This window comes from Saccostrea cucullata, unplaced genomic scaffold, assembly GCF_032062105.1.
Source record: "Saccostrea cucullata isolate Sc308-1 unplaced genomic scaffold, CSIRO_AGI_Scuc_v1 ctg9143, whole genome shotgun sequence".
Classification (NCBI taxonomy): Eukaryota; Metazoa; Mollusca; class Bivalvia; order Ostreida; family Ostreidae; genus Saccostrea; species Saccostrea cuccullata.
The window spans coordinates 1-66,458 of NW_026935632.1; the positions used below are offsets into that span (position 1 = coordinate 1).

The 66,458-nt window shown below is 33.4% G+C and overlaps 3 protein-coding genes across 3 annotated transcripts; 2 read left to right on the forward strand and 1 right to left on the reverse strand.

Annotated features, from left to right (window-relative positions):
- The first annotated feature begins 10,325 nt into the window (after positions 1-10,325).
- Positions 10,326-18,341, forward strand: LOC134243445 (uncharacterized). The gene is made up of 6 exons (XM_062725694.1): positions 10,326-10,432; positions 12,024-12,174; positions 13,635-13,761; positions 16,771-16,900; positions 17,638-17,788; positions 18,158-18,341. The coding sequence occupies exons 2-6, from the start codon at positions 12,039-12,041 to the stop codon at positions 18,286-18,288; spliced, it is 675 nt and encodes a 224-aa protein (XP_062581678.1). The 5' UTR covers positions 10,326-10,432; positions 12,024-12,038; the 3' UTR covers positions 18,289-18,341.
- An 8,661-nt stretch (positions 18,342-27,002) lies between these two features.
- Positions 27,003-45,173, forward strand: LOC134243444 (ensconsin-like). Its single transcript, XM_062725692.1, has 8 exons — positions 27,003-27,132; positions 29,139-29,509; positions 35,268-35,353; positions 36,202-36,285; positions 36,440-36,550; positions 37,067-37,174; positions 39,520-39,601; positions 44,549-45,173. Exons 2-8 carry the CDS (start codon positions 29,344-29,346, stop codon positions 44,743-44,745), a joined length of 834 nt encoding a protein of 277 aa, XP_062581676.1. The 5' UTR covers positions 27,003-27,132; positions 29,139-29,343; the 3' UTR covers positions 44,746-45,173.
- A 7,771-nt stretch (positions 45,174-52,944) lies between these two features.
- Positions 52,945-59,858, reverse strand: LOC134243446 (heat shock protein HSP 90-alpha-like). The gene is made up of 8 exons (XM_062725695.1): positions 59,676-59,858; positions 55,890-56,403; positions 55,246-55,685; positions 54,733-55,089; positions 54,433-54,637; positions 54,108-54,319; positions 53,441-53,774; positions 52,945-53,317 (listed from the first exon to the last, which is right to left on the reverse strand). The coding sequence occupies exons 2-8, from the start codon at positions 56,401-56,403 to the stop codon at positions 53,211-53,213; spliced, it is 2,169 nt and encodes a 722-aa protein (XP_062581679.1). The 5' UTR covers positions 59,676-59,858; the 3' UTR covers positions 52,945-53,210.
- Between the last annotated feature and the right edge of the window lie 6,600 nt (positions 59,859-66,458).

The following is a 66,458-nucleotide window of genomic DNA, read 5'->3' on the forward strand; positions in this document are numbered from 1 at the left end:
TATGTTATGAGGAATCTGTGTCGTTTTCAGTGGTATAGGAGGAGTAAAAAAGGAAGTGCACGCTGGTACTATGTATCAAGGATTCTGTGAAAGTCTCATTTAATTTTATTCAGTGGAATAAGATCAAGTTACGGATAATTAAGAGATGGGTAACCCAAAGCGTAAACAGACTGACAGACGAACGTACAGACGGATAGATACAGGAACACCCCCATCACTATATTTACCCCTAGCCCTGCTTTTCAAGCGGGGTATGGTATATTGAAGTTGGCCTGTTAATTTTCTCTAGTAAATTAAATAACACCCCCTCCCCCTTATAAACTAAAGACAGGGTAATAACAATTATGGACCAAAACATGGAATTATCACTAACCTACATGTATATAGCACTTCTTATTCTACTGTCTTGCAGATAATAAAAGATATTCTCCATAAACTGCCGACTCTGAGGTGAAATTATTGGCATATTACTAACATGCTTGAATATCTTTCATCAAAAGAAATGAATTTTTGATATTCTTCATATCATATAATTTGAATAGCATTCGTATATTAGGGGACATAATTATTCACAGATGTTGTCCTTTCAGATATCAGATACCAGTTGTCTGGTTATTCTGACCTACTTGTACAATCAGCATGTGCAGGGCATAGCAAGACTTGGGGTCATGTGGCAGCTGTGAGAAGAACGTGTTCGAGGAAGGCTCCTTCCTGCGACACAGTCTGTAAAGCAGCCACGCCCCAGATGAAAGCTAGAGGGAATGGGGGCTCAAAAGAGTTGAGTATATTCTTACCCATAACTGACACTAGTTCTTATAACCAAGTGATCATTGTTCAGACTTCAGTACAATATATTCAGAGTATTTAATTAGTTGACACCGGATTACACAGCATAGAGTCCCTCAAAATTTGGAAGTCTTGAAATTTTAACGTTACCACTCCTATCTCCTTTTGCTACAAATTTTGCTATCAGACGTTTGATTTGTCAACATAAGTGACCAAGGCTTTTCTAGGTTGTATACTCCTACATAATTGAAATATAGGCACATATCTTTGGCTCATTGAAAAAAAAAATCTGGCATGGTTTGCTTGTTTGTTGTTTAAGTCTCTCTCGAGATTTTTCACTCATGTGGAGACGCCATCACTTGCCCGTGCAGAGCTGCAAATTTTGTCCTTTCAAAATTCTCTACGGAATAATATTGCTAATTTTCTATAGTTTAAATGCAAGAATCTCAGCATTTGAGTGAATTATTTTTAAGCTATTAACACTGATTAAGATTTTTAAGTCTTCTGTGTATAGACAATATAAGTTTCTTAAGTAATGTGTACGGGTGAGCTCTTCCATGTTGACCGAATTAAAATTATCGTTCAATACTAATGCTCAGAGGTTTACTTCTAAAATAACTGTTTACAGTCAGTCTGTGAAGTTTCGTGTCAATTTGCATGTTAACACATATGACACTTTACTTGGATTACATTCTCAAGCTAAATTTATCTCGATAAATATAATATACATTAAGTTTAAAATTCTTTTTTTTTTTCAAATGGTTGATATTCTAAGGACACTAATTTATTTTGTTTGACCGAGCAAAATGTTTCATGTCTTTCCACTTTTATGATTGGAATGAGAAGATAAAACCAGGTGCTCCGGGGGAGTTTAATCGGCTCATGTACCGCTACAATACGGGTGCTTGCTCTGGACAGTTTTGCGGTCCGAATTTTTGCTGTTGTAGATATTAATAATGAAGTTAATGCACAACTCTAATGTAATATCAGATGAAAACACACCATTTAAAATTCTTTGAGGCTTTCGAGAACCATGTGTACATTTGATTGAGTTTCACTTGTTGGATATACATTTACGTTTCAAATAAAGAGAACTGCCACGTATTTTGCAAAAAAGGGGGTCTAATTTATCATACATGCAATTGTGTTTATATCAGTGTAATTTGTATTATTTAGAGTACGAGTTTCTTACTGTATCAGAGATACAGGGCGGGGACGTAGTTTGGGTCTAAAAGATCATGTTTCGTTGATCGGGCAAGAGGGAATGTTGGCAGGGGAAGTGAGTGGCGTCGTTGGCCGGAAGTAGTAGAGCCGTATTCCAAGGACTCTTCCCGATAACACATATAAAGGTCCAAAGTAACGAGTAATCTGGTTTCCGAGTTTATTAATAAGTGCATATAATTAAAATGATGGACAACAATTTTAAGAATCAAGAAATACAAACGGGGAACACAGACGGAAGTGGCCAGTAATGCGTCGGGCCTCCGAACTGATAAGTAAAATTTGACAATGGTATTTATGGGAAAATGAACAATGAGTTAAAAATGACAGGTGTTGACAATGAGTTAAAGTGATACAGTAAACAAATAATTAAATGCTTTGATGACATGGACATAAAGAAGGCCGATAATTGAATAATTACATGTTGTTTGTAAAAGTGATTAAAAAGTCCTTGGGCATAAACACCTTTGGTAGCCGACAAGTGTCACTCAGTAATTAAATTATCAATTAGTAACTTAGCTAAGAAATATAGGAAAAATCCAATTTGTGAAAGGAAATAATTTCAGATTAGAAATGATATTAAAACAAAAATTAGATATAAACATTTAGAGTCCAAAATGAATTTAAAGTAAAACAGTCAATTTCACACGGTGATAGTTTCCCACCGCTCCGGGAAAAACACGTCCTCGTGTTTGGAATGGACTCGGGTCACCGGTAGTAGCGGCGGTCCCTGTTCTGATTGCGTCTGTGGTGTCTGCTACAATTCGGATTTAGTTCATTACGTAAGTAATCGATAACATCGCGGTGTTGTTTTATGGCATGTTCAAAATCACAAGTTTGATGTCGTAGGTCTTCAATTTCTTCTTTTTGGTGTTTTATTTTTCGAATATGTCGATGATTAGCCTCACGTAAGTCGTCTATAACATTGCAATGATTTGACCTGGCATATTCCAAAGCAGAATTTCGAGAACTTAAAGTTGTTATTTCTTCTTTTTGGTTTTCAATTGTTTTTATGTGCTCAATATTTTCCCGAATTAAGTCTTGTATCCGATCAGAAGCCATTTTGATAATTTGGTCGGATCCGTTCAGTTGACTCTGTAGGTCTTCAACTTGGTGTTTCAAACGATTTTCTTTGATGTTTGTTTTCAGTTTAGATTGAAGTTTTGAGATTTCTTGTTTAGAAGTTTCTTGTAGCACGGAATTTTGAATTTTGGATGACTTCAATTCACTTTCTGTTTTCCTAAGTTTTGAAATTAATACTGAAAATTGGTTCCGAAAGTCTTTCACAGTTTCTCTTGTTTTGGCAAGCTCATGTTTTAGAACAGATGAAAAGTTCATGAACTTACGCAGGGCTGAATCTCTAATGTTGTGAAAGGGAAGTTCCTTAAGGAGCTGTTTTTGCTCGAAGTATTCTTGAATTCTGTGTCGGTCACGTACCTGATGCGACTTTGACTTCTGAGAGCTGTGAAAATTGCAGTTCTTGGCAAAGTGTCCAAGGTCTGTGACATCTAAAGCACTTAGTGAAACGGTGTGGATGTTTTTCACTATTCGTTGTGGGGAAAGTCCGTGACGTCCAAGATGGTCGAAGTTGGAAGTTGTCCATCATCATGCTGAGAAGTCCACATAACGTAGAGAAACTCGCTTGTTTTAGGTATACGGGATCAAACTACTGCAAAATATATGCAGCAGCCCCGGGCGTTGATTTACCCTTAGGATATCTCCACCAATTATAACCACGTAGTTTGGGTCTAAAAGATGTGTCGTTGATCGGGCAAGAGGGAATGTTGGCAGGGGAAGTGAGTGGCGTCGTTGGCCGGAAGTAGTAGAGCCGTATTCCAAGGACTCTTCCCGATAACACATATAAAGGTCCAAAGTAACGAGTAATCTGGTTTCCGAGTTTATTAATAAGTGCATATAATTAAAATGATGGACAACAATTTTAAGAATCAAGAAATACAAACGGGGAACACAGACGGAAGTGGCCAGTAATGCGTCGGGCCTCCGAACTGATAAGTAAAATTTGACAATGGTATTTATGGGAAAATGGACAATGAGTTAAAAATGACAGGTGTTGACAATGAGTTAAAGTGATACAGAAGACAAATAATTAAATGCTTTGATGACATGGACATAGAGAAGGCCGATAATTGAATTATTACATGTTGTTTGTAAAAGTGATTAAAAAGTCCTTGGGCATAAACACCTTTGGTAGCCGACAAGTGTCACTCAGTAATTAAATAATCAATTAGTAACTTAGCTAAGAAAGATGGGAAAAATCCAATTTGTGAAAGGAAATAATTTCAGATTAGAAATGATATTAAAACAAAAATTAGATATAAACATTTAGAGTCCAAAATGAATTTAAAGTAAAACAGTCAATTTCACACGGTGATAGATGCATAAATTAATTTGTTTTCCAAAAATTTTATTTGGATTTGATTGCGCAGGTTTTTTTTTCTCTATGCAGCTCTCGCTGACATTTTTTATTAGTTTAAGCTACGATTTAATGCAAAACATTTTGATATATGAGAATCATGTGTGAATATTTTTGAAACAAAAATGCTTCGGGAGATCGTAGATTCTGAGAGAAATGTCCGACAATGTCCTCCACCGGTCGTCATATACAAAATTGAAATAAGCAGATGAAAGGAAAGGGGGGGGTATTTTACCTTCATGTTTTCATTAAAATGTAGAGTAACCAAACGGGGATACAGCACTCACTGCTGCCCCCATCCCAACTTTGAGTTTTTTTTCTTTTTCGCTTTCTTAATTTTTTTTTTCTAAACTTGTATACATACGGTTTTTAATTCAACAACAAGTAACGAATTGACGCACATAGGTGTTGGTTGATTATGAATCTACCCCCATGGAATACGATTTTCCGTTTTATTTGTTTATTTTTTTTTGGGGGGGGGGTTATAATTTGTGAACTGCCCCACTCCTTTTTAAAATGTTGAATCCAATAATACCTTTACGTTGTAAAATTTTATTTTTAATTCACCTCAATTTTTGAGTAAATACTAAGAGTTCTATGGCGAATTGAACGATTGGTATGTCTGTATACGGATACAGCTTTTTGTCATCGCTAAAAATAAACCGTACTGTATCGTTGATATTTTGCAGATACAGTATAGTTTCTGCTCATTTGCATAAGAAACGCCCACAAAAAGTGTTCTGTATCGCAGTTACAGTATGCTTGACTTCAAAGGAAAACTCGCCGGGTCATGTCACGATATTAAACAATGAAGGTAGGCGAAGAAAAGTTTAAATGTTTAATTTCTATACATTTGTGAATATTTAACATTTGATACCTTATTTTGAGTTTTACTCGTATTATTTGTTGTAAACATTAGAAATGTTATTTAAGGAACGTTACGATTATTACAATAACAGCGTGTTACTTTGTTTAAACATGATCGAATTTTACGAAAAATTTTTAATAAATATTGTGCTAAAACAATACTTTTTGGAGTTTTATCCCTGGTTTGTGATTTATATCAGACCTATGTATAAGGAATGCAATTTATTTTTTCTTATCAAGAGAAACTTGCTCATAATTTTTTTCACTGAAATGTTCATATTCGCTTCTTTTATACTAAATGGAAATGAAAACAGAGCATTCGAGTTACAATTAAGGAATGACTCTAATTCTTGGCCAGATTATCGAGTATAATATGGTTTGGGTCAGTTTACGCTTTATAATCCGCGAAGCGGATTATAAAAAAGCGTAAACTGACCCAAACCATATTATACTCGATAATCTGGCCAAGAATTAGAGTCATTCCTTATAATTTAATTTTAAAATAATTAAACAACGGGGGATGTAAAATTGTGTTGTTTTAATTAGTTCAAATTTACCGCGCAATAATACAACCGTAGTAACGGAAGTGATGGGAAGCAAGGGGAGGTAAAAACTGATACATAGATCTAGCAGCCATGATGCTTGTTTACATGAGGTAAGATCGAGCAACTGTTTGAAGTTAAAGGTACATTCATTAAATCTGGAATTTTTCATGAATCCGAAGGACTGGAAATTAGGGGATTGATGGATACAGATGATTCAGCTGGTTGTCAAGGGGGTGTGTCCCCATACCAAACCAGATTATACAAAATGTTATGCGTTCCTTTTTGGAAATTAACCAATGAGAGACAAGAATACAAACAGAATTAAATTATTGTTGTATAAATATATTTACATTCACTGCATATTTCCATTACTTTTAATGACAAGAAACATATTGACGCAAGCGTCAAAAATCGGCCGCAAACCAATTTATATAACTGTTGAAATTATTTCAGAAACTGAAATTTGCTTTTTTTTTTTTTTTTTTATTTTTTTTATATTTATCTGTTAAAATATCCTCGTGACACGAAAAAAAAAATGCATGCAACAATGCCGATTTTCTTCATGCACAATGCATGTACAATATTACATGTATAGTCAATATAGACTGTGCATATAGTCCTCTGCGTCTCTGCACTCAGTTTGGTACAACTTAATTTAACGAACTCTTGTGAGTTTGCTGTTTAAGTAGTCTTTACATAAAACGTACAAAACTAAAGTTTGAACTCAGCTATAGTTTTACCTTAATAAAAACGCAACAAATATATAATATGTGGGGCTCCTCACTCTCTCTTAGAGGATGTTAACCCCCCCCCCCCAACTCTTTCTAGATCCACCACTACATTTCTTCTCTTTCAATCTCTTTGTTTTGGTGTTGAGATGTGGCGGGAAAATGTTTGGCACATTGTAAAACGAGCTCTATCCTAGTCTCCTGGACTAACATGTCGTAATATTCTTTGCTTTTTAAGAAATCAATATTTCATCATATTTTTGAAAAACATCCATAGGAAATGTTTAAATATACACTTCATTTCAAATAAATACAGCAGATCCTGTTTTAAAAAGAGAAAGTAAAATTGTTGATTTACAACGCGGGCTTTGTTTTAGACTATGCCTAACACTCGTACTAATTTTCTCCGCACTTCGGTTATATCAGAGTTTGTCAATCAGGATTGGATGAAATATTTACCCCATTATTTATAAAATTTAATATTACGATTATTGTGCTTTTTCCTAAACATTTAGACAATCTTTGTTTAATATTGATCATGTTGATTCACCGGCGATATGAATGTTAAATATTTTTATTTAAATTGTTAACTCCGCAGAAACGCACAGCGACTTAAAACTTTCCAATCTCCCATGCAGAGTTGTCGTTCGTTCCTCTCTCAGACACCTCTGCAATGGGCTCACGTCAAGATTTTTGACATAACATATAAAACGTGATATTTGCAGGATTATTTCAAATTAAATTAATAGTTCTGGATTTATTTAGTAAATATCTATCTCGAAACTCAGACATAAGCATAGAAATTGAAATATAATGAATTAAAACAAACGCACTATTTCTCGTGTTTATCACTGTGATATACGCGAGCCAACGACAGAGGTGAATGTATGAGCCGATGGTAGAGAGTGAAAACTTTCATATCATATAACCGACCGCCTCCTGGCGGCCGGTAAAAACTTTGGCCGTTATCAATACGAGGCTCATTGAATAAGTAATGCAACATACAGTATATCATAATAAATGTTGAGGCATTTATTTTTATTTTTTCACAGTTGAAAAGATCTACTAAAGAGGTCCTAAAGACAGAAAACCCCATAAATTTTCCTATTGTCTTCGCAAAGAAATTCACTTTCAAATTAAGCATGGTCACTACACTGAGCGAAAAACTGTTTAACGATCTCTGCCAAGAAAATGTAAATAACAGCATATATGTGAAAACTGCTTTTTTACATAAATCGCCGAAGATCTCATATTTAAGATATGTTGTATACTTTTCAGATGGATAATATAACTCAGAAGAAAAATAAGGAGAGTTTAATACTAGTATTACAATCTATCTGGCCGATTGAAATTTGGGGGGACACGAAAAAATATCGATGTTACATGTATGTGCCACTTGATATCTGAAAGTGCTAAAGAACTTTATTTGGTTATAACCAATATTTGCCCCCCCAAATCAAACTTTGATGGAGATATATTTAATTAAGTTCTTAAACAGGGGAGTATATGCTGACTTCAAAGTACTGAATATTTTCACAAGTAATGACGTCATATGCACGTAATGACGTCACAAACATGACGTAAATTTCAATTTTTCATGAATTCTACAGAAAAATGTACATATTTCGTCGATTTTTTTTTAGGAAAAGTCACCGAGTGCATGTGTGTTCAGGATCGATATTTTGAGATAATGTGTAGAATGATAATATCAATGAAATATGTAAATATTGTTCCTGAACAAACTTGCGCTCTATAAATTCTAAAGCTAAAATTGTTGAAATTTTGTCCATTTTGTCCTCTTTCTGAAAAAGGATATGAAATCGGACTAGTTTGTGACGTCATAAAAACAAAAATTGTGAATTAACTGCTTTGAAACTATAATATGTTCTGTTTATTTATATTTCTCATACAATTTATTGAATTCAGCACATTTCAGGAAGTTTTCAAAATTTGACTTTTTTGGGGGCAAATACATGCAATATACCGCATATAGTTCTTTACTTGGAAAGACATCGTAAAGATACTGAACATAAAATCATCACAGCATTTTGTAGAATTTTGACAAAGAAAAAAAAACAATATTTCTATAAGATAGGTGGCCTATTTTCTAACAAATGCCTTAGAGAAAACATGCGGTAAATTTGGCAACGGTCTATTTAAGAAAATGTTTTTTAAATACAAGATTTGATAATCTTGCTTGAAAAATGACAAAACATAGGTGCACTTTTCATAGCCGAAAAATAAGATTAATAGTAAAAAATGTGGAATCAAAGAAAATGTGTCATTTTATTAGGATAAAGAAAAGCAAGTGTTCCAAACATTTTTTTATTAGTTTTCGTGTATTTAGAGAGATCCATTAGAACATGTGCATATATCCAAATGAAGGACTAGCAATGATAACCTTTATGTTCGAATGGCACCAAGTAAAGTTAAAGTCATACGCAACGTAGTTGGAACTTTATTTGGTTCTTCCCTGGAGTTGATTGATTGATTGTATGTTGTTTAACGTCCCTCTCGAGAATTTTTCACTCATATGGAGACGTCACCGTATGCCGGTGAAGGGCTTCAAATTTTGACCTTTACTCGGCACTCAGGGCCATTGAGCAGTGAGGGATCTTTATCGTGCCAACGCCTGCCGCTGACACGGGGCCTCGGTTTTTAAGGTCTCATCCGAAGGACCCGCAACTTTCACTTCAAAGTGCCGAGCGCATGGCGAAGGAACAGTTGCTACCAATTTTAACGACTAGGTCAGTCGCGGCCGAGATACGAACTCACGACCTCCCGATCACGGAGCGAGCGCTCTACCGACTGAGCTACCGTGAACGGTTCCCTGGAGTTGAAGAGTTCCACTAAATGAAGGACCCGTGTGCAATACTTTTAATGTCTATATATGGATTTGTACACATATTCTAAAACAATTTTTGATGAAAAAAAATCTGGAATATATGTTTTGTAATTTTTGTGCATTTTTCTTTGAATAATGGAAAAATTTTCACAATTTGATATCTTTTCAAAACCCTTGGTAACGCATGCTGATTTTTTGTCAAAGAACAAGTAATGGTATTTTAAGTTTAAATTTAGAATATCTTGAAAAAGTAGGTGAGGTATTGCGTATGTCCTTAAGCAGATTTTTTGCAAGGGTAGTCCAAATTTCGGTGACCAGGGTATTTTTCCTGTGCCTGACAACGCAGTTGCATAGAGGCTTCGAGAAATAAATAAGATTTTGAAGAAAATAAAGTGAACAGAACTTTTCCATCGGTCATATTAGATTTATCGAAGACACTGTGAGATTTTTTTATTCCCAAAACACATGAAAACAACCAAAGCAAGATTTTACAATGTCAGATATTTCATGAGAAATGATATTCGTCAGTGCCTTTAGGGAATCCCTAAAGATGGGTATGCTGAGGTTTTCTGTGCATGGATACGAAGACAAAATACATGCGTAAATGGTAACAGGGAATGTCTTGAAGGATGGAAATTTTTAAGAATATGTATTATGTACTTTTTCATATTTTTTGAATGATGATATGTTTCATTATTTATTGAACGACTCTCGTACTTTAAGCGACTTGTATAGATTCTTGTGAAGGTGCTCGTTTGTCTTTTAATTCTGACATATTTTTTTTCTTCCATAAAATCTGGAATATGACGACTCGGTTAATTAAACAGTATCTCAAACACACTCGTATTATACTCTGTGTGATTATCCACTTAGTATAACAGCTATAGTGAGTGTCGCTTCCGTCTTCCTGTAAGGAAGTTGATCCTCTAATAAACCGATCGAGGGAATCAAACACTTTCTTTATTTATCTAAAAAAAGGTATAAATCAGGAAATTTTCTGGCCTTGGTATGTATATTGCTTATATGCATGTTCATGTAATTCATTCATTACACGAAAGATATATATCATTATGTAAACTCTATGGTCTGAATTAATGGTGTCAAACAATCTTGAGTCGAATTGACGGGAACGGCAGATTTAAATCGCGTGCAGTTTGGCGCTGAAGGAGTGACTATGCAAATAAACATGACACTATATACAGAGGACGCGATCAGATCTTTCCATTGGTACAAATATTGATTTTGCTATTGGCTGTCTTTGGCACTAATGTTAAACAATGGCACAATCGGTTGACTTAAAACTGTGAATGGCATATCAATTATCCAATAACAAAACAGCCAAAGACTTCTCTACCAACAGCTGTCAAAAGAGAATTATAATGGCACCACTGGGCTATTAAAGATCATCAATGGTAATCAATGGAAACCAACGGCAAATGTTTAGTTTTTCACCATTTTTCAGAAATGACAAATTCAATACGAAGTCTGTTTTGTTGCACTGCTAAAACTGTAACAGTATAAGAGATAATGTATGGCTGGACCGGGAATCGAATCCCTAATCCCGAATCCCTAGGCAGGTGCTCTACCGTATGAGCTAACCAGGCCTATAACCACATTTCAAACCATTACATCTCTCCCTCCTGAAATGGTCTTTACCCTCGAAGACACAGCCCAAGTTCTTATTAGGGCCAGACAGGGCTTTCACCTGCATTCCAGAGGTGGTCAACGACACCAAAAAACCATTAAAAACCTAAATTAAATAATTCTTATGGAAATAACTTTATGAACACTTGTATTCAGTTGATATTCTTTTGCCAAAAAGCGTTTATTTGTACAAATATACAGGCAAAAGTGGCTCACATAAATTTCATGTGAATTCTTTGTATGAAAACGACACGAAAAACAAGACATGTAAAATTTATGTGAAAACTTCATGTGATTTTGACATTTCATAAATTTCATATGAATTTACATGAAGAGCATATCGCATTAATATCATGCAAAGAAAACTTTACATGAAAGTTCAAAAAAAGATTTGTGTGAATATCATATAAACTTATATTCACATGATATTCACATGAAAATATATTTTATATAATTTTCATATGATTTTCACATAATTTTCAAATAAAAAGATAATCACATGAATATCACGTAAGCCTCTTTTCCCTGTGTATGCAATATTACGAAGAGATAACAGTTGTAAAATTGTTCTTTCTAAGAAACTTCACCAGGAACGGTCTCGTTAGCCATCTTGTTCAAATGGCGTTTATAAACGAAAAATATGCGTTAGTAATTCAACCGCGAATGTGGTTGGCCTGTAGAATTGGTAACCAATAAATGTTAACATTGGTCAACCACATTCTCGGCACCACTAATATTAAGCAATGGAAGCATTTGTGAAGAATTTAATCAATTTATTGCCCAGGGAAGACTTGACGGTCTCTATAAATTTGCTGCGCGAATCGACTGTCATGTCTCCCTGTTCAGCTAATTCCTTAGATTGTAAATACAAAAAAAATATTTACATAATCATTATTTATTATCACTAGGTGATTTAGTAAGTCAGTCATTAACCTTGAATTAATCATTTCCAGGAAAATATTGTATCAATGGATTTCTCAGATGAAGTTCTGCAGATGTACGCAGAAATCAAGGAGAATTCAACATATGATTACATGATCTGCAAGTTTAATAATGGTCGACTGGTCATTGAACACATAGAAAAAGTGGAAAACGATAAATCAGGTACATGTATATTATATCCTCTTTAGAGGAAAAATAAACTTATTACAGGGATCAAGGCGAAGTGAAAATCCCTAAAGGAATGTGCTTCTCATAAACCTGCTTTGAGACAATATTTAGATCATGATCTCCAATGTTTATACGGTTAGAATTGAAAAAAAAGTTTTCAAAATATTCTCTCTGACACCTGTTATATGCAGATACACGTTTCTCATAATACCCCTAAATTTTCTAGTTGAAAAACCATGTAAATTCGGGCTGACGTTGATTTACATTTCTTTTTTATAAGCGCATGATCACGTCAAATCAAGCATTGCAGATTACTGGTTCCAGTGTATCAATATGACTAAAAAGACTCAATTTTTGTTGTGAGATCAAAACACCAATGTCAGAAATTTTAAAATCTTATAAGATCATGATTTCCTTCATGAAATAAACTTTTATTGGCTAATAATTAAAAGATCATTGCACGTCGACCTCTTCTTTTCTTTCTCCATTGAGATGTAAAATACTTGAATTCCCTGAATAATTTGTTGTGTAAATAATGGCCTAACAGTTAGTTTGAAAACGTCAGTTAGCTTATGACTTGATGATAAACTGTATTTGCTGTCAAATTCATTGTATCGACAATAGAACTTACGAAATTATGACTTTAAACGAGACTGTCAATATTCTTGTTTCATCAACTTGTTTGTCAATAACTTTCCTCGTTTTAGGATTCTTCATACGTAGAGGATGTTATTACTTATCGAATCAACTGATATAAACCCCACATACAGATGATAAGGGGATAAGGGTATATTTCTGCGTAGGTAAAGGAAGTTGAAGATCGAACACTTTTAAAAGTCATCACGTTTATCAATAAGGTTTGTTGTTAGATTACCAACGTCTTTTCCAGTAAAATATCTAAATCTAAATATGTTTAATATGAAACAGAAGTCTCAAATCTGTGGTATCTTTTATTTCAAGCTAAATGGAATATATCTTGTCGCAGGCACGTAGCATCAATTTTGAAAGTGGGGGGGGGGCAGCCACAGAATTTTTTTTTTTACTTATCTGAAAAAGTTGACAAGCAAAAAAAAAAGAAAAAAAGGAAAAATTGCCCAAAATCGAAAATCCTATTTCGTGGGGGAGGGGGGGGGGGGGGGGGTAGAGGCAAACTTTTTTCACTACCAATCCCTTCCAATATCCATTTTTTAAGCTTACAATACTATATTTCCTTCATATTACTTTATACTAAAGTATAAAGTGGTGTTGCCAACCAGCCTTTTAATGAACATTTTCAATAGTAAAAGTATTGTTGGCAAAAAAAGTGGGGAGGCCAGGCCCCCCTGCCCCCCCCCCCCTGTTGCTACGTCCCTGTGTCGACATACATTGTAGGAATGGAAATAAATATTGCTAACAATGTGTAACATTTCGTTTCTAACTTAATCTGTATTCATAGCGATTAACCAATTTCATAGACAGAAATTACTCGTACGAAGAATTTACAAAGAAGTTAAAGGGAAAGCAAACATTTCGTTATGGGTTTGCCACTTTTGATTGGATTGAAAACGAAGACATCTCTAGAAAGACAGTAGGGGTTTTATGGTACGTATAAAAATAGTTATACGTTAATACACATTTAAGTGCATTGAGATATCAACATTACATCTCGTCTTTTATAACACAGATGTGTTGATATGTTTGTGATATTTTCTTTTTTTCTTTACTTCAAATCACATCAAATAAATATAAAAGCATACAAAACAATGAAAGAATTAATAACGGTGACAAAGAAAAGTCCAAAAAATTAAGAGAGAGGGAGAGCAAAACACCAATCTACAAAAGAAACAATAGCAAAAATATTGAAATCAAAAATAATACACATCACGTTAGATATCAGTGCACACCACTTTGTTAAAATTAGAAAATAAAAATTGACCCCTCCAAACTATTACAGAAAAGATTCGTCTTATTCATTTTCAAACATCGGACATACTGGGGGAAAATTACACAGAAAATATGGCTGAAATACGTTCCGCCGACTTGGTGATAAGCAATAAACAGTAATCAATCAATCATAATCTATTAAAATTGATTTTGTCTGGGAAATTTTGTCTGGTTATTATACCTTTCGATGAATTCTAACTCGTTAGCTCACCTGAGACGAAGGCTCAAGTAAGCTTTTTTGATCGAAATTTGTCCTTTGTCTGTTGGCGTCAATTGTCGCTGTATAAACTTACACTATTTCATCTACTTCTCCAAAAATACTTGGCCAGTTTCAACTAACCTTGGCACACCGTATCATTGCGTGAAGGGTATTCAAGTTTGTTTAAATGAAGGGCCACACTTTTTTCCAAGGGGGGGATAATTACCGGTACGAAATAGCAAAAAATTAGAGGCATCATTGAAAAAGTCTTCTCAAAAATCAATAGGCAGGAAAAATAAAACTCACGAGGTATCATTGTTAGGTAGTGTAGATTCAAGTTTGATCAAATCATTACTTCCTAGGGTAGAAAGGGGCCACAATGAACCATCAGATATTTATATAGGAATATATATATAAAAAATCTTCAAAATCTTCTAAAGAACAGCAATGCAATGATTGGTTAAAACTTCGAGTATTTTGATGCATATTTATATAATTTAATTCTGGTTGTAACGCTGTATTTGATTGGATAAATAATTTACTGTATATCGTATAAAATGGGTTGCCTACGTCACAATGACTTGCGTCAACTACGAATCAATCCGCCTGACGTTACATTCAAATTTTGTACAAACTGAAGTCATTTTGTTAGAACAATCAAATTTTTTCTTACAACAAATGAATGAAAATTAAATTATAAGCAATGAATTTAATAGCTACCCATTTTATACGGTATAAACTGGGTTGGAACAGTTTACGCTTTTTTATAAACCGCTTCGCGGTATATAAAGCGTAAACTGCCCCCACCCAGTTTATACCGTATAAAATGGGTAGCTATTAAATTCATTCCTTAAGTGAAATGAAGGACATGGATATAACGAGATAACGAACAATATTCAATATCAAAGTCCGTAAAACAATACAAAATAGGAGCAGAGCAAACACGGACCTCCAAAACTTCAGGTGGGATCAGTGCTATGGAGGAGTGAGCATCGCCTGCGATCGATCACACCTGCCATGTGCTCCTTGTCATGATCAGGAAATAACGGAAAAATCCGTCGTCAATTCAGTGTATAAATAATGGATTGACAATAAGTATGACAAACGTCAGTCAGCATTAGACTCAATGATAAATTGTATTTGCTGACAAGATCGTTGTATCGACCATATAATTTACAAATTGCTGACTTTAAACGAGGCTGCTGATATGCTTGTTTCATCAACTTGTTTGTCAATAATTTACCTCGTTTTAGAAACTGTTCATAAGTAGAGCATGCTCTTGCATATCGAATCAACTGAGATATATACACTCCGTACGCAGGTGATGAAGGTATATTGCTGCATAAGTAAGGGAAGTTGACGATAGAAAAGTTAAAGTCATCACGTTTATCACAGAGCTTGGTTGTTATATTACCATTCATGCGCGGATCTAGAGGGGGGATCGGTGGGGTTGGTATGAAAAAATCATTTAAATTCAAAAGTCAAGCCCCCCCCCCCCCCCCCACACACACACACGAAACAGGATTTTCACGTTTGGGCAAGTTTTTTTTATGCTTGTCAACAAATTTCTGACGTTGAATTTTTTTTTTGACTGGGTTGGAGACAATAAATATCTCTTTCAAGTAAAATATCAAAGTATAAAACAGATCTGTCAGACTTTGTGGTATCTTTTATCTCAAGCTCCCCAGGATGTAACGTATCGACACAGGAATGGAAATTACCATTGACATTACGTCGTCGATATATCTAAATGTCGAGTTGAAGGCAACAGCAAATGTTTTCTTTATATATTTCGCGCATAAGATTTTGCACAAATTCTATTCTATGAATACAACAATAGGTCTGCTAATAACGGAGCGCAACTGGTACCCATGGGAATTCCAATAAATTGTTGGAGGACCTGGTCTCCAAAAACCACATAGAAAGCATCCTCAAGTGATGCAGACTCAACTCAACCCCTCCCCCAGGGAGCAAGATGGTGCCATAATAGACAATTAAAGATTTACATAGGAATATATTTCCTCTTCAGTATATCAAAGCAATGAATAGTCATATTTATATAGAAGCATCCTCCGATAGTGTAGATTCAAGTTCGTTCAAATCATGAAGCCTTGGGATAGGTTGGGGCCAAAAGGGAAAATCAAAGTTTTACATAAAATCTTTAAAACTCTTCTTCTCCAGAACAGCAAAGCCATGATTGGTCATACATGTATGTATATGAAAGCATCCTCAGGTAGTGCTGATTCAAGTTTGTTCAATTCTTGACCCCAGACATAAGGTTAGGCCAAAATGGAAATTTGTTCAATTTGTTCAAATCTTACATCCTCCAATCCCTCCCTTTCCTTTTTAGGGGTACATGAAGGTCAGGACCACTTATGCATTTTAACCTTTCATTAGTAAACTGATTTTTTTCCCTAGCCACAGTGCTCAAGTGAGCGATGTGGCCTCTGGGCCTCTTGTTCTCGAAGGAAGTCACAGGTACCTACAGAATTTGGAGGACGCTATATTGAAACCCTGAAATTCGTTTTACATGCAGATTTATGCATAGAAACCTCCAGTGGGTTGGAGCTTCGCAGTTCAAGTATAAAATGGTCTTTGGTATGTACCGGATATATAGTTAGTATTTATGGATTAACATGATACTGATTTAATATTACTCATTTTATTTTTGTCAACTATTTTCCTTTTTATAATTCAGCTCTGTTTGATTTCAAATTAACGATGTAATCAAAATAGACAAATGGAATCATCCGCACGTATGTTGAAAAAATGTTAAAAAATTAAATCAAGGATACTGACTTACATTTCCTTAACCATTGATTTTCAAATTAAAATGGTTTAATTTGTATACATATTATTCAACAGGTTCGGACCAATTGCCCGACGGGGAAATACCGGTTGTAGTCTGTTTGGGATATACATGTAATATCCCAGATGGGTTACCGGTATTTTACAGTGCAAAAAATGAAAATTTTTATTTTGACTGCATTATGATACTTACAAAGGAATAACTTTTGCTAACCAAATTTGTCTGTATGACCATTGTTTAGAAGATTGATCACTCGGAAATTCCTTAACTTCTTGAGGATCAATCTAACAAACTGTAGGGTTGAAGAAAAACTTGCTTGCCAAAAGTTAATCCTTTTAAAGTATTTTGATGCAGATTTATATTTATTACCAAAATAAAAATTATCATTTTTTACATTGTAAATTTATATTCCATTTTGGGATAATATATCCCCAACAGACTATTATATCCCATTCGGGCGATTGGTCCCAACCTGTTCAATTGATTCTTGTGATTTAATTGTAAAAAAAATAATGTCATTTTTTAGGAACGAGATAGACGAATGGATATTGAAGATGAAGTATTGCAAATGTATTATGATATCACAATCAATGGGAGATATGATTACATGATATGCAAGATCAATAATAATCGACTGGTCATTGAACATATCAAACAGTCGTCAAACACAGACCCAGGTAAAATAATATAGATAAACAGATCAGTGTTAAGATATATTTCAGACTTCATGACCAATTTAGGAAGGGCTCAGTTTATCATATATGCATATTGAAAATTCATTGTACATGTATTTTTGAATATATGCTGTTAATTACATGTAAGCATATTTACTACCAGGGTTTCCATGAAAATGACCCAAGATTATTTGCTGAGCTCAATGATAAGGAAGAAAAAGCTTAACAGAGTTATCTTCATTCGGGGGGGGGGGGGGGGGGGGGGATTTCAAACATAACAGCATTACGATTTAATTGATATACATGTAGTGTACTGATAGATAATGAGAGTACATATACATATGTACATAAAAGAAATTTATCTTTAAATAGACAGATCAGATACATATGAAGATTTCAAAAAGAAAATAACAGAGAAACAGAGTTTTAGATATGGGTTCGCCACATTGAATTTGACAGTTGACGGAGAAGTTTGCAAAAAGACAGTTGGTATCGCCTGGTAAGTTTAATCAATTTTATTTCATACAGAAATGTTTCAGCAAACATGCATGATTTGATATTTATTAGTGTACAGCATGACAAAATGAAAAAAAGGAGAAAAAAATCCCTGCTACTGTATATGAGCAACAGATGTTAATAAACAATAATATTCGTGCATCTATAAATATGTTACAACATAAAATACATCTATCGATATACAGTACAGCTTTGATGCTCCTTTACAAAAGCATTTCTTCAAAAGGAGATATGAATTAAAAATAATGATAAATACAAATATATAATTATACATATATAACAAAAGCAAAATAAAACAAATAATTTAATTTTTTAAAATATCCGCCTGTCGGACTGGAAAAGTGACACTTTTATAAAAAGCTTAGAACTCACTTCTTCAGATTATATATACAACATTATGAAAGAATTATGAAAGGATACATTTTAGTAAAATTTAAGTAGTATATAAAGTCATAATGATCGTTTCACATTTAAACTTGTCTTCTGACATACCCGAGTACTATTCTATACTATTATTGAATTTGCTAGAATCGGTCAGTAAACACCAATTCAGACGAACTCAATATCGTTGCAAGTTAAAATGTAAAAGCATTTTGAGAGTATTGCATATAAAACATGGCACCTGACGTTTTGGAATTCCGTGTTCGCTCTGCTCCTATTTTGTATTGTGTTTTGGAATGTTTGTTATCTCCATGTTTTACTGTCCCCTACCGGGTTCCCTTTTTCTCTTTAGGTTGCCATTTATAAATATCCTGTATATAAAAAGTGCCCCAAAATTTGGACATTTCGATAATTGCTTGTTTATGATTGAAATGTCTTGCAATATTAAGTCGATCTGTCTTACGATGAGAAACGTCTACTAATGCCATCAGACATACATGCTTTGGTTAAACAACTCATATAACAGGAGTAACAAAACAATTATATAAGAAAAATCAAACTTGATCTATGGTTTGTCACTTACAGCGAATTACAAAATAGCAGTAAAGTTTTCAATAGCTTGCTGGATAGCTCAATAGGGTATTTAATTTGGTCTAACAAATATCACATTAGGTTTGAATCTAGGTCACAAGGTTACTCAGGCGTATCATTAGATTTTACAGGTAAATGTGAGTTGATTTAAATGTTGTATGAAGCCACATGTATGTGCCAAAGTATTCTGCTGTAAATAGATGCAATACTTTTCTTCAATTGCAAATATTTTCTGCAGAATTAGTGAATGACAGCCCCTTTGTCCATTCTTCCAAAAGGTATTATTTACAGCAAAATACGAAATAGTGGTTAAGTTTTCAGTAGCTTGCTGGATAGCTCAATAGGGTATTTAATTTGGTCTAACAAATATCACATTAGGTTTGAATCTAGGTCACAAGGTTACTCAGGTGTATCATTAGATTTTACAGGTAAATGTGAGTTGATTTCAATGTTGTATGAAGCCACATGTATGGGCCCAAGTGGTCTGCTGTACATACATGCAATACTTTACTTTAATTGCAAATATTTTTTGCAGAATTATTGAATGGCAGCCCCCTCTTTTCTGATCTTACAAAAGGTATTATTTAACAAAGTCAGGAAGTTAGCTCCCCACTCCAATTTTCCCTTTTATGGATTATACATAAACAGGCACATAAATTTATTATAAACAGAATAATATTATAAATACTTGGAATGATATAAATAACACATATAAAATGTATTAAATTATGATGAACATTTCTACACCCATCAAATTTCTCTATATTCATATCCGTTACTCTCTGAAAAAATATCTCTGAAATTTGAATTGATTAAGAGCTTGTTTTACAAAAGAACTTATGACTAAGATTGGGTACTCCTGCTATATACATGTATTCTATTCTTTACATTGATTCAATTCTTACTTTATTCTTTCATATTTTAAAAAATAACATAGAGGTAACATTATAAAAGCAAATTCTCACAATTAGAGAATTATTCAGTGATGAGAGTTAAGAACTTTTAGTTTTGATATATATAAATTATTTTTAAAGCTAAATAAATCTAGCAAAATCATAAAATAAAACCAGTGAGTTTATCATGGATGATGAGATTTTGATGTACAACAAATAGTGTACTCAAAGTTTTGGAAAAACCAATGTATTTGTATGCTGGATTAAGCACTGTTAAGCAGTTTAATTTAAAACATGGGAACTGGTGCTATTGTTTATTAACATTTTGTCCAAAGGAGAAATTTTATCCTCTAATATGAAATTACTTGTACGTTATGAAAATAGATTACAATGGGTTTTTATGGTGGAAGTGTCAAGACTTGGAAGGAATTAGAAAGGATAGTATGCAGAAGATGTAAGCATTACTGAAGAGCTAGAATACAATTTTACTGAAAAATATTTGCAATTAAAGAAAAATATTGCATGTATTTACTGCATAACACTTTGGCCCATACATGTGGCTTCATACAACATTGAAATCAACTTACATTTACCTGTAAAAACTAATGATACACCTGAGTAACCTTGTGACCTAGATTCAAACTTTATTGGATTCTTCCCTGGAGTTGAAGAGTTCCACTAAACGAAGGACCTGTGTGCGATACTTTTAATGTTTATATATGGATTTGTACACCTCTACTTAAACAATTTTTGATGAAAAAAAAAATCTGTAATTTATATTTTGTAATTTTTGTACATTTTTCTTTGAATAATACAAAATTTTTCACAATTTGATATCTTTTCAAAACCCCTGGTAACGCCTGCTGATTTTTTGTCTAGGAACATGTAATGGTATTATAAGTTTAAATTTAGAATATCTTGAAAAATTATCAGTAGGTAAGGTCACACCCTATTACCGGCAACTGTGACAACCGATGCAACTGTGACAACAGACGGCAAAGTTATCAATCAATATGTCAGAGACCTAATTGATATCATAATTTTGACTATTTATAACATTCATTTACTTTCGTTTGGTGCTTTCCCGTGTTGATCTAACCTTAAATTATTTTTCTGTTAAATATAAAACTATGATTCCTTATTGAAACAAAACAAGAACAGAATAAAGCTAAATTTCAATCGTTGTTCAGGAAAAATTGGTCAAATTGAGCTTATATAATAAAAATTGCTATTCTACGGTCACATTTCTTGTTGTATATAATAAATTCAGACTCTTTACGACATAACTTTAAAATATGGATAATTTTTGTTGTTTAATAAAAGCGCCGCAAGCGTTTAATTTTGTTTGGTGAAATCATTTTGGCTATCAGGTACAACAGACGAGGCAAACAATGACAGCAGATTTAAAACGAAATACGGCAATCAGAAACAGTGGATACAAAATTTGATCAAGTACAAATTAGCTGTATCCTGATACTAGTAGGCTTCAAATTAAGTCAAGACATATTTTGGCTGTCAATATTGGTCAAATGTATGGTACTTGCTATCAAAGGAATTTATGGACATATGCCCCTCGGACGGGGGGGGGGGTTATTCCTCTCCACAAGTACCCGTGCATGGTTGCCATACGGCAGCTACTGAATAACTATTCTTCGATAATCAACATGAACATGTTTAAATAAGACAGCCCAGTGGTGTTCGTAAAGAAGATGGGGGGATAAGGCGGACGAAATGCCTATAGTGCGGCAGATAAGAAGTTAAAAATCAAATCTCCATTGTATCAGAATTTTATTTGATATTTTATCTAATAATGAAGTTTATTTAATCTAAATCTCTACAATTTACAAAAATCTGACACAAACTGAAAATATTTGCCTATGAAAAAACTAAAAAGAACAAAAAGGAACAGTTTCTCATACTTAAACAATTTTTTTTAATATGAGTGGGTCTTCGTTCCATTTTTTAAAAAGATGATCCTAAAAGTTTTCAATAGAATATACAATTTGTGGTTTACTAAAACATGAAGCGAAGACCCACTTTACTTTAAAAGTACACTTTTATGACAAAAGATTCGCATCTTTTAGAGAAATACTTTAAGTCCATTAAGTCAAGAGTAACCGGTATATCACAAACATTATTTAAATGCCCCAAATCATCATGAACCATATAGCATAGTGGGTAAGGCGTTAGCCTCAATCTCAAAGCAGTATGATTTGTCGGATTTTTATTGCTAGGGTTCGAATCTCAATTAAACCATCTAGTATTTTTATAATTTTGTCGATATTTTTTTTTTCTTAGAAAAGTTTTTTTTTTCTAATAATATCATAAATTCAATAATTGGAGGTTGATCTAAATACTAGTACTTAATTCACATATTGAATATGATTTCTTAATACATGTATTTGTGGCCATAAGCATTATGCCCGCCTTGTTCCCCCATCTTCTTTTGTTTTTCAACGATAAGAAACAGAAAACGGATATTTGGAACTGTAACATATCAAGGACCACAGTAAAGTACTTAAAAGTGATTTTTTTATGTACAAGTTTTATGTAGTTATAAACTTAGGTTTTTAAAATTGCTAATTTTGGCATTCCTCAGGAAACTGTTATGTTTGCTGCAGACTTTAGCAAACAAAATTGTACACAGGAAAAGTTTTCTTGCAGATTATTGTCGCTCGCTACGATGTTGCGGCCGACATTACAACTATTGCTATATCATCTTGCAAGAACTCAAAATGTTTGCAGGAACATTGCAAGAAACATACATGCCTCTATATACAGCAGCAACAAGTTCGTTGGAAACATCAAATCTGACAAACCGAAGGTTTGCAGGAAGCTCGCATGACAGTAAACAAGTCAAACCAGCTAATGAATTGTAGACTGTACCTAGGTCAACAAAGAATTCGCCATTTTGAAATATTTCAGTTGAAGTTGTAGATATCACACAACGTCTGGCTGATAAGATATGGTTTTGTTTATTTTTTCTTATTATAAAAGTAATGACTATAACTTTTCAATCGTCAACTTCCCTTACTTATGCAGGAAACTACGTTCATCACATACATACAGGGTGTTTAACTCTCTGTTGATTCGATACGCAAAAGCATGCTCTACGTAGGATTTTCTAAAACTTCTAGAATGAGGTAAATAATTGACAAACAAATTGACGAAAGAAGAATATCAACAATCTTGTTTTTAAGTCATCATTTCTTTATTTCTACAGAATGTCCCTGTCAGCAAATAATTTTTTTCATTGATTCAAATGCTGATTGACTCCTCCCTCTACCCCATATATTTTGGGGCCATCATTTGCACATACTGAATTGTCGAATGATTTTTTGTTTGTTTTTTTTTTTGCGATCATGACATAAAGCAAACAACTTGGCAGGTGATGATCACTCCTCCACGCATGGGACGGGTCGTGCCCATTTCTATGTTTTAGAATTTCCCGTTTTTCTGCTCCATTTTGTATTGTTTAATGGAATTTTGAGCTTGAACACTGAACGTTACTACATGTAGTATCTTCATATCTTTCTTTAAAAAATCTAATATTGGCAGCAGGTTAAAACCAGCGGTAAACCTCTTTTGCATGGGTAACTGTTAGCTGCAGATCTGTAGCGTTATGGTTTTATATATTTCTCTTTGACCATAACGCTACATATCCCGTAATGCAAAAAAGGTGCAATTTACGGCGCAATATTTTTTCCGCTCTTTTGGAGAGAATTCCTCCACTTCCCAGCATCGTTCAATAAACTAATCTTCAATACCTAATTCTAGGCACATTATTTAACTAATCTTTATAATTTATCCATCTCCCAACCCTTTATAGTCGTCTCTACAAGTGATAAACTCACTTGATTAAACTTATTTGTTAGATTGCTGAAAATTCACTTCTAGCGAGTTTATTGCCTGTAGAGAAAACTGTAAATTGTTGGGAGGTAGATAAAATATACATATTGGCTATATAATGTGTCTATAATTAGGGAGTGAAAGGTAGTTGATTAACCAATGCTAGAAAGTGGAGAAATTCTCCCCAAAAGAGCGCAAAAAATACTGCGCCGTAAATCGCACCTTTTTTGCATAAAACGATATAACCATATACAACCATATAAAACCATAACGCTACAGATCTGCAGCTAGGGTAACTGTTTGCTATAAGCTTGTCAAAACTAGCGACAAACTTGCTGCAAACACAAAGGTTTTAAAAGTTTGTTACGGTTTCTTTAGCTTCGTTGCAGCGAAGGATCCTTTGCAGCAATGTTTGTGTAGCAAGTTTGCATCAATGTATGTTGAAGACTTGCAGCAAATGTTTGCAGAGAGATCATATTTCGTTCTTAGATAGACAATCATCTTCTGAAATAATAAATTATATAATGTATAGAGATGTCTGACAACTAGTCATGTTTTTGTCAGTGATCTTGATAAGAAAAAAACGTTTCAAAAGTTGAAATCCAGATTAAAATAAATGTGTTACCGATTGCCATTATCTGTCGTCAGTGTTTGCCACAGAAACGAACATCTGTTGTTCACGACAGCCAAAATGTCTTGACCCATCAAAATCAAACACTTGCAGCACACTTGTTAAACAACAAAGTGCAATCACATTATAAAGTTATGGTGTAGAGAGTCTAAATTAATTATATACAACAAGAAATAAGACCGCAGAGTAGTAGTTTTTATTTTATAAGCTGAGTTTAACCAATTTTTCTTGAATAACGATTGAAATTTAGCTTTATTCTGTTCTTATTTTGTTTCAATAAGAAATAATTGTTTTATATTCAACAGAAAAATAGTTTAAGGTTATATCAACACGGGAAACCACCAAACGAAAGTAAATGAATGTTATACATAGTCAAAATTATGATATCAATTAGGTCTCTGTCATATTGATTGATAACTTTGCCGTCTGTTGTCACAGTTGCATCGGTTGTCACAGTTGCCGGTAATAGGGTGTGAAGGTACCTTGCGTATGTCCTTAACCTAAAGCATGGATGCTGGTGGTGTTGTTAACTGACAGTCCACACTTCATTTCACTATGCACCTTTATATATAAACACAACACTTAATATGCATTGTAGCGCACCGAGCAGGTTGACGCCAGGTTTATTGTATTGAATATATTCAGACATACAAACAAAGCAGTGCTGATATAACATTTTGCCAACAAACAAACAGGCAAAAACACATACACACATCGACTATATTGATGCAATAGAATCTAAGCCTTAAAGCCTCCTCTGCCGCCCAGGAAAAACCATAGATAAAAAAAATATTTTGAAAAAAACTATGGAGACCTGTGTATCCGCGGCAAATGCAGAGTAAGCGAAAAAATTGAGTGGCGGACCCTCACTCACGTTTAAAACATCCAAATAGCTTATTCTTAATTTAAAAAAAAATAATTTATAAATTCAACTATTGTATTTAAAAACAAAATTTAAAACACGACTTGCTCGGGAAAGCGTGCGCTAGAAAGTGAACCCTTACTAACCACCCGTATATACAATCGAACACGTTTTCTCAATACTAACATTTCATAGGCTGAAACCTACATAGCAATTTTACCTTAGTAACACCACACTTTCGTATTCGTTTACATGTCGTCAGGACAATTATTTTTCGCTATACTTCGTAACGCGAAAAAATGTAAGTCCACACTTCATTTCACTATGCACCTTTATATATAAACACAACACTTAATATGCATTGTAGCGCACCGAGCAGGTTGACAATAGACATAACCAAAGAAAGGGAGAGAAAGGGACTAGAAATATATATATATATATATATATATATATATATATATATATATATATATATAAAAATAAAATCAATAAAATATACAGGTGTAGTGCTTTTTTAAAAACATTATTTTTTTTGCCTAATCATGTCAGAATCTTTATAAAAGCAACTTTTAGAGTGTATTTAATGTAGATACAAATTTCTAAAAAAATATTTTACATTTATCAATCCGGAAGACAAGCCCCTATGAGGCTGACGTATAAAACGTGATATTTGCAAACTGTAAAATGCGGTGCATGGTGTCAATGGTCTGGGTGCGAATCATCAATTGATTATAGCGTTACGATTAACGCGCAGTTGCGCAACTTTACACAACACGTGCGCGCTAAGACACAAGTTAAGTTGCAGCAGTACGTACGGTGTTTTTGTCACTTGCGCGCTTTTGCAGGCACGTAGCATCGTTTTTGAAAGTGGGGGGGCCAACCTGAGAATTTTTTTTTACTTACCTGAAAAAGTTGACAAGCAAAAAAAAAAAAAAAAAAAACCAAAAATTAAAAGTTGCCCAAAGTCGAAAATCCTATTTCGTGGGGGGGGGGGAGGGGGGGGGGGAGGGGGGGGGTAGTGGCCAACTTTTTTCAAGACCAACTATCTTTCAATTCAAACTTTTTCGGGTAAATTTTCTTTATAACACTACACTCTGCTGAAATGTGGGGGGGCCAACCTTCCTTTCAGTAAACATTTTCTATAGTAAAGGTAATGTCGGGAGAAAAAGTGGGGGGGCCAGGCCCCCCCTGATACTACGTGCCTGATTTGCACAAGTTTGTACAAATTATAATAGCTATATCGGGACACATTCGGGAGACTCAGACTGTAGTATACTGTTCAAGAACGAAGAAGACGATGAAATTAATCTGGAATACAGTTCGATCGATCCATAGGCAGAGAACTTTGATGTTTTTGGTTGATTGTTTCTGTTATTAAATAATTTTTGTCAATGAATCAAAAAAAATATTTTTAAAATAATTTTTATTCAATGATTTTTTTATTTTGATAAACCTAAATTATTCTACTCATATAAAGATTGTTCTCCGTGGGCCAACATTTTTTTTAAACCCGCATAATGACTGCTCCCCATTATTTACACGTCGCCATGATACAACAAAGCGTGGTCGAGGAGCAATAGATGATTAGTGCATTCCACTGGGCATACGGCGAAGAAAGAACCAGGTTAGTGTTTTCTGGAATATAAAAACGATTTTGTTTTTGTTTTTAAATTTATATGAGTGTTTATGTTTTTGTTCATTATCACAACAATCTATACATACGAGCGATTTTATTCTGTGTTCTTTGAACACATTTAGGCCAAAAGCTTATTTGAAAATCAGCTGATTTAATTCTAGCCTGTCATGTCATGAAAAATTTATGAAAAATTACGTAAACAACAAAGAGTATTCGTTTTTATTTTTGTGAAACAACATATTTAAATGTATACTATATACCATATATACACTTATAGCTGCAGATCTGTAGCGTTATGGTTTTATATATTTGTCTTTCACCATGGTCAAAGACAAATATATAAAACCATAACGCTACAGATCTGCAGCTAATATACACTCAATGTAATGGATAAATGTGATACCTATACACGTATTGTATATTATGTTATAAAAGTACATTGTATAGTTAGATATAGTATATAGGTCCCTGGTCATACATGTATATAAACATTAGGACTTTGTTAATTTATATTAATAGGGTAATAAACAACCATAATTATAAAGGCCAGTAATAAGACAACTGCATGTTCATTGTAAGGCAGCTGGTTGTCCTCCCTCTAACAACCCCTCAACCCTTGCCTCAACAACACACCACCCCCAATTCAATATTTGGATAGAGTCTGGTGGGGCCCCGGGCTAGTCAAAGATTTTTTTCAGGTTATTTGACAATCAAATTTCAAATTTGACTATGTTTGCCTGTCAACTGTGTTTTATTAAATGCCACCTAATTAGATTAAAACAATTAAAAATTTATCTGAATTGCTTTGAATTTTATATCTGACATAAATTCAAAGCAAGCAAGTTTATTCAGGTCTGTAAAATCATGACCAAATAGGGTTGGGAGGTGGATAAAATATACGTACAGGTTGGTTAAAGAATGTGTTCATAGAATTGGGAAGTAAAAGATATATATATATATATATGCATTTTAATAATGTGCATGAATTTACGACACAAAATTTTTCTGCGTTCTATTGGGGAGAATTTCTCCACTTTCCATTATTGGTTGATCACCTAAAGACAGTGTTAAGAAAGATCATTCCATAATTTTCTTTGATTTTGGAAAAGAAATACAATAAGAAATTTAAAAATTGTGATTTTTCATGTTCACAGGCTTCAATTACTTGCCACTGATGAGGTTTTACGTTGTGTTGAAAAAAAATGGGAGGGCAGGTAATTGAAACGAATGATGTATATCTGTTCAGAAAAATTGGGATATATATATATATATCATATATATATATATATATATATATATATATATATATATATATATATATATATATATATATATATATATATATATATATATATATATATATATATATGAGGGGTGTGAATATGCTGCACTCCCAATTTTTCTGAACAGATATACATCATTCGTTTCAATTACCTGCCCTCCCATTTTTTTTCAACACAACGTACTTAAAACCTCATCAGTGGCAAGTAATTGAAGCCTGTGAACATGAAAAATCACAATTTTTAAATTTCTTATTGTATTTCTTTTCCAAAATCAAAGAAAATTATGGAATGATCTTTCTTAACACTGTCTTTAGGTGATCAACCAATAATGGAAAGTGGAGAAATTCTCCCCAATAGAACGCAGAAAAATTTTGTGTCGTAAATTCATGCACATTATTAAAATGCATTATGAGATCTGTAGCATTATGGTCAAGACTAATATATAAAAACCATAACTCGTCAGTTAGCTAAGTCTCAATGACCTCAAAAATAGGCTAATAGTAACTGAATATTAATTATTTAAAAAATCAGCAGATATGGTTAGCTTATATATTATTAGTCATTTAATGTGAACAGTAAAAGAATTTAAAAAATTCCGATTGTTTTCAGAAATTGATTCATTTAATATCCCATTACCTAAATCTGATATATTTCTGTTTGTCTGTATCGTAACAACAAAATTAATGTGTACAAAATTGATTATTTCCTCAGGTATGCAGAGTCAGTAATTATCCATCTCCGCTTGGATTAAAATCTCCTGCAATTACCTGTAACACCACAATGCCAAATTATTATAAGTAATTGCACTTGCTGTGTTGGAGATCATTGACTTCATTATAAAGAAACGGGTCAAAAGATTTTCCAATTTTGGTCAACAGAAGTAGTCTAAGAGTATTTGAGCTGTATGTGAGTTAGGATGGGCTGCAGTCCCTCTCGAGTGAACCCTCAAGGGAATGAGGCCATGACTCCTCGGCCCATGCCCACTGACAAGAGGGTTAATGGGCAAGCCAAGAATGGACAAGTCAAGAAGACAAAGACAGACTCTAATGCTAATCAAAAGGATGTGAATACAAATAATCCAGGTAAGGCAGGCATTTTTTATTATTTTTCTCTGTTTTTGGCATCTTCGCTATAGCCGAGGGTTTTCGGTCCGCTGCACTCCCCGAAAACCCTTGGCTAGCGAAGATGTGTTTTTGGCAGCTATTAGATTGGTTAAACTTGATTATGTGCATAATGTCAGAGTGTAGGTTTTTGTCTCCATTACACAACATTGGACAAATTGGATCGCACAATCAACAGTAAAACATCTTATGAGATGGATTCTTTTACTAGCTAGGTAGTATTTTTAAGTTTCTAGAATTGCATGGAAATTTGTCATATCTTCGCTAGCCAAGTATTTTCGGTGACCACTCCACTCTCCATAAAACCCTGGGCAGCGGAGGTAGTGGACCAAAAACACTTGGCTAGCAAAGATGGTATACACCTATTCTCACATAATCCGTCCACACGCAGCCTGACTTTCATTAAAAAATATAAGTCATTATTTTGGGGAGAAGTCGATGTTTTTAAGCAAACAAAACATTGGAGAATTATTTTTTAAAAATCAGAACTTAACCATGCACAATAGCAAAAATATTCAATAAGTTATATAGGTAGGGTATTTTCCTTTGTAATTTACGTTGTTTCCTGAGGTCGATTTGACCCCCTCAAAAAATCATTTTATTGCCAAAATGAATGTTCAATTTTATCTTAGTTTTTTAGAAGTATGTCTGTACTAAAAAATAAATACAAAAATTTTGTTTTTATGCCAGTGTTTTTCTCTTAATTGTAATTAACAAATGTTGTTTGCTTAATTCTTATTTTTCAACTGAAATAATTCTGTTCTTTTTTGCTAGAAATTTTAAAACTGAATTTCTGTGCGACTTCATTTTATGTTTTTGAATCCTAAAGAGAAAAGGATTTAAAAATTTACTTTGGTAAGAAACTGTGAAAATTCTAAATCATTTCTCTTAAAGAAATATAGGTGTGTTCCCGTTTTGCACACATTTGATAATTAGGTATAGAACAATAAGAGTGAAGTGTGTTTTCATAGCAATTATAGTCTGATTTCTGGTTTGGATTTACCTGGATTTACCTGTGAATACCTGATTCAGCTTAAGAGGTTTAATACAATTTTATAAGCATTTTATTTAAATTCTATATATATTTATGGGAAAATATTTTATTTTATTGAATAAATTATTAATATTTATTTCATATTATTCATTAATTATGTCCATTTTTTTAAAAAAAAAAAGATTACCTTTAAATCTTGATAAAATACTAAATGAATTAAAGATATAACAAATAAAAAAGAAAATAGAGAATAAAAATTAATTTGAAAATAATTCCCAAGCCTAGAAGATGTTGGGATCATCAGATAATTATAAGATCAAAGTGACGATCGAGTGTATCAATTGTATTATACTCATGAAATAAATCAATGAGCTAATTGTATTATACTCAATAAATAAATATCAAATACATTAACTTTGTATTTATTTATTCTCTTATTTTTTTTTCACTATAAGATCACCTTTCACATACTTACTAAGTATGGTATAGACTATAGCAATTAAGTAATTATCTCACCTGGTCAAACTCCTGTTTTTCACACATTTTTTAATTACCTGTAATTCAAATGTGTGCAAAACGGGAACAAACCGAAATATATATTGATAACGTAAATTACAATTTCATTGCTATTCAAACAAAAAATTAATATTTTCTTGAACTTATTTCCATCCATCTAAATGACATACAGTATTTTCAAACACCCAAAAAATGCCACAAATACTGATTATTTTTCATCCTTTCAAGAGATTCACAGTTAGATATAATGATACCGATTCAAAGGTCTGCTGTCAGAATGTACTTTTTCCTCTATTTTTCTAGTTAAGTCTCTCCCTATTTTATCTTTTTTTACTTCCTATATGCTTTTTAATTGCTTCTTTACCATCTCTGTTAAACAAAGTTTATGAAATATAATTACAGAGAAAGGCATTTAAAGTATATTAATTTTAATTTACGTTATTTTTACTGTAATTTACGTTATGAAAGTTTTGCTTCAGCAAGTCCCCTATGAACAGAGATTTATACTTGAAATATTGCTACGAATAAAAAGAAGAACACCTTGTTTGTAAAATTAATTAAAGTTCACGTCAAAAATGCATTCTTGACGAATCAATAAAGAAATATTTGAAAGTTATTGAAGGTAACATGTAATTTACGTTATCTGATGGCGCTTCCTGCATCATATCTACATCGGAAGTTCGCTGATGTTAAGATGCTCTCGAGAGAAAACCAATAACGTTTCCTGCATGGTTCCGTATTGTTCCGACATCTTATTTGCAAGATATGTAGCATGTATGTTTTCTACTGATAACGTAAATTACATAACGTAAATTACTTTTTATCAGTTTTATTGGTGTAAAAATTGTACTCGCACAGATTAATGCTCGTTTTGATATTTTACGTGTTTGGTTCGTCAGGAAGAATAAATAAATTTATATGCAAAGACAGTTATACTCATATTCTTGAAGTATCGTTTATAACGTAAAATACATCCTTAAAACGAACCACTCGCCTCTCAGGTTACAAGACCACTGTGTTTTTGTAAGTATTCTGTCATATAATTTTTCTTTAATTCTGGTAGCATTATATGGACTTTGTATTCTAGTAGATATTTTATGTTTTTAGATACCCTTTTATTCTATTTAAACAAATAATAATATTTTGATAACGTAAATTACACAAATTTTGTGACATGGTTATTTTACATTTTTTTTTAAATTTCACTGTAGACAAATATTTTAAAGTGCGAATATTCAGTATATTTATGCATTGTTACATGTAAAATCCATAACTTTTAACATAAAATATAATTGGATTGCTGAGTTTTATTCAATGGTCCAAACATTGACCTTTGCCCGAGCAACAGACTGAAAAGCCACCTTTTAGACTATATACTGGGATCCCAGGGAGGTTTTAACCTGTGTAATAACATTTTACTGTGTTGGTTTGGTAACTAGACGTATCACAAACAAAATACTACAAAATTTACCAGATATTTTAATACGAATGTAATTTAAAGTGCTTGCGACATCCAAACTGCGCATATGGACGGATTATGTGAGAATAGGTGTTTAGTCATTATTAAGTTGATGTTTCTTTAAAAAAAAAAAGATTCTTCTGCTGATAGCTTGCACTGTTTAATGTAATGTCATAATGCATATACAGTAAAACTCGATTCGGCTTAATCCCTAAATGTAGATTCCATTATATAGATAGCATACTTATCTCACACTTCATGCTTGGTTGATATGCTTTCTCTTAGGTCTATATATGTAGATATTATAATTTTAAATTTAACTTTGTCATATGGTAATTTCTTTTGTCATTATAGTAATTGTGACTTTTTTGAGATCTGGAAACTTTAGAATCATAAACTAATGAAAACCTCTAAAGCAGAACTCCTTATTTAAGCAATCTTAGATTTTAAAAAAAAGTTCACTACCTAACTTTATATATATATATCACCAGTACATGCTGATATTACTGCATAGTGTTGTGAAAAGAAAAGAATTCTTTTTTCTTTTTGTGCAAATACTGTTTCATTAATTTTGAAGTTGCGAGACTTGTTAGTCACACTTTCCATTTAAAGCATTTATTTGACATATTGCATTGATTGCAAGTAAAATCCATGCAATCCCGTCTGTAGTTTCAATTTACCTATACCTCCCACATTAAATTCACCAAAGTACAGAACTGTAATAATATCTGTCAAACATGAACTTGTTTAATCTAGACTATTTTTTTTATAAATTAAAATACATCATTTGTAGTTAGAATTGATCAAAACCTTCCCATTATAGCATATACTGGGTACATAAAAACAACTGATATTTAACATTGAACAGTAATATATATCAGGTACTTGTACAAGTCAAGTCGAATTGGGATCACTTGCAACTTTATAATATTTAGCTCACCTGAGCTGAAAGCACAAGTGAGTTTTTTCTGATCACCTGTTGTCCATCGTCTGTCAGTCTGTCTGTAAACATTTCACATTTTCCATTTTTCCTCAAGAACCACTAGGCCCATTTTAACCAAAGTTGATATGAAGTACCCTTGGAACTTAGATGAAAGCTTCCATAAGTATAAATCTTAATTGTTCAAATCATGGCCCCTAGGGCTAGGATTGGACCACAATTGGGAATCAATTTTTTAAAGTATTACAATGGAGAATCTGATGAAAAATATGAGGGCCAATTTATCTTAGGTGGGCATTGTGGCCCATGGGCCTCTTGCAAGATTAAGATACAATACATGTTTCATTTATTTGTTCTCTAATGGGAATATTATTACATAATATCCTTCAAACAAGAAAGGGACTCCAATGATTTTTTAAGATCAGAGGGAACCCAAAACATCCCCTCTCTCAAAAAAAATTGGGAGGGGCATATAGTTAGAACCACCCTCAGTTTACTTAAACTGTCAATTCTACACCTAACATATTAATTAACTGAAATTCAGCTAATAAATGTCAATTTTTATGTAGCAATTATCATGCACAACAGATCGCATTAAATTAGAAATTTGGCAGGTGTTTGAAAAGTGAAGTCAGATTGTCAAAACATGGATTATTGCTCAGTGTGAAGAGGGATGTTGATGCATTTATTTGTATAAATAAGACTGCAATATAATTTAAAGTTGAGGGAAATGAAAATCACTTCCCTGTAAGTGTCAATTCATTAATAGCAAGTTCTCTATAAGTATGTTTTACTGTAGGTCCCTGACTATACGCATGTATGCCTGTTTAATATTGTTTCTCGTGAGATACATTGTGTATATATACTCCAGTCTCATTTTATGATGAAAATCAATGAGGCAATTTAATGAGCTTTCAGGAGAGACACTACAATTCATTATTAATTGGCCCCATTTCCCTCACCTCTTTGTAACCCTCTAAGGAACTTTCTATAAATAATTGACAAGGGTTTTACTCTCTGTAGATGTTTGTGCCACTTTATAATATTCCCACACAATAGAGGTATTATGGAAATCCTTCCTTTAATTCTTTGCACACCTTTGCTGATGATGGATACATAGTTCAAACATGGTTACATCTGATCTCTCTGTGGTATTATAAAGGAAAACTAACCAGGGAGGTTGATTAAATGGGAATCCTCTCAGGAAATTTGCTTTTCTAAATGCCATATGATATGCATTAAAATTTTAAAGCATTATCAAATTAAAAAGAAATATTTTCTTTTATTTTTGGTCACTTTTAAATAATTAGATTAAGCCAATTTAAGGCTCAAATGACTATCTTGACAGACTTTGTATTGTTTGTTGCTTTATAGTACACATTTGTTAATTAATGTAATCATCATTAAGTTTTCATATGCAGACCTTTAAAAATGATGGGGAGTCCAGTTCAAATGAAGGAGCCCTTTTTTTATATAAAGAGCTAAAATTAAAAAATGATTAAAATACATGATATGGTCATTCAAAGATAAATCTTCTCCACAAGAATCACTAAACTTTTAAGGACAAACTGCAAAAACAAAAAGGCTAATTTGTAAACTTGATCCGAATTAAAGTTGCTGAATTGTGGACTTATTTTACAAATTGTATGAGTAACACAGTCCTTATTAATAACATTCTCCTGTAAACCTCATTTCTATTATGTTTAATTGTGTGTATTGACTTGTACCAGTGAGCGTTTTAAGCTCAAAGTTAATGAAGAACTGAACTGAATTTGACATAATTAAAGTATGATTATTTTTTGTTTTACAGTTCCTAAAGCTGTGGCATTTCAAGTGACCCTGGATGGAGAGCAGACAGAAAGCCTCATTACAAAACATCCCCCTATAAAACTCAAGGTACCTTATCTTTTCACAGGCCTTATGCATAAAAAGCTCAAAAAATGCTATAAAATCAATAATTTTCATGGGAGGAGTTAATTTTTGTTGTTTTTGTGACCCATAAATTTATGCCCTCCACAAAATATTGAAGTTTGCAATTCCTCAATAATGAAATCTAATTCTTATGTCAACCAAATAAAAACCAGTATATTTTATTCAACCATGAAATTTTATCCAAGGAAAATAATTGATTCTGTAGTACTCTGTGAATGTGGTACTAAGATTGTGGGACATACAAACTTGCATCAAAATGAAGAATTGATCACTGCTTTGATGAAGATATCACATGCACTTCCAGGGGGAGGGGGATCCAGCACTTTATCACTTTATTAAAAGGGGGTTCCTAGTGGAATGGGCAAAGATTGCACGGTTGTTCTGAGCTACTTTTATTTTATTTTAATAAAATAGATGAAAAATAAGTATTCCAGAAAATGTTTTGTTTGTTTTACATTTTTGGACCAATTAAGTTTACCCCTGGCCAGTAGGTGTTTCTTACTTTCTAAATTTACCATTTCACCAAGAAACTGGAAGGAGAGATGATGGGGTCATTCAGGAGAATTATCATTTTTGCAAAAAAAAAGTGTTATTTCCATAAGTTAGAAAGATATGAGATTCCCTGATCTGTACTTTAATATATTAAAGAATCCCACTAGAAGTAATATTCACCTAATTAAGTCACATATAGTTTAAAGATTTTTAAGTTTTTTCAAATTATGAAATTATAATTTCATCATTCTTTTTACAGGATTAAGCAAAAATCACATCATCATTTTTGGCTTAGAGTGGTATTTAACTTTTACTTGCAGAGACTAGCCCCCCTCAATGTTCCTACTCTGTCAGCTGAAGAATTGTTAGAAAAACAGAAAATAGCTGATGAAAAAAGAGAAAAGGTATGTGGAATCATCTCATAGAGTTATGGCCCCTGAAATAGCAATTAGAAATACACCAAAATCAACATAGGAGATTAGAATGTGGGTCTTTTTTGGTAAAATTCGGTTCCTGATGTATGTCTGAGAATATACATATTATTGTTTGATTGAGTAGGAGCTGCAGAGGAAAAGAAGTGCCTCCAAGAAATCTTCTCGCAGGCGGCGGGAGCTGTTACAGGCCAAGGAATTCGAGGAGAAACAGCAAATGGAACAGGAAAAAAACAAAGTTTGTCACAGTTTCAATCTTCATTTTACTCTTCACCAATTTAATTTCATAGTCATAGTTGTGATAGATTTTCCTATGTACACTCCTCCCCAAAGTAATTGGCATTTTTGATCCCTTGTTTTAATAGTATTGTCTGTTCTCCTTCATTATCACCTTCTCCTTAATTATCACCTTCTCCTTGACCCACTGTATTATATGTATATATGTTTTGTATGTTTTTGTACCTCATGTACCATTTACATGGTTTTGAGTGAATAAATTGAATTGATTGAGTTTACATATATTCTTATGAAGTTATTGTAAAAACAATACAATGACTATAGGCATCCAGACCTTCAAAAAGAAATCGAATGCATTATAGGGTTATTGGAATGACATTGAAATGATATAATATTGAACACTTTAGCACAGATGTATATAGTGCACACTTTGACTATTGATACCATTATCAAACAATTTTCCTAAAATGGGAGTGATATTTTAAAAAAAAAAATATTTCTCTCTTGTTGTGTTTAGATTGATTCGTCCATGAAGACAGCAGAGATGTTAAGAGAAGCAAAATTACAGGAAGTCAGAGAGAGACAGCGACTAAGGGAGGAGAGGGCTCGCAGGGCCCGGGAGAGGGTAGGTATCAGAGGAGGGATAGAGATTTACAGTGTAGGATGAGAGGGCAGGAGGGATAGAGATTTACAGTATAGCATGAGAGGGCTTGCAGGGGGCCCATGAGAGGGTAGGTATCAGAAGAGGGATAGAGATTTACAGTATAATATGAGAGGGCTTGCAGGGGGCCCATGATAGGGTAGGTATCAGAAGAGGGATAGAGATTTACAGTATAATATGAGAGGGCTTGCAGGGGGCCCATGAGAGGGTAGGTATCAGAAGAGGGATAGAGATTTACATTATAACATTAGAGGGCTGACAGGGTCCAGGAGAGGGTAGGTATCAGAGGAGGGATAGAGATTTATAGTATATCATGAGAGGGCTCACAGGGACCAGGAGAGGGTAGGTATCAGAAGAGGGATAGAGATTTATAGTATATCACGAGAGGGCTCACAGGGACCAGGAGAGGGTAGGTATTAGAGGAGGGATAGAGATTTATAGTATATCACGAGAGGGCTCACAGGGACCAGGAGAGGGTAGGTATCAGAAGAGGGATAGAGATTTATAGTATATCATGAGAGGGCTCACAGGGTCCAGGAGAGGGTAGGTATCAGAGGAGGGATAGAGATTTACATTATAGCATTAGATGGCTCACTGGGCCCAGGAGAGGGTGGGTGTCAGAGGGATATTGATTAACAGTAAAGCATGAGAGGGTTCACAGGGTCCAGGAGAGTGTAGGTTTCAGAGGAGTAATAGAGATCAGAGTTCTTGAAATCTTTTTTCCACTGTCAGTCATTTGGACTGACTGCCACAGGAAGTTTGTCGGTCCAGACAGATTTTTATCAGTCCAACAAAATAATTAAACATAATTTTAAGAAGATTAAAACTGTATTTGAATTTTATTATCATTACATTTTGCACCCTCCATCATATACACACTGCATACTTCATGCGAATTTGATCATCCTATAACAAATTTTGTTGAATTCTCGTGGGAGGTAAATTTTTTCATAAGTTTTTAATCTAGTTCGATTTTTCTCACCTGGCTAATACCTTATCGCCGTCAAAAACTTGTTAAAACAATTAATCAATCATAGTTTGGTACTTGCATTCATCGAAGAAGCCATTACGAGATACTGAAAAGTGTTTAACAGATCATTATTTAGGGAATTAGGGAATTCGTACGAAAATTAGTCGGATTTTCGCAAGATGCTTTCTCAACATCTACCTGTCATTTGGACTGACACAGAACGTAAAGTGATCAGTCCTTGGTTGTTTTTATCGGTCTTGCCGAAGGGACAGAAAGATTTCAAGAACTCTGAGAGATTAACAGTATAGCATGAGAGGGCTCACAGGGCCAAGGAGAGGGTAGGTTTCAGAGAAGGGATAGAGATTTACTGTGTAGCATGAGAGGGCTCACAGGGCCCAGGAGAGAGTATGTTTCAGAGGAGTAATAGAGATTTACAGTGTAGCATGGCATGGCAGGAGGGATAGAGACTTACAGTATAGCATGAGAGGTGTCACAGGGCCCTGGAAAGGGTAGGTATCAGAGGAGGGATAGAGATTTACAGTGTAGCATGAGAGGGCTCACAGGGCCCGGGAGAGGATAGGTATCAGAGGAGGGATAGAGATGTACAGTATAGCATGAGAGGGCTCACAGGGCCCGGGAGAGGGTAGGTATCAGAGGAGGGATAAAGATTTACAGTGTAGCATGAGATGGCTCTTAGGTCCCAGAGGTCTGGAGGCCATAAAACTAAGATTAGCTCCTTTTTTTTTTATCTCAGTCTCACTTTTACCAAAGGAATTATTAGTGGAAAGGGAGACTGAGATCAAAAGTGAGCTCGTCTAATTTTAATGGCCTCCAGACCAGGAGAGGGTAGGTATCAGAGGAGGGATAGAGATTTACAGTATAGCATGAGAGGGCTCACAGGGCTGGGGATGTGGGGTAGGTATCAGAGGAGGGATAGAAATTTACAGAATTTACAGTACTTTATAGCATAAGTTTATACTGGACATGGGTATTGCAAATTCATGCTTACAGTATGGAAATATTTTCCCCCATACTTGAAAATAATAATTGAATATAGCAAATTAAGCAATTTCAGCTATCATTTGTGATTCTGTATATCCATGTATTAATTACTGTATACATGTTTGTTTTAGTTTGCTGGATGAAATAAAACTAAAATGTTATGCAAGAGTTTAGCGTACAATTCGACTTTCTTTTTTCTGCACAATATCTGCAACCACTTGCATTTGAAAATTATGATTATCAATAAATTAATGAAAACCAATTCTGCTCCAATAAATTTTTGCTGAGATCTGATATTTTTCATGTATTAAAATAAAAATTATTGTGACTTTTGCAGCATAAGAAGATGGCTAATGCAGAACAAGAGGATATAGGGACAATAGAAGTAGAAAGGGATGGTCATTTCAATGCAGACGATAGTAAGTGTTATAAAACCATTCCATCAATTGCACTGGCTATACCCCATCTTTGAACAAATAAGTTTTAATACACCTCAGATGCATAGTTTCGTTTTTGTAATAACCAATCAATTCAATTTTGATTGCATGAGTTGTGAAGGTACATGTATATAAAGCCCTGCTGATCGATCCTTAGTGGTTAAAAATTAATTATAGGGTGGGTCCAAAAAATACACCCCCACCCCCAATCCTTGCATGAAGAAGACTGCATTAAGAAATGATTCTTTTAATTGTTATGCTTTGCTTTCAACAAACAGTTTTACCTAAGTTGCCAAAACTAGAAAGATCAATATTTTTTTTAATGCTTAAGAACAGATAATACAAACAAAAAAATGGATGCATGGATTTGGTATATTTTTTTAGGCCACTTTTTGTTGCAAATGATACAAATAATAAATTTCTAAAATATTTAGAAATTGTAAATATTCTATGATGTTCAGAATTATATCTTTCTTCAACCATCCTTATTAATTTATACAAATATTTTTCACTTCAAATCCCATTTTTGTGAAATTTTGAATGAAAAAAACTACTGTAAATCACTTTTTATTCGCGAGAACTTTATTTTCGCGTAATTACGTGAGACGGTATGCTCATGAAAATTTCATTCTCGCGTATAATAGAATTCCTTAACATTATATAGAGCAATGACCATAATTCGTGAAAATTTTGTCACGCTAATAAAGAGTCATTGACTATCTCGCGAAAATAAGGTGTCGCGAAAATTAAGTAATCTACAGTATGCAGAGAAACTTGTTTATTTTACTCATTAAAACATGGCTGAAGTTTATATTTTCAGTATTTTTGTCAAAAGTTTGTTTGTGTCATTAATGCACATTAGTTAATTACTAGCAAGTAACTTTCATGTGAAAGCATTATAAGTCATATAAACTTGCTTCACATCATTTTGTGCAAAGTAAAATTTAATGTGCATTCATCTGAACAGAGCAGGGCATTAAACTACAATAAATGATTAGAGAGTGACATAATGCTTAAGAGTTTGCAAAAGTTTATACATATAATTTCTGCAACTAGTTCATTTTTTTTATTTGAAGAAAATTAACAAAGAATTAAACAGGTAGGCTAGAATTTTCTGTAATTGTCACCTCTCTCTATAGTGTAAAGCATCTGTGCGACCAGTACATACATGTATGACCACAAAGTGTTGTCCCTCTGCATGTTGTGTTGAAGTGTATTCACAGTTTTAGTGATTCTGTTTTTGAAAGCCCCTGAATATTTTCATTTGTTGATTTGATCATAAATTATCACTTTTTTCTTTGCATTAAATTACTTCATCTTTAGAATTTGCACATCAATTAGCATATTTGTTAATCATGCAGATCATTTATTTCAAATGTTCTTTGCATTATCCCCATAGAACTTTTTGTAGCATGCATGCATATACTTCCTATCCTTGAATGATAAAAAAAAAATACATATATAACTTGTTAAGGTAGTAATTTGCAAGTTTTCAAGTGGGTAGTTCATCTGAACCAAATACAGATTTTTTCTCACATTGACAAAAGTTGAGATGAGCATGATCTTCTTTTTTCCTTAAGCAGGGGATACAGGTTCTCTGAATTAGCTTGTACATGTAGGTTTGACCATTGTTTTCATATACTGCTATAACTTTTCATATTTTTTAGTTTTTAGCTCACCTGAGCCGAATGAGCTTTTTTCACAGTTTTTTCACATTTTTTTTTCAAGAACCACTGGGCCAATTTTGACCAAACTTTATACAAAGCATCCTCGGGTAAAGGGGAATTTAAATTGTTAAAATGAAGGGACATATCCCCTCGCAAGGGGAGATAATCAAGAAAAGACAAAAATAGGGTGGGGTCATTAAAAAATCTTCTTCTCAAGAACCACTGGGCCAGTGAAGCTGAAACTTATGTGGAAGCATCCTGGGGTAGTGTAGATTCTAAATTGTTCAAATCATGACCCCCGGGGGAAGGGCGGGGCCACAATGGGGAATCAAAGTTTTACATAGGAAAAATCTTTGAAAATCTTCTTCTCAAGAACCACTGGGCCAGAAAAGCTGAAAATTTTATGGAAGCATCCTGGTATAGTGCAGATTCTAAATTGTTCAAATCATGACCCCCGGGGGATGGGCGGGGTCAGAATGGGGTATCAAATTTTTACATAGAAATATATAGGAAAAATCTTTGAAAATTCAAGAACCACTGGGCCAGAAAAGCTGAAACTTATGTGGAAGCATCCTGGTATAGTGTAGATTCTAAATTGTTCAAATAATGACACCCAGGGGAAGGGCGGGGCCACAATGGGGAATCAAAATTTTATATAGAAATATATAGGAAAATCTTTGAAAATTTTCTTCTCAAGAACCACTGGGCCAGAAAAAGTGAAGCTTATGTGGAAGCATCCTGGGGTAGTGTAGATTCTAAATTGTTCAAATCATGACCCCCGGGGGAAGGGCGGGGCCACAATGGGGAATCAAAGTTTTATATAGAAATACATAGGAAAAATCTTTGAAAATCTTCTTCTCAAGAACCACTGGGCCAGAAAAGCTGAAAATTTTATGGAAGCATCCTGGTATAGTGCAGATTCTAAATTGTTCAAATCATGACCCCCGGGGGATGGGCGGGGCCACAATGGGGAATCAAAGTTTTACATAGAAATATATAGGAAAAATCTTTGAAAATCTTCTTCTCAAGAACCACTGGGCCAGAAAAGCTGAAACTTATGTGGAAGCATTCTGGTATAATGTAGATTCTAAATTGTTCAAATCATGACCCCAAGGGGAAGGGCGGAGCCACAATGGGGAATCAAAGTTTTATATAGAAATATATAGGAAAAATCTTTGCAAATCTTCTTCTCAAGAACCACTGCGCCAGAAAAGCTGAAGCTTATGTGGAAGCATCTTGGTATAGTGTAGATTCTAAATTGTTCAAATAATGACCCCCGGGGATGGGTGGGGCCACAATGTGGAATCAAAGTTTTATATAGAAATATATAGGAAAAATCTTTGAAAATCTTCTTCTCAAGAACCACTAGGCCAGAAAAGCTGAAACTTATGTGGAAGCATCCTGGTATAGTGTAGATTCTAAATTGTTCAAATCATGACCCCCAGGGGATGGGCGGGGTCAGAATGGGGTATCAAATTTTTACATAGAAATATATAGGAAAAATCTTTGAAAATCTTCTTCTCAAGAACCACTGGGCCAGAAAAGCTGAAACTTATGTGGAAGCATCCTGGTATAGTGTAGATTCTAAATTGTTCAAATAATGACACCCAGGGGAAGGGCGGGGCCACAATGGGGAATCAAAATTTTATATAGAAATATATAGGAAAATCTTTGAAAATTTTCTTCTCAAGAACCACTGGGCCAGAAAAAGTGAAGCTTATGTGGAAGCATATGACCCCCGGGGGAAGGGCGGGGCCATTATAGGGAATCAAATTTTTACATAGAAATATATTGGAAAAATCTTTGAAAATCTTCTTCTCAGGAACCACTGGGCCAATAAAGTTGAAACATATGTGCCCATGGAAGGATCATGGTGTAGATTTCAAAATGTCTAAATTATGATCAGTGGGGTAGGGTGGGGATGCATTATGTATAACAAGGGTGAAATCTGGTAAAGAACAGAATGGTCAAAGGTTCTCAGGTGAGCGATGTGGCCCATGGGCCTCTTGTTTAATTTTTTACCAGTATTAACCTTGTGGATTAATTAAAGACAACTTGGCACAAAGTATCCTTGATTAAAGGGGATTCAATTTTGTTAAAATGGAGGGCAATACATGTACCACTCTTAAAGGGGAGATAATCAATAAATGAAATTTTAAAAATATGGTGGAATCATTTAAAAATTTTCTCAAGAACTTGTGGGTTAATTATAATTTGGAACAATTTAGTTTTCTTCCCACCTATAAAGTCCCCCTCTCATCTCCCTATTTTTAATAGGGCTGGGACAATATATCGAGATATCGATATATTGTGATATCTGTGAGGACGATACGCATATCGATACATATGAAGAAATATTGAAATATCGCCCCCAAAAATCTTACTTCTATTTTTCTTTGTTTATTAAACATTTGAGGTTTGACATATAAAGTAGATAAGATAAATATAAATATAGATGTGAAATAAATAATAATTAACACCACTTGAGTAAAATATTTTTGTTTTACAACATATAAACAACAATTTTGAATAAATTATTCTTATTTGCAAAGAAATAATTTTTTTATTTCAATGCAAAAACAGATTTTTATAAGCAATTGAATATATCGTGATACATATCGTATCGTGGCTCAAATATCGTGATACGTATCGATATAGAAAAAGTTGTATCGTCCCAGCCCTAATTTTTAATGCCTCCTGCTGTCTTGATTCTTAAGGACAACTGCAGATGCTGCCTTATAATATGTCAAATCAAATATACATTCTATATTTGGTGACCATAGGTAAGGTTTTCCCATATAAAAAGAGGGCTGTCTTGAACCTGGGTGTTGAAACTACATGTACAGTGTATTAATATGTTAAGATTTTGACATGGAATCTAAAGCATAATATCCTTAGATATCTTCCACTCAAGAATTGAAGATAAAACAATTTTGTTAGGGTAAATTAGATTAGAGGTCACAAAAGTGGAAGAGTTGGTTTTTCTTAAGAAAAAAAGCCTACAATTTATAAGATTAAATCCATGCATGCAGACTTAATTTATGGAGTTTAATAAGTTTAAAACAACTATAAAGGAAAAATTTAGGTTACTCGTCTTTTAATAATGTTTTGCAAAATTTGATAGTCAATGTATTTGTGAAAGAAAATGTACTTTATGATGCACATGAATGTATTTTGTTGGCTAGAAATGCAGCCTTATGAAAACTTTTTATTTTACAAGTGATGTTGATTTTGAATCTAATGTAATTTTATCTCAATTCAGATGATTCTTGGCTAGATGATGGAAAAAATGGTTCTGAAGAGGACTTTGTATCAGGAACAGGGGAGAGAATTTATTCCGGCAGTGTTGAACCTGAGGAAAGTCGAGGAGGCATGAACAGCGCAGGAAAGTCTCGCAAACTGCCGAGTGCTTCATCCCACCTAGCCAACGGAAACCCAGATGACTTCTTTGACTCTTGACAAAAAATAGTTTATAACTTAGATCTTTATTAGTGTTACACTTAGAAAAATTGATGCAAAATTATATAATAGTTTATAATTTTATACCATTTCGATGGAAATGTTTAAACAAACCAGTCAATTAGCTGTTATAAAGGTAATGCACATAGAGTAGTCTAGATAAATGTAAATTCAAAACTGTTCAAATGCCATTTTTATTTTATTCCAGAATTACTAATATTTTGTTTGTTTTTTATTATTTTGTATATTTATTACATCTTGTGATTGGATATTTTCCAATGAATCCTTTGATATGACAATTCCTTACCAACCCTGTCATTAATTATATAGTGTACACCTGATAAAGTTCTAGTTATAAACTGGTGCTGATGTTTATTTTGAATTTCATATTTTTTGAAACTTACCGTAATCTTATTTTTAATGAAAAAAAAAACTGCCTTTTTCTTTATTGAAATGTGTTTTTTTTTTAAAGATATATGGTAGAAAGTCTTCTTATGAAATACAATTTTGAGAATTAAATGAATCATACATAATATTTATCATTTGTTTTCCAGTTTTTTATTCAAAGAATTAATTTGCTCAAATTAAAAAATATATATATATTATGCTTTAATTTCAAAAGAATTAGATTGCATGATATTTTACCCTAAATAATACATGTACCTCAGATTGCTGTATTAATTATATTATTATTTAGCACAGTTGTTACTGAAATCATAATTATTGTTAATATCTTGCCCATGTACTAGATTATTCAAAATATATTATATGCTCTGTAAACAGTATATGGGTGGATCCAGTGGTGAAAGAATTCTTTAAGAAATGTTCAACATACTGAATTGAATGAATTTAGTGTTCAAATATAGAGATGCATAGGTTTGGGTCACACCCATAAGGCTCAGAATACACCCTATTTATATAGACATCATATCCATTGTCATGTTCAGGACAAAGAAGAATTACCTTTTTTGGTCTGATACATTTTTAAGTGAATTATGGTATACAACATTAGCATCATTCTGTATTTCCCACAAATTTTCCAGTTGAAGCTGTGAATATTCAAGAAACAAGATTATGTTACAATTTGTTCTGATTTATTTATATCATTAAGATTCCAGATTGAGTTATTAAAATATTATTTCTGATGTACCAATAATTATGAGCTAGTCCAGTCTGAATAATTACATTCTTCATGAATCATCTAGATATCATATATGCTTGGCTTGTCCATCTATATCAAAATTGTTCCTAAAATAATATAAACAATTTTCAGTCTATGAGAATTAATTTCATTTTTTTTAGTTTATGCATGAGCATGTTCAACAGTTTGATGGAAATTTTAACAATCAAAACTGAAAATAGAATATTTCAATATTCAGAATATAAACTATGTTAATTATCATTATATATGTATATTCTTGTATGAATGCATCTATATGTGTCATAACTTTACATTCAACTCTGTAAGGGTTGGTACTTAAAACTGCTCAATACAATGACCACCTTATAAGTTATTCATATATGTAGGTATTATTTGGCAAAATGGTGATATCTGTAGTTAATTTGAAATAGCAGTGTTTCAAACAGTAGCAGTCTCCTGAAAAATTATTAGGTTTGAGAGTAAAATATCATATTGTTTTCTTATATTGTTATTAATTCAAAAAAAATTTAAAAGATATTTTTTATGGGAAATTTACAATAATTAAGTATTCTGTATGTACATGAGAGTATTAATGCTAAAGACATTGACCTAGTTAGCTTACAGATGTTCATTATTTTACAATAAAATATTTTTTAGTAATGACGAGGTCTATTAAGTGAGCTAGGTTTTAATAATTTGGTCCATGTACATTGAACACATCGAAAATCCATTTTTATCACCCGTAATCGAAGATTAAGGGGACTATTAAGTTTTTGCTTTGCTTAAGCATCTGTCTGTCTGTTGATCTGTTTACCAAAATATACTTTAACCTTGCCCATAACTTTTGAGTGGATGGGGCTATGCTCTTCATATTTCACAGATTTATTCCTTGTGACAAGACCTTTCTTTTGGTACCAGCATATTTGACCTTGGAGTTTGACCCGGCCACTTCTACAAAAAATGATCACACTTTAACCTTGGCCATAGCTTCTGAACAGTTAGTGCTAGGGCTTTTATATTTCATTTTTCATATGTATTCAGTTTGAATGGATATAAATATTTTTGACCTTGACCTTAGATTTGACCCATTTAAAAAATACATAACTCTTGGCCTTAACTTTTGAACAGTGAGCACTAGGGCTTTCATATTTCAAAGGTATATTCCTTGTGACAAGACCTTCCAGTTTGATATTTTAACCTTGATCTTACGAGTTTGACTTGCATTAGATAAACACCAACCCTCTCCATAAGCTGTCATACGGGGGCATCAGTATTTCACAAACAAATTTTATTTAATATTGAAAACAAATATTATTTTCAGTAGAAGATTTTTTTTAATATTGTTTATTCCTTATTTATACTATTAAGATATTATTATTTGATGTACAGGTATTTGAATTTCATGGTTTTATTTTAATGGATGGGACTAAAATTTAAAAAAATTATCAGGTAAATCAATTTGTTCCATTTGTTAATAGTTGAAAAGTAAAATAGTGTCAGTATTATACAGTATGCATTATTAAAGTTATTATTGGATTCAACGTATCTGCATGTCCATTTGTACTTAATTGTTGATCTCAGCCAAGTTTTGTTGAAATGTTCAGTGTTTGAACATATGTTAACTGTGCAATATGTGCACTGTTAATTCACACCTCTACCATATATTTATAACTGAGTGCTGTATTGTATTTTTTTGTGAATGGTTGTTGTGTGCTTAAGTTATTATGGATATCAGATTTTTTAAAGAAGAAATCATTGTCACCATGTCAGAGTCAGCTAGTGGTGTAATTAAATTAATCTAAATGTGTCAAATAATGATTGGGGTGTTCTGGTGTTGTGACTTGTCTTCATCTTTTTATCAGTTTATCAATTACATGTAGTATAAACAAAAATTATTTTTCATCTGTTTTGGTATCAGTGTAAATTAATGAAAAATATTTTTTATCTGTTTAGATGTCAAGAGAAAAAAAAAAGGTTTAAGTACATTTCAGGATATATTCTAATCAAGACTAGACATATTTACAAAGATACTTTTTATTTTGAATTTTGCTGTATTAAAGAGATCAAGCTTTTAATTTTATAGGTATCAGCTTAAAATCTGTTAAAATATCTTAATCTGCTTTGTTTTACTATATGTCAACTACAGTCTAAGCTAGTTGTTGTGAATGCAAAGATTTGATTCACATAAAATTCTGAATGATCATTAATAGACATTATTATTGCACGGACATGTTTGTACATACAGGCTTTTCCATTCATCAGGATTTTTAAAATACAAAATTAAATTCAGTCAAATAAGTGTTATACCCCACTGTTCAGAAGGGCCGCACTGACAGTTGCTGTGTGAATGTGATAAGATTAGCACTCCTTGCAAAATTTAAGCACTGATGTTCAATGTACATAGTAGATTAGTTTATCCTTTTGTATATTTTATTTAAAAATGTAGTATATCTGTTTGTTTATTGTTATGTTCAGTAATTAAATCAATATATTTAAACTGTGATAACATGTCACAATCAATGATGATATGCTAGGATTTTTACAGAGTTTTAAATTATTTATAAATTATTGTTAATTTCACACTGATTAAAAAACAGAAAAGAAAACATGCATAATTTTTTTCTTATTTTTCTGGTCTTCCATGAATGCCCAGCACATAATTCTTGTTATGTCCATTTTCTCATCTAGCTGTCCTTCCAACACACTTTGTGTTGACTGTATGTAGTTTGTTTAATACCCAGGAACAGAGAAAAGGATTTTAAAGAATGCATTTTCACTATATAAACAATACAGCCCCTCCCACAAACACCCGAACTCTGAGGCTATGAATTCACAATTTTTAGACCATTATAACTACGTATGTAGTTATTAGTTGATCACCTGAGCTAAAAGCTCAAGTGAGCTTTTCTGATCACCCACTGTCCATCGTCCGTCTGTCTAGCTGTCTGTACTTCTGTAAACTTTTCACATTTTCAACTTCTTCTCAAGAACCACTGGGCCAATTTTAAACAAACTTAGTACAAAGCATCCTTGGGGGAAGGGAGTTTAAATTGGTAAAATAAAGGGCCTAGTCTACCTACAAGGGGAGATAATCAAGATAAGGCAAAAATAGGCTGGGGTCATTAAAAAATCTTCTAAAGGACCACTGGGCCAGAAAAGCTGAAACTTATGTGAAAACAACCTAATTAAAATTAGATCTTAGATCTGCTCGCATACTCGCTTCACTAACATCTAACAACATTCCATTAAGGGTCACGTCATAGGTCAAATTCTATTAACCAATCAAATCGTCGCCTGCAAAATCATCGTATATTGTTGAAGTGAATAAGTCTAGAGGTGTTCCAAATTTGACCTCTGATGTGAACCTCTATGGGATGATATTAGATGTTAGTGTAGCAAGTATGCGAGAGGATCTAACATCTAATCTTAATTAGATTGATGTGAAAACATTCCTAAGGTTTGATCTAGTGTAGATTCTAAATTGTACAAATCATGACCCCCGGGGGTAGGGTGGGGCCACAATAGGGAATTTAAGTTTAACATTGAAATATAGAGGAAAAATCTTTTTAAAAACTAGACTGGGCCAGAAAAGCTGAAACTTGTGTGAAAGCATCATTGGGTAGTTTAGATTCTAAATTGTTCAAATCATGACCTCCATGGATAGTTTGGGTATCCAAGTTTAACATTGACATACAATATATAGGAGAAATCTTCATTTCAAGAACAACTGGGCCAGAAAAGATGAAACTTCTGTGGAAGCATCCTTGGATAGATTTTGATTTTTAAAATCATGTCCAGTGGGGGAAGGGCGGGACCACAATATTTGGAATCCATCAAGTTTAACATTGAAATATATAGGAAAATTCTTTAAAAATCTTCTTCTCGGAAACCACTGGACCAGGAAAGCTGACACTTTGTGGAAGCATTCTTGGGTAGTGTTGATTTATATTCTCCAAATGAAAGAAAAAGTCGGGAAGCTCACATACCCCACGCTCCCCAAAAACTCAAAGTGCTGAAATTGCCGGAAAAAATAAAGGAATCCCAATTTCCTGGTAATATGCACATCTACACATTGTGTACTAAATATATGCTAAGTTTAACAAAATTCTCTGCAGTGGTTTATGAGTAGTTGTGCTGACTGTTCATCTCTATATTCAAGGTATGGCAAAAAATCTAAGTTGAAAAGTGCGGAAATTCCCGCAAAAAATAAAGGAATCAGAATTTTCTTGTAATATGCACATCTACACATTGTATCCTGGCCTAAGGCTAAATATCTGCAAAGTTTGACGAAATTCTGTACAGCAGTTTATATGAGGAGTTGTGCTGATCGACAAAATGTTCATCTCTATATTCAAGATATGGCCAAAAATCTAAGTGTAAAAGTGCAGAAATTCCCGGAAAAAACAAAGGAATCTGATTTTCCTGGTAATATGCACAATTGACATCTACACTTTGTGTACAAAATATCAAAGTTTGACGAAATTCTGTGCAGCGGTTTATGAGGTTAAGTTGCGCTGACAAACTGTTCATCTCTATATTCAAAGTATGGCCAAAAATCTAACTTGTTGCGTAGGGTATATAATTATGACCCCAGGGGGTAAGGTCTGGTCACAATATGTATTAACAAGGGGAAATCTGGTTAAGATTAGCATAGCCAAAGTTAATCAGGTGAGCGATGTGGCCCATGGGCCTCTTGTTTTGTTCGAAGAAATAATGCATTTTTCTCTATCTGATCTTTATAGCACTTCATGCCAACAGTTTGATGTCTGGGCATAAAAGAAATGATTTTTAAAGATTGCATTAATTTTAGTGGTTTTTGCCCCATCCTTCAGGCCCCAGGCATGGGGGGCAGTAACATGCTAAATTTGACTTTACATATCAATCAATCAATATGACTATATAATTATACAAATCTCTTTGTATATATATATATATATATGTACAATTAATGTACAATATATATATATATATATATATATATATATATATATATATATATATATATATATATATATATATATATATATATATATATATAAATATATATATATATGACAAGTAAATTCAAAAAAAAGGGAAATGTCCGTTCCTCAAACACAAAAATCCTATTTCGTGGTGAGGGGGGGGGGGGGGGGTGGATTGATCTTCAATACCAAAAAATTTCCAAACACCACTACTTTCCCTGTTCCTTTAACCTATACTAAGACGTACCTGTGAAAAGGGGGGGGGGCTTAACATACGAGGATATGTTCGATGTCTATACTAAGTATATATTTGATATATTTGGAAAAAAAAGTGGGGGGGGGGGGGCTCCCCAGCCCCCCCCCCCCCCCCGGTTATATATATATATATATATATATATATATATATATATATATATATATATATATATATATATATGTATATATATATATATGCAGTCATTATGTAAAAACAAATTTAGCATGTTACTGGCCCCTGTGGTCCCAGGGGGACAGGGACCATGAAATTCTCAAATATTATTTGGGCAAAATGCTCGCCTGTGTAACTTAACCATGCTGTTCTTCACCAGATTCTACCCCTTGTAATACGTATAGTGCCCCCTACCCCCAGGGATCATGATTTTAAGAAATTTTGAATCTACACTTACCCAGGATGCTTCCACATAAGTTTCAGCTTTCCTGGTGCAGTGATTCTTGAGAAGATTTTTCCAATATACTTGAATTCCCTACTGTGGCCCCACCCTACCCCCTGGGGTCATAATTTAAATAATTTATAATCTACACTACCCGAGGATGCTTCCACATAAGATTCAGCTTTCCTGGCCCAGTGGTTCTTCATCAGATTTTTGAATAACCCTACTCTATTTTCGTCTTTTCTTGATGTTCTCCCCCTGGAAGTAGGTTTGGCCCTTCATTTTAGAATTTAATTTAACTCTCCTTCACCCAAGGATGCTTTGTACAAAGTTTAAAATTGGCCCAGTGGTTCTTGAGAGAAAGTTGAAAATGTGAAAAGTTTACAGACAGATGGACGACAGACATTGGGTGATCAGAAATGCTGAGCTTTCAGCTCAGGTGAGCTAAAAACCACGGTCAGATTATATAATATAATCACCTGCCACTCTGGCTATATGAGGACTCTGGACATGACTCGAGACATGCCCCAACCTATGCCTGAGAAGAACATTTTTTACTCAACTTGAACTTTTACCCTTCCCATCCCTGTTGCTACATAAGGATTTTTTTATAATGAAGGATATGGAGATAGCGAACAGTATTCAATATCAAAGTCCATAAAATAAAATAGGAGCAGAGCAAACATGGACCTCCAAAACATCAGAGGTGGGATCAGGTGCCATGGAGGAATGAGCATCCCCTGCTGACCGGTCATACCCACCGTGTGCTCCTTGTCATTACAATAAATTATCCCTAGGCCACACCAATAAAATTTTTTGTTCGTCGGACCCGCTCGCTCATATTTAGACAAAACTATACAAATAATATTAATTTATATTTCCCGCACCATTTTCTGTACCATTTCCGCTCTATTTTTCTTATTTTAATTCTGCGTACTCTGTAAATCAGAAAAAATATAATTGTCCGCTCAATTTATTCTCGCTCCGCCTAAAAATTTTAATATTATTTAACCACTGGCCCGCTCGTACCTTTTTACATCATATGTCTGATGAACAAGAAATTAACTTGGTGTGGCCCTATAGGAAAGTTTCATCTACTGTTGTCCCACTCGGGGTTCACTTTCCATTTTGTTGATAACTTTGCAAAATTTATCAATTTTTAAAGATTTTCCAAGTGACCAGGTCTTTTCCTTTTACACCTACAAAACTTGTATCTTTTGAAAATCCATACATCACTTTATTAGTTTTAATCTTTTTGGGAATCACCTACAAACTTATGTCTTTTGAAAATCCATACATTACTTTATTACAGTTTTAATCTTTTTGGGAATCATTTTTGACACGAATGGCCTTGGAGTTGGACCTCTTTTTCAAAACATAGGTACCTAATCAAACATTACAGAGCTCACCTTATCAAGTTATTTATTCAGCAAGCAAGATAAAATCAATTTAAATTATTTATTTCAAAAACAGATTTACAAAACAATATTACATTTGTATAATCATGATCATACAAAAAAAAAAAAGATGGCAATTAATGCTTAATATTAAAACATGAATAGTTGGATGGGGATGGGAATGAAATCCAATGATATAAACTTAACAAAATGGAACACTCTCTATTGTCTTTTGTAAGAACTTGCTATGAATCTTTCTATCACAGTCACATTTTCTCAGTTTTTTTCACACAGTCATGTTCACCTCCAATGTCTAATCTACTTCTTCCATTCTTGAAGCATCATCTTCATCGCCTTCCAGTGGGGGCATCTCTTCTGTAGTTGTCTCCTGTGCTTCAGGCATTTCTTCCTCATCAATTCCTTTAAAAACAACAAAATTGTAAACTTCCAATAAAAACAACAAAATTTAACAGTAGACTTCATCAAGCATTGGAAGAAAAGGTAAGCCAAGAAACAAAATTAAACAAAAAAAAAATCACCTACCAAGACCGAGTTTGATCATTCTGTGGATTCTGCTGGCATGAGTTCCTGGCTCCTCCAGACTGAAGCCTGATGCAAGAAGAGAAGTTTCAAACAGTAGCATGACCAAGTCCTTCACAGACTTGTCATTTTTGTCAGCCTCAGCCTTTTCCTTTAGGGACTTGATGATGGAGTGATCAGGATTAATCTCAAGGTGCTTCTTGGCAGCCATGTATCCCATGGTACTGGAGTCACGTAGTGCTTGAGCCTTCATAATTCTCTCCATGTTGGCTGACCACCCATACTGACTAGTTACAATACAGCAAGGCGATGTCACCAGACGATTAGATACCACCACCTGTTCAAGAAAATAAAAATTTACATTTTCATCACTTGGAACTTAATATCATTCATCTTGACATCAGATTACTACTAGAAACCTCCATTTTCACATGCAGTGTTTTCCTTTTATTTCAAATTAAAGGGTTAGAGATCAGTTGTAACAGGCTAGGGTATGAGGTTTATGAACAAAATCTCTGTGGACCTTACAACAAATTATTTCAAAGCGGCATTTTTGTCAATTGAAGCGGTCAATTTGGCCGGTTGCCGGTTCTTAGGGAAAACACTGACATGGAACCCTAAACAAGCAAGAATTGGAGCATATGTTTCCTAAAATGACAATTAAAATTACCTTCTCAACTTTCTTGTCCAGGATTTCTTTCATCACTTTGCAAAGCCCCTCGTATTCAGCTTTTTGCTCCTCAAATCTTTTCTTCTCCTCCTCATCCTCTGGGAGTTCAAGACCTTCCTTGGTGACATTTACCAGGGACTTTCCATCATACTCCTTAAGCTGCTGAACAGCATACTCATCAATAGGGTCTACCATGTAAATCACCTCCATTCCTAGAAATAACAATTGAAAAATACTAGATTAGTGAACATAGCTCTTTTTTTTTTTTTTGGAAAAAGTGAATTTAATATGTTCAACCACAGATGTATGTTAAAATTCTGCTTACCCCTCTTCTTCACACGTTCCACAAAGGCTGAATTCTGTACCACCTCCTTGCTCTCTCCTGTGATGTAGTAGATGCTCTTTTGATTTTCTTTCATCCTGGAGACATATTCTTTCAGGGACGTCATTTCATCACCCGAGTGTGATGAGTAATATCTCAAGAAGTCTGCCAATTTCTTCCTGTTTGTGGAATCTTCATGAATACCAAGCTGTAAATAATAATAGCAATGATAGTAAACTAATGTAATCTTGATAAGGAATCCAGTCTTGAAATTTCAAAAAAAGTTGCAAATCAATAACATACCTTCAAATTCTTAGCAAACTGTTCATAGAATTTCTTGTAGTTGTCTTTGTCCTCTGTCAGGTCTTCAATCAGTTCAACACATTTTTTCACAAGATTTTTCCTTATCACTTTGAGAATTTTGCTTTGCTGGAGCATTTCTCTGGAAATGTTCAGTGGCAAGTCCTCAGAATCCACAACACCCCTAACAAAGTTAAGGTACTCAGGAATGAGTTCCTCACAATTGTCCATGATAAAAACTCTGCGCACATACAATTTGATGTTGTTCTTTTTCTTTTTGTTCTCAAACAAGTCAAATGGAGCTCTCCTTGGAATGAACAATAAAGCTCGGAATTCCAACTGTCCCTCCACTGAGAAGTGCTGCAATATACAGAAACCAACATAAAATATTTGGTTTTTCATAAATACCATTGTGCATGTGCATCGAGGTCTTCAACATTTAAAAAAAAAATGTTTTAAACAGGAAAAAATATCAGAATTCAATTACTTCTTTGATAAGACTTGTCTGCATCCTACCTTAACAGCCAGATGGTCCTCCCAATCATTGGTAAGGGACTTGTAAAACTCCCCATATTCCTCCTGGGTAATGTCATCAGGGTTCCTTGTCCAGATGGGCTTTGTTTTGTTGAGCTCCTCATCCTCGGTGTACTTTTCCTTGATGGTTTTCTTTTTCTTTTTATCTTTGTCTTTGCTGTCATCTTCCTCATCCTCGTCTAGATCTTCCACCTTTGGTTTGTCTTCTTCTTTCTCTGCCTTGTCCTCCTCCTTTTTCTCCTCCTCCTCTTCATCATCAGACACTTCCTTGTCACGCTCTTTCTCCACCAAAAGCTTGATGGGATATCCAATGAACTGGCTGTGTTTCTTGACGACTTCTTTGATTCTTTTCTCCTCGCAGTACTCAGTCTGATCCTCTTTCAGGAAAAGTGTGATCTTGGTTCCACGTCCAAGTGTATTCTCTGTAAACATCAAAATCTTTATTGATCAAGTTCCGTTTCAAGCAGATAAACCTTAGTACATCAACATACATATCAATATCATATGGACCCCCCCTTCTTAAAACTTATGCCCCCATGTTTAGGTGAAAAACTAGCATAGGTTTTGGGACTGGTTAAAAATTTGACAAATCTTTTCTAAATTCATCAAATACTACAAAACCTCACCTGGAGCAGTTCGCACAGTGAAGGAGCCACCAGCAGCAGATTCCCATATGTACTGCTCATCATCATTATTTTTGGTCTCCACCACAACTTTGTCAGCAACCAAGTATGCAGAGTAAAAACCCACACCAAACTGACCAATCATAGAAATGTCTGCTCCAGCCTGCAGAGCTTCCATGAAGGCTTTGGTACCTGATCTGGCAATGGTTCCGAGGTTGTTCACTAAATCAGCTTTTGTCATTCCAATTCCTGTGTCGATGATGGTAAGGGTCTTGTTTTCTTTGTCTGGAATTATGCGGATTTCCAAATCTTTCCCCGAGTCCAATTTTGATGGATCTGTAAGACTCTCATATCTGATTTTGTCAAGAGCATCTGAAGCATTGGAAATCAATTCTCTCAAGAAGATTTCTTTGTTGGAGTAGAATGTGTTGATGATCAAGCTCATCAACTGGGCAATCTCAGCCTGGAAGGCAAAGGTCTCAGCTTCCCCATCATCCATATGTTCTGGCTCAGGCATCTGTGAAAATTTGATGTACATACTTAAAAAATTTTCAATGAAAAACAAGAGGAAACTGCTCATAAAACTATAAATAACCTTAGTTTTCTCCAATTTCTGTGAAACACAGAAACAGAAGAGAGTGATAAACATTACTTTCATTTAAATCTTTCAATGAATAAACAGGTTAGTGTCAATCATCTTCTGTATCCCTTCTAGCCGAGTTTGACACTTACATTTTTAGGCTTTAAAGTTTAGTCCGACCTGACTAGTGCTTCTTTACTTTTACTAGTCTGTGCACGATTTTACAAGTCCATCAAAAAATCAAAATATAAATAGAACAAACAATGCACTGTACCTTTTATAATTTTTTTTCTAAATAAACAAAGCATTTACGTGAAATGTTTTTTTAATTCCAAAATTGGTTGAAATCTCGATTAGGAACTGCCATCATTTTTTTTTTTTTTTTGGGGGGGGGGGGGGGGGGGGGGCGCTAACGATCTTTGTTTTGTTGTTCTGCATCAATTTCCCAATAGTGTTACTGGTATTTCCATGTAAAATTTCATTCATTGATTCAAAATCTTTAGTGGTCCTACCAAAATACAGGGGCTGTGATTTGAAAAATGTACACTACCCGAGGATCTGCTTAAAAATGATTCATCATGTCTTTGCTATTAGTCCCCCCCCCCCCCATATAATTCCGACTGTTGCCCAATGCCCAACCCTGTCCTATCCTTAGGGGCCATGAACTGAGTAATTTATACAATTTCCACTACCTCAGTTCCCTTTCTCCTTAATGGCCCTGTGGTAGCAATGCCAGCGGTATAGGTGGCGCTGCGCGCGCATAATTTTGTAAACACAAGGAATTTCGACCCCGATGCACATCATGTTATATTACACATCTTGATACCTTCCCTGCCTTCTCCGATGTTTTGATTGGTGGATATTCTGAAAGTTATGACCTTGAACTAAGTGTATAACAACATTTTTGGGAAAATCTCATGAGGCATTGTTAGTAAGCGCAATTGAATTTTTGTCAAATGCCCCTTTCAGCTGTAACGATCGAATACGCGAAAAAATGGGTGATATTCCACAAGTTTATTGTATAAACTACAGATACCAAAAGGTTTCATTCAAGTATGCCCACGTAATATACTTGAAAACATTCGATAATCTCTTGTACCCTTAACCGGAAGTTGGGTCAGAGGAAATTCGTATGTAAATCTTCGTGGCAAAATTAGACTCGTTAATGAAGTTTAAATCCCCAAACAATGTGTAGAAAGTATTGCAATGTATATTTTGCTGTAATACACATGTGAAGACATATTTTTAATATTATCTGTAAGAAAAATCACGACTGTCAGTGCTAGGAAAGACCGTCAGTACCACTGAAGAGATACAATATACATTATGCAAATAATAAGGCTATCTATGAATATAATCTTTTTGAAAACTTTAAAAATAATTGATCATCTAAAAATTCTCAAACAAAATTCTTAGATACAAGTGATTTGAGTATGTGCACATTGTCATAAGTAATTCTATGTATTTGTTTATGTGTGTTATGTTAATGTATTTATTAAAATAGATAATGTACAGGAATTTTTAGACCCAGAATTTTGAAATGCTTTAAAAGATGGCACTTAGTGACTTACTAACTGATAGTTTATATTTTTTTTTTGTAAGTTTTCATTAAAAATGTTCAGAATTCTTTGAAACTAGTAGTTCTTTGAAACATAGTGGATACAGTTTTCTTAATTTTCATTCTTTCTGAGTGATTGCATTTGATCATTTTGTTTCACTTTTCAGCTTAGATTCATTTAAATAACAACACCATTTTATTTTATAAATGACTTGGAATTGCTCAGTATTCTCATTTGATGTATGAATAGGGTGAGTTATAGCTATAAGCTAGTATGCTAAACAGTTTTTAACTTGGAGAAAAAAAAATTTTCAAATTTTGATATGTTGATTTTCAACGAAAGAGAGAGAGCTTCGGAGTACTGGGGTGGTTTTTTTGGTTAATAAACATTTTTTTTCTGTTCCTTATTATTCAGATATTAAGTATCTGTAACATTTATTGCTCTAAAAATCTTCTCAATTTTATTACCTTTTAATTGAGAAGGGAAAAAATCCTATAAATCAACTCATACACTTAATGTAATTAAAACAACTCATTGGACTTATCTATGTCATGCTCATATGCCATAAGTAAATTGTATAAATAAGATTTCATGGATATAAAGGCACATTCTATACATTGATCATGTTGAAATATAACACAAAACTTATTAATACTGTGAAATAGTAGCTGAAATTTTTAAATATGATTTTAAGCTTAAATTTGGTTTCTTTTTGTTTTACACTTTATTGAAATGGTCGTATTTATCATGGTATGGACTGTCCCATAATTGATAATTAATTTTTATTTTTTGTCTTAATCATTAGTAGAGATATATATCTATCACCTAGAAGTCATAAAATGTAGAAATTTGATTTTTTTAATAGTCAACTGGAGTAGGGTTGCGTTTTGCTGGTTTTTGTAATTTATCTGTTTTTCATATTTCACAGGGGTGCCGTACTAAAACGTCTGTCATTTTGTTAAAAATTGTTGTATCAAGTTAATTTTTTCTGTTTTGACTTTTAAATAGGCTGTAAAAAGCACCCACAACAAAAAAAATTGAAAATTTTCAATTTAAAATTTTTGTCTGGCATTGCTACCTGTGGTTCTAATCTTGAGATTTTTCCAATGTATTTCAATGGAAACTTTAACCCCTACCCCTCTTATTGTGGCCTTTCTCTACTCGGGGTGACATGATCTGAACACTTCCACCTATAAACAAAATGGGCCCCGTGGTCCCAAGTTAGGCAAGTAGATTTTTTAAAATATATTTTGTCAAATTATTTCCTTATAATATTGTGGTGAACATGGTACAATTAATCATCCATTCATTAATACCTTAGAAGCTGCTTCACGGAAGTTTCATTTCTCTGGTCCTGTGGTTCTTGGGGAACTTTTTATTGATCCACCCATTTTTGCCATATCTTGATTTTTTGAAGACTTTTTTTTTTAAAATAAATATTCAGAATCCCCTTGACCCAGGACACTCCCTCCCCAGTGTCGGCGTCAAGTGTCAGTCAGCACATGGTTTTACGCACGTGGTTTACAATAAGAGCTTCATCACAGTTTGCAAAATATTAGAGAACATTTCTATAACGGTAATTTACCTGATTTTAAAACATCAGAATGTTATAAAAGGTTAAAAAGTAAATTAACAATTCAAAATTCTTACCTTAACTTTTCAGAAAACAAATTCGTGCAAAGACAAGTTGTTCAGCGTCCACCGGTGTCAAACCCACGTTGTTGAAGTGAAGGCACACAATGCTGCGCAGCGATATCTGTGTAATATGTACAAATATCGTCAAAATTGAATGCAAACGCAGATTAAATACTAACAAAATGGGAGATGGTATGGAGCGTGAGCTCAAAATAATCTATTTGACATTATTTCTTTCGTGTAAAATGTTAAATTCAAGACCTATTTTGTGCAGAGCGCAGTCGTACTCGATTATATAAGGTAAATCGCTCCAGGTTACAGACTACTAATTTTACCCCTATTTCATTGACCACTCAAGTAGTTCCAGTTTAAAAATAGAGGTTTTTTCTTAAAAATTCTATGGGGTGTTTATGGGGTGGACTGATGTTATTTTTGGGTATAGATGGAAAGAAGAGGGTTTGAAAAAAATATAAAATTGTTAATATGTGAAATTTTGCACTTAAGCGCGTAGTAGTAATCTTGCCCAACAAGAGGCCCATATTTACCCTTTCCCCGAAGAGAAAGTGAAAAAAGCAGGGTAGGGGTTATTTGCGATGCCTTAGCAGGAACTGCATGATGAATTTTCATGAGAGTCTGAAAAATTTTTGGACTTGAATTCATTCTTAATCTGTGCCAAGTTTCAGGTAAGTTGAGCTGGTGTAATTTTTTTAATCATTTTTTATAGTATAAAGGAATGTATAGCAAAATAATTGGTAGTCTGTGTCCTATGAGGTCAGAGGTCAAATCTCACGTTAATCAATTTATTGGCACTTTTTGGATAATTTGGAACTAATTATGCAAATTGTTGACAAATTTAATTGAAAAAATTGAATTTTGGAGAAGTTAAATGGATTTAGAAAATTGAAAACAGGGGGGCACCTGCTCAGGTTGTCAAATGATATGACGTAATGTGTGCAATTTATGTGTGTCAAGAATTTATGCAATATGAATTTTGATTCTATATATAATGTTGTAGGTGACATAAAACCCATTCCTCGCCTATCCTGTTATTTTAAATGCCAAATGGAGTTCAAAAACCAAGGTATGTTTTAATCATTTGATTGTTCAGATTACACTGTTGTTAATAGGAAAGAAATGCCTAATTTCTCAAAACTTTGGCTACTTGGTGTCTGTAATTATAGTTGACACAGTTACTTATTAATTTGACACAATTACTTATTAATTATGAATGTAAACTAAAGTTCAAATTCTTAATAAATGCATTTTTTTCATAATATTATATTGAAATTACTGAATGTGGGATTGCAAGCAGTTATAGCCTGGATAGGTGGTTATATAAAATATCAGGCCAGTTGCCAGTCAGAAGTGAACAATTTTGTACCAGTAGCAGAGACAATGATCATTCAGAAAACAAGATACAGCTGTCAACAATATTACAGTCCACAACAGCCAAATTAAAGGTATGTAGTCAACACAGTTTGTATTATTTTTTGTGTTCTTTTTTACACTGTTTTCATCTGCCATCATCATCTCTTGCCAATCAATGTGTACTCTCTGAAACTTTCTCTTTTTCCTTCTTCAAACTTTTGGAATTAAATACATTCATTGCTGGCATCAACATTGTCCGAGTAAGTGGGATGTCAGTAAGGTGTCAACATTTCATATGGGATGTTTGGTCCTACTGACTTCTTCTACTTTGTGTGTTCATTGTCGGTGGTTGCATAAGACAAAATCATCAGCTTTTGACAAGGAAATGTGTTTTCAAGATTTTGGATAAACACTGTGCAGAAATAGTGCTCCAAGGTAAGACAGCAATTTATTACTCCATTTTATAGGAACCTTCTCTACCCCCCCCCCCCCCCTTGTTCTTAAAAGTCACACTTCCAAGCAACTCCAGGAGTGATTATAAGTGACACAGGCATTGTATGAAAGTATTTTCTATGCTGAACCATTGAAAGTATATAGACATGCTTTTAAATCATATTGTATTTTGGTACCTTTACAGTGCAGATTATTGTGTGTACAGCAGCCTGAAGAATGTATGTAGGTAAAATGCATATATAAATTTCTTTTGTATGAAAATTCAGAATGTGTAAAATCCAAAATTTCACAGAATTTTCTGTTAGTCGAATTTAATTATCTAGTAATGCATATTGTTACAAGAATTACCCATCAAAGAAGTCCCAACTTTTACATAAGGGATAATCCAATTGAGTAGTGTTACATCCTGAACAGTTTAAAAAATGTGTACCAGGTTGGAAATTGTTAACAAAGGTATTAATCTCTTTCTCTGTGACATTTTCTAATTCTTTATAGCTATATATTTGAATTTTTTATATTTGTTTTACTAAAAAAAATGTGCTAAATATTTTCAAAAAATGACAAGAATTTTATGCTTTTTGAAAAAATTTTCAAGGGATAAAATTGTTTAAAATATTTACTTAAAAATGTAAGTTATTTTTAAATTTGTTATACATATATATCTAGTTACAATAATGTTAAGAGAGTAGATGCATGCATCGGTAATATCATCAGTACATTTTAATGTACATGTTTGCAATATTCAAAATGTCTGTTTTAAAAATAGTGATCTGCTATTCATATTTTTTTGTGATTTTGTTTACAGCTGTCAAAAAACCTCTGCCATTCTGTATTTTATGTGATATCTGGTGTATTTTGTCATAACAACAAATTATAACTTTTTTGTTATTTTGGAACATAATTTCAATTTGCATATTTATCTTTTATTGCAAATAAATGGTTGGATTTTTTTTTCATTTTGCATGTTTTCTTCCCTTTCTCTCTTTGGTCATCGATGCCTTTAGGATAATAAGTCAGTCTTCTGAATCAAATTCAATTGTTTCAACAGTCACATATCATAAGTAAGAATAACAGTATATGTAATGATTCAATGATTTAATGATTCAATTAATTTATTTTCATCATACCTAAGCAAAATTTTAAGAAGAGTTTAAATAAAAAGAAGAGATTGTTCTTAATACACCAGTAGAATGTTGAGATATGTTTGATTTTGTAATTACGACGTTATGGTAACGTCACTGACGTTATGAAATGACTGGAAGATATGCCTGCATACCTGGGCCTGTATCTTCTTTATTTTCAATGATATTTGCATGAAATTTCGAATTTGTTTTATTCAAAGTGTCCTGATTTAAAAAAGACATTAAAATTAATTTTGATTTTTTACTCATCTGGACCCTTTTTCCCAGTCGCGGTCACATATTTTACGAACCCATATATTTTATTTTTTTTTTTTATTTAAAGGGCATGGAGATCGATTAACAATATCCTCTTTGCTATTTTTTTTTTCGCTGGGAAGGGGGGTGCGTAATATATATAATAATTATGCACATAAAAAACATTTTTTGTACAACAACCCATCATGTATGTCTAAATATGAAACTTAAAAATGTCACCAATATATATATCAGTATATACTTAATAGAAGAATTGCTCTTCACCATATGTTGTATTTTGTCTAATACTTTATTATGCTTATATGTAATTATATATGTTATATGTTTATGCCCAATGAGCCCTGAATTGGTAATAAATTCTATTCTATTCTATTCTATTCTATTGCCGGCTAAATAAAATACCATCAAATTAAATTTAATAAAATATAATATCAGATTTATTCCTACACTTTTCAAAATGATTTTCATCTTGAAATTGAAAGAGAGAAAAAAATACAAATCCCCAAAAAATTGACGAGCAAAAATAAGAAGTTATGCCCTTTGGACTTAGAAAAATTCCAATAATTTGCAGTTTCCATTCATTTTCTTCCCAGAAGTGGCACATTTTTTAATGAAATTTGGTATACAGCTTTATCATAAGAATATCTAGGTCAAGTTCTGTTTTGGTTCAACCATCGGATCATTTTGGACAGAGTTTTGCCTCTTAGACTTAGAGAAATTCCCGCAATAATTTCCGTTCATTTTCTTCGCAAAGGTTGCAAATTTTTTTAAAATCAAATTTGGTATACAGATTTATCATAAAAATATATAATTAAATCAAGTTCTGATTTGGTTACGATCGGATCATTTTGGACAGTTACATTTGTATGTCCCTTGGACTTAGAAAAATTCCAGTTATTTGGCGGGGGAGGGGGGGGGGGGCATATGTGTTTTACAAACATCTCTTATTCTTATATTAATTGTAAAGCATGCGATAATTTTTTCTTCTGTATTGTATCCCGGAATAAAATATAAAATTGTACAAAATATACAATACAAACATCATACAATACAAATAGAAAATAATAGAATACAAATAAAAATTATACAATAAAAATGGAGAGGCTCACTGTACAAAAGTTTAAGTTCTTGCAACGTTTGACTTGCCATACACGTGCTAGTAAATTCATCCTTTTGGCTCTTTGTCAATATTAAAAATATATTCAACGAAGTAGCAAATACATACCTTATCGTTATCGACTAGAATATTGCTCCAGATATCATATGAATGCTTGTACGGAAGCGTATTAGGGCCGCAGCAGTATCTTTTTTTAATTTGTTTAAACAAATTATTAATTTGTTATAACTAATTAGTAATTTGTTATAACAAATTAATAATTTGTTATAACAAATTACTTATTTGTTGAAACAAATTAATAATTTGTTTTAACAGATTACTAATTTGTTATAACAAATTACTAGTTTGTTATAACAGATTAATAATTTGTTATAACAAATTACTTATAACAGATTACTAATTTGTTATAACAAATTACTAATTTGATATAACAGATTATTAATTTGATATAAAAGATTAATAATTTCTTATAATAGATTAATAATTTGTTTTGACAAATGAATAATTTGTTATAACAAATTACTAATTTGATATAACAGATTATTAATTTGATATAACAGATTAATAATTTGATATAACAGATTAATAATTTGTTATAACAAATAAATAGTTTGTTATAACAGATTAATAATTTGTTATAACAAATTATTAATTTGTTTAAACAAATTAGTAATGTTATAACAAATTATTACTTTTTTTGACAAAATTGGTATGTATACATATCTACGAAAGCCAGATCAAATCAAAAATCTTAGTATAAGTCGGATTTCTGAAAATAATTTGCAACTGTCAAAGTTTTTGGCCAATAATAAGGCTTTAGCTGGACTATTGAGAGCTTTTCCAGCAGGCTCTTTTTTATTATAAAAAATTCATGCATACAAAAGAATCGAATGACACAATAAGTATTTAATATTAAATTTTACCAAGCGCTATCCACTCAGGAATATTGTGGGGGGGGGGGGGGTCTTTCGTTTTCCAGGGAAAGTTGTTACGGAATGTATTTTTTCCTTGATAATTTATCTGCAAATTCTTTTTGGTGAATGTTGTCTTTGTTGCTCACAGCTTTATACAGAACCACACTTGCATGGAGGTTCACCACAGGAGCAGATAGAGGATTTTGTAAAAAGTGGAACTGGGATTTAGTTTCAAGATTTTTTTTCTTTATACATGAACTGGGTTGAACAGTAAGCATAAATGACTGTCAAGCAGTATTCAAAGTAGATCATGTCACCAGTAAAGAAAGAATCCAGAGAGAGAGAGAGAGAGAGAGAGAGAGAGAGAGGACAGAATGAGTTAAAATGAACAAAAACAAAATACAATCTATCTATGTTACAAATCCCATCCTGTTTGGTTGAAAACCAAGGGAGTTATAGCTATTTAAAGTTTAAGCCAATCAGATTGAGGCGCACGTGCATGCACGTGATTTTATGACAAATGATATATATCATGTTGTAGGATATATTAATGCATGGCTATGTTCAAAATTTAATAGGATTTCGTCGAAAAACAAGAAAGATATAGAGACTTTAGTTTCAGCCAATCAGAAGAAAGCGCACGTGCATGCGCGTGAGATCGTGCTATTTTGACCATGTCATCATGTCTATATTACTATTAAATAATCAAATTATGAGTTTCAAAGCATTTCATCAAAAAATAAAAAAGTTACGGCTGTACCTATTATATTGGTCATTTCACGTGTTGCACGCGCACGCTCTTGCAAGCACGTGCGCGCAAAATGACCGTGACTAGTCAATTCTACATAACATGTCTACTAACTCTAAAAAGGTTTTACCTACATCGGATGAACAGTTTACAAGATCATTCCCGGACAAAAAAGTACCCAGGAAGAAGAAGAAGAAAAATAATAATAACTAGAAACTCTTGTTGCTACAGCAACAAATAAGGTCTTCCGTTCTCCTCTTTTATCTGTAAGAAGAATTTTTTTTGTATTTAAAAAAAAACAAAATGCAAAAAAAAAAAAAAATATCAATTCCTCCATCTGGTCTCGATCCCAAAACCATTAGTATGAAAGTCGGACACGCTAACCACTGAGCCACCAACTTCCACAACATTTCAGGTATTCTGTAAGCTTATCATTTTAAGGTTGAAGGAAATAGTTTCGAAGTGAAAGAAATAGTTTCGTAGTAAAGTACCGGTCAAATTTCTTAAAAAACTAAGATATTCCCTGTTTGATGTGATATTGTATGTAGGAAAATGATTAGAATAATTATGGGACACATTTGTAGTGAAGCAATGGCACTTAGCATAAACAGAGTTGTAAAGCGAAACTAATACACGTGGTCAGTTACAGAGGAAATTCAAAATCCCAGAAAAACAGTGAGTCATGGGCATTTTTTCAAAAGCATATCGTATCAAGCGGGGTAACTGCAATTGACCTATCTCAATTGCGCGGAAATTTAATTGATATGAAAAATCGTCATTTCCGAGTTTCAGCCGATTCAA

Coding starts and splice junctions, on each gene's coding strand:
- LOC134243445 (XM_062725694.1), top strand. CDS start 12,039: ATGGATTTCTCAGATGAAGTTCTGCAGATGTACGCAGAAATCAAGGAG. Junction 12,175..13,634: donor AGTGGAAAACGATAAATCAG/GTACATGTATAT, acceptor CCAATTTCATAG/ACAGAAATTACTCGTACGAA. Junction 17,789..18,157: donor GTCGTCAAACACAGACCCAG/GTAAAATAATAT, acceptor ATCTTTAAATAG/ACAGATCAGATACATATGAA.
- LOC134243444 (XM_062725692.1), top strand. CDS start 29,344: ATGGGCTGCAGTCCCTCTCGAGTGAACCCTCAAGGGAATGAGGCCATG. Junction 35,354..36,201: donor ATCCCCCTATAAAACTCAAG/GTACCTTATCTT, acceptor TTTTACTTGCAG/AGACTAGCCCCCCTCAATGT. Junction 37,175..39,519: donor CTCGCAGGGCCCGGGAGAGG/GTAGGTATCAGA, acceptor TGACTTTTGCAG/CATAAGAAGATGGCTAATGC.
- LOC134243446 (XM_062725695.1), bottom strand. CDS start 56,403: ATGCCTGAGCCAGAACATATGGATGATGGGGAAGCTGAGACCTTTGCC. Junction 55,686..55,889: donor CACTGTGCGAACTGCTCCAG/GTGAGGTTTTGT, acceptor TGATGTTTACAG/AGAATACACTTGGACGTGGA. Junction 53,775..54,107: donor TGGACAAGAAAGTTGAGAAG/GTAATTTTAATT, acceptor TTTCTTGAACAG/GTGGTGGTATCTAATCGTCT.